Consider the following 72,089-nt stretch of genomic DNA (forward strand, 5'->3'; position numbering starts at 1 on the left):
TCGCTGGACAGAAGGGTCTGTTTTTACAAGGTGTAAACAGTTTACACTTTGTAAAAGCAGCCCTAATTTTGCAAACTAAAACTTACGGAGAAAAAACGAAGCTGAAAAGCTTCGTGGATCGCCGTAAGTCCTAATTTGCATACCCGAGGCGGCATTTCGACACGAAATGCCCCCAGCGGCGGATGCGGTACTGCATCCTAAGATCCGGCAGTGTAATTCAATTACACATGTCGGATCTTCTCCCTAACTATGGAAAACTGATTCTGTGGATCAGTTCCATAGATAGGACCAGGGATACGACGGAGTAACAGCAGTTACTCCGTCGTATCTCTTTTGAGGATTTGGCCCATAATTTCTCAGTCATCCTATGCCCCTAGTGGACACAGGATGATTTTAGACATAAGAGGGTACAGTGATGTCCCTGGTGAGTCTGTTACATTGGTCTGTTGTCAGATTTTCGTATCGTCTGTACACAAGTCCGTCACACAAAAATCCAAAGTACAAACGCACATGCTCGGAATCAATGCTCACCAAACATGACATTAGCAGAAGGCGCCCAAAGAGTGGTGCTGAAGAGCTGAAATTCCACGTAGTACGTCACTATGTTCGTGTTTGTTGGTCGACAATTGTGTGCCGTTAGTATGCAAGACAAGACCCTGGGACATGCCCTTTTGACAAAAGTCTGACGCTCTGTTGGCCAAAAAACTGATCATGTGTACCAGGCTTAAGACTGGGATGGCATTAAAGTTCATGTGCGTGTAAAGGCAGGCGCCCCAATTCTTTTGACTATATATATATATACCGTATTTATCGGCGTATATCGCGCACTTTTTTGCCCTGAAAATCAGGGCAAAATCGTGGGTGCGCGATATACGCCGATACCCGCTTTCCCGCGCCGAGTTTTGAATACTGCGCCGACATATACCGAGCGCAGTACACTCGGGTATAGTCGGCCAGTCTCGGCTTCTTCCGCGGTCACGTCCTGGACGTACAGGACGTGAGCGCGACAGTTGCCCAGCCTGCCCGAGTGTACTGCGCTCGGTATATGCTGGCGCAGTATTCAAAACTCGGCGCGGGAAACGAGCGGGGAGGACGCGAGGACGCCGCAGAAGGACGCCGGACCCGCCGAAGAGGACACCGGACCCGCCGCCGAAGGACACCCGAAGCCGCAGAAGGACACCCGAAGCCGCAGAAGGACGCCGGACCCGCCGAAGAGGACACCCGAAGCCGCAGAAGGACGCCGGACCCGACGAGGCCGCCGATGGACGCCGCGCAAAACACCAAAACTGTAAGTACAAAAATAACTTTTTTTCCACAGGATTGGGGGTCACTTTAGGGGTGCGCGGTATACGCGGGAGCGCGTTATACCGCGATAAATACGGTATATACACACATACGTACTTTGGCCACTCGGAATAATGAATTATTGTCAGCCCTCTCTCTTATAAATGCCAAATGTCGAAACCAGCAGGATTTCACTACATACGCCAAATCTAAAAATATTTTTGGGGCGGTGAGCCAAAACCACAAGCATGCCACGTGAAGTCATACACTGCCAATTGTTAAATAAAAATAATAATAAGATTAATAATAAAATTACCAACAAACTTGCCTGGTAACACCATCAACTTTATTCAATAGGACGATGAGCAATGTCAAAGGTCACCTATTTGGCTTAATTAGAATGAAATCTAGTTGTCTGGCTCATATATACATACAGTATATATTATATTATATAATGGTATATTATATATTTATATTTATTTATATATATATAGGGCTCTTATATTCTATTTGAGTTTTTCATAACAGCTTTAAAACCAACAACAAGCGGAGCAATGACTGAGAAATGATTTACACATCGGAGGTCAACCAAGCATGGCAGACAAATAGGCTGACGTAAGGAAGATTTACTCAAGGTTGCTATTGCAATTGACAGGTAGTTATGTCATTAAATTTGCCACAAGGGTTTGTTATACTTCAAATAAATCCAGACATCATACATGGTGATGCCTTAATGTTAAAAATAAATGAAAAATGTATATAATAGTATAGCCAAGCCTAACATGGTAAAATGAACAACAGTCTATATAATAGCTATAAAATAGAAAAGAGAACCAGTAACACCTGAGCTCAGGGAACAACTTCAATGTTGTGTTTTAACCACTTGCTTACTGGGCACATATACCCCCCTCCTGCCCAGGTGAAATTTCAGCTGCGTCGCTTTAACTGACAATTGCGCAGTCGTGAAATGTGGCTCCCAAACAAAATTGGCGTCCTTTTTTTCCCCACAAGTAGAGCTTTATTTTGGTGGTATTTTATCACCTCTGCGGTTTTTATTTTTTGCGCTATAAACAAAAAAAAACGTATATTTTGAAAAAAAATTACATATTTTTTACTTGTTGCTATAATAAATATCCCAATTTAAAAAAAAATTACATATTTTTGGTAAAAAAAAAAAAATCGCAATAAGCGAATGGTTTGCGCCTACAAAATAGGGGACAGAATTATTATTTTTTATTATTTTATTTTTTTACTAGTAATGGCGGCGATCTGCGATTTTTATCGGCACTGCGACATTATGGCGGACACATCGGACACTTTTGACACATTTTTGGGACCATTGTCATTTATACTGCGGTCAGTGCTATAAATATGCATTAATTACTGTATAAATGTGACTGGCATTGAAGGGGTTAACACTAGGGGGTGAGGAAGGGGTAAAATGTGTGCCCTGCATAGTGTTTCTAACTGTGGGGGAAGGGGGGTGACTGGGGGAGGTGACCGATCTATGTCCCTATGTACAAGAGACACAGATCGGTCTCCTCTCTCCCTGACAGGACGTGGATCTGTGTGTTTACACCCACAGATCCACGTCCTTGTCTCTGTAACCGCCGATCGCGGGTGCCTGGCGGACATCGCGGCTGCCAGGCACGCGCATCGGCATCTCAATGATGAGGCGGGCACAGGCGAGCCGCTGTCGGCGGTGCTCGCGCGCCCCCCAGTGGCTGGAGGCCGTATATAGACGGCCTCTCGGAAATTTAGATCCACCCTGCGGCCGTATAAAGTCGTACGGCCGTCAGGAAGTGGTTAAAGAGTTATGTCGCGTACACACGGCCGTTTTTCATGACGAGAAAAATTCAATGTTTTAATTGGTCGTGAAAAACGATCGTGTGTAGGCTCCAGAGCATTTTTCTCGACGAGTAAAAAATGGGCTTAAAATTTTTAGAACATGCTCTATTTTTTCTCGTCGTTTTTCACGTCGTTCTTTTTCACACTGTGAAAAACGGTCATGTGTACGCTTTAACGAGGGGGGAAAAACATGCATGCTCAGAAGCAAGTTATAAGACGGGGAAATTATCAAAAGCAGCCCAAAGGGTGGCGCCATTCGAATGGAACTTCCCCTTTTATAGTGCCGTTGTATGTGTTGTCGTACGTGTTGTCGTACGTGTTCTACGTCACCGCCCTTTGCTCAAGCATTTTTTTTCGCGATCGTGTGTATGCAAGGCAGGCTTGAGAGGAATCACGACAAATCACGTCGAGAAAAACGTTTTTTTTTTTCCATGACATGAATAACGGTCGTGTGTACGCGGCATTATATGTATTCTGGCATGAGAATGAAAAACGTATATTTGACACTTATGGTTAAAGTGCACCTAAACCAAAAAAGAAAATGAATATGTATCCCCGCTTAGCAGTTCTTAGATGTGGCAGCTCCATTCGTTTTCTTTTTTCAGGCTTTATTCTTTTATTTTCAGCTGGAAATCCTCTCATTAACCACTTCAGCACCAGGCCTATTCTGGCACTTCTCTTCTTCATGTAAAAATCATATTTTTTTGCTAGAAAATTAGTCAGAACCCCCAAACATTGTGTATATATATATATATATATATATATATATATATATATATATATGTATATATTTTAGCAGACACCCTAGGGAATGAAAAGGCGGTCCTTGCAACTTTTTATTTTGTACGGTATTTGCGCAATAATTTTTCAAACGCCTTTTTTTGGGAAAAAAATGGTTTTATGAATTAAAAAAGAACACAACAGTAAAGTTAGTCCAATTTTTTTGTGTAATGTGAAAGATGATATTACGCCCAGTAAATAGATACCTAACATGTCACGCTTTAAAATTGCACAGGCTACTATTTTCGAGTTACAGAGGAGGTTTAGTGCTATAATTGTTGCACATGCTCAAACGCACGTGGCGATTCCTCACATGTGTGGTTTGAATGGCGTTTACATATGTGAACGGGACTTATATGCGTGTTCGCTTCTGAGCGCGAGCTACCGGGGACAGGGGCGTTTTAAATTTTATTTTTTTATTTTACTTAATTTTTTGTATTTTTACACTTTTTTTACATTTTTATTTTTTTGATCACTTTTATTCCTATTACAAGGAATGTAAACATCCCTTGTAATAGGAATATATTGTGACAGGTCCTCTTTATGGAGAGAGGCTGGGTCAATAAGACTTCACATCTCTCCTCTAGGCTGGAAAGCATGAGATTGGGAAAAAAAAACACTGATCACATGCTTTCAGCCGCGATTGCGGCTTTGTTTACTTCCAGGTACCCGGGCGTGACGTCACAACGTCGCGCTCCGGCCTCCGACGGTCATAAAGATGTCCGGAAATCTCTATCGTCGTGAGCCGGCGCCGGCCGATTCGTTCTCCAGGCCGCCGATGGCACGGGAGAGCCCGGAGAAGCACCGGATGGCCTATAAGAACGATCAAGCGGCCTAACTGCCGCTATGATCATTCTTATCGTGCACAGAATCGCCGGCAGAGAACAGTGATATCTGAATGATGCCTGTAGCTGCACCCATCAATCAGATATCACCGCACAAAATCGAGGACGTCCATTGGAGGAGAGCAGGCTGAGTTCCCAGCACAGCCGAAACCCTGACCACGCTGTGCTCTCATGCCTAGTGTGGTCAGTTTTGAATAGGAAAGAGGGACTGTCAGGATCACCAGGGGTTTCACAAAAAAAGGAAGCAATTTAAAGAGAACCGGATAGTTTCTCATACAAGGTACAGCAGACACATATCAGGAATATGAAATGGGGTTTATATTCTTTAACCACTTCAGCCCCAGAAAAATTTACCCCCTTCCTGACCAGAGCACTTTTTGCGATACGGCACTGCGTCACTTTAACTGACAATTGCGCGGTCGTACGATGTGGCACCCAAACAAAATTGAAATCCTTTTTTTCCCACAAATAGTGCATTTTCTTTGGTGGTATTTGATCACCTCTGCGGTTTTTATTATTTGCGCTATAAACAAAAAAAGAGCGACAATTAAAAAATAAAAAAAAGCAATTTGTTTACTTTTTGCTATAATAAATATCCTCAAAAAATATATAAAAAAACGAATTTCTTTCTCTTTCCGATATGTATTTTTCTACATATTTTTGGTAAAAAAAATCACAATAATCGTATATTGATTGGTTTGCACAAAAGTTAAAGCGGCTACAAAAAAGGGGATAGAATTGTGGCATTTTTTTATACATTTTTTATTTATTAGTAATGGCGGTGATCATTGATTTTTATCTTGAGTGCAACATTATGGCGGACATATCAGACACTTTTGACACTAATTTGGGACCATTGTCATTTATACAGCGATCAGTGCTATAAAAATGCACTGACTACTGTGTAAATGGCAATGGCAGGGAAGGGGTTAAACACTAGGGGGCGATCAAGGGGTTAAGTGTGTCCTAGGGAGTGATTCTAACTGTGGGGAAGGGGGTGGTCTCACTACAACATGACACTGATCACTTTTCCACACCTGGCTCATTCTTGACTTCAATAGTTGGATTATCCCTTGAACTTTACTTATCTTGTTGCCGACCCCGCCTGGCTCGTTCTTGACTCCAATACTTGTATTATCCCTTGGATTTTGCTTATCTTGTTGCCGACCCCACCTGGCTCGTTCTTGACTTCGGTACTTGGATTATCCCTTGGACTTTGCTTATCTTGTTGCCGACCACGCCTGGCTTGTTCTTGACTTTGATACTTGGATTATCCCTTGGACTTTGCTTATCTTGTTGCCGACCACGCCTGGCTTGTTCTTGACTTCGGTACTTGGATTATCCCTTGGACTTTGCTTATCTTGTTGCCGACCACGCCTGGCTTGTTCTTGACTTTGATACTTGGATTATCCCTTGGACTTTGCTTATCTTGTTGCCGACCACGCCTGGCTTGTTCTTGACTTTGATACTTGGATTATCCCTTGAATTTTGCTTATCTTGTTGCCGACCCCGCCTGTCTCGTTTTTGACTTCGATACTTGGATTATCCCTTGGATTTTGTTTATCTTGTTGCCGGCCCCGCCTGGCTCGTACTTGACTTTGTTACTTCGATACTTGGATTATCCCTTAAACTTTGCTTATTTTGTTGCCGACCCCTACTGGCTCGTTCTTGACTTCGATACTTGTATTATCCCTTGGACTTTGCTTATCTTGTTGCCGACCCCGCCTGGCTCGTTCTTGACTTCGATACTTGGATTATACCTTGGACTTTGCTTATCTTGTTGCCGAGCACGCCTGGCTTGTTCTTGACTTCGATACTTGGATTACACCTTGAACTTTGCTTATCTTGTTGCCAACCCCGCCTGGCTCATTCTTGACTTTGGTACTTGAATTATCCCTTGGACTTTGCTTTTCTTGTTGCCGACCACGACTGGCTCGTTCTTGACTTTGATACTTGGATTATCCCTTGGACTTTGCTTATCTTGTTGCCGACCCTGCCTGTCTCGTTCTTGACTTCGATACTTGGATTGTCCTTCTCCTCCTGAGTTCCCATCTTCAGCCTCTACTAACTGTGAGTTGTTGCTGGGGGTTTTGGTTAGGCTGTCTGCACCATCCATTTTCTGCCTGCAGGATCTCAACTGTCCCTCCACCTGATACCAGGATAACAAGACTACTGGTCAGGAAAGCAGAGGGACGGTTGTAATCTCCTGGCATACCTGACAACCGCTGCTGTAGCCTCTTGGGGAGTGTGGTGTGTCCCAAGAGTCTGGGGTAGAGAGGGGACGGGATGAAGTGACAACATCCTTGCCTAGGTGAGGGTTAAGAAAACGGGAGCAGGTATTGACAAAAAAAAAAAGTTTATGGCTCCTCCACTTCCATTCCAAAAAATGCAAATCAGTTGCAGGCTGAGGAGGAAGAGAATGAGCGGTACTTTACTTTTTGAGTGAAGTTCCGCTTTAAGTACAGAAAGTAAAAAGCAGCAAATCACAATGTATCATCTACACTAAAAGTACAGACAAGGTAGCTATCAATGCAAAACCATTTTCATAGATAATAAAACTATTTTTGCCTTCAAAAACAGTTCTCCGGCTTTTCAGTCCTTGTTCTTGTTACATTTCTGTCTTTTCACATGTCTGAAATATTAAAGTTGAGCAAGGTAATGAGTCACTTTGTATCTCTCGCAGGGAAAGAATAGCAAATCACATTCTGAATATGCTTCTCCTAAAAGTACTGTATGTATAATACCCTAATAAAAGCAACAAGCTGGGTTCTGACCAGGAACTGAGCTGCGGAGAAGAAAGCTCAATGGGAGAGGTTGTCAAGGGACAAGGAAAAATAGACCATCAATTAAGTGTGTGATAGTTAATCTCTCAGAATAATGAGGAAATAAAAAATATGCGACAAGGTGGAAAGCTGGAAAGTTAGGTGATCTCTTCACGCACAAAATCAAACTAGTAATTGTAGCAAGGTCCGTGGATGCAGATTCCAAATTATTTTTATGACTTTCATTGCATTTACTTATTTAAAAAAAATGAAGTTTAATGACCCTTTCTATTGGTTTTATTCAGCGGTCATGTGACCGCATGGCCTCATTCTCTAACTCCTTCCTCTATTTTCACGTGGCAGGCATTGTATTCACCTACGTCAACAGTGACTATGACTGTCAGTCGGCAGGGTGCGGCATCTCCGAGTCACACTGGTCTGAACATGACACACAGAAAACTACTATTTTATATTTGTCATTGCAGCTACCTGCGATTTTCTGTGAGAAAAAATGCAGATGGCTGCACCTTTCATGCGCTTATTGTCAATACCCGTCAATCAGCAGAGAGGAGGGGCAAGGCTGGCATGACCCTGCTGCTGTAATTGTGGCCCTCCAACTCCATCCACAGAGACAATGCTAAGCTAGAGTAGGACATGGTCTCAGAACTGACTACAGGAGATACAAGTGTGGCGCTCACCACCGAAGGAGCCGCTGTTTAGTTTGGGATCGGCCTACTTAAGTTACCTTCTTGACTTGGTCTAGGGGTGATAGCTGTGAGTGTGAATAAAGAGCAAGTGTCCAGACATCAATTGAGTTTTCAATGCTTTATTCCCAAGGCCCAACATGGCCAACATCAACATGACACACAATAGAGAAAAGTTGATGAGCGTAGAGAAACTTTAGTATCAGGCCTTGGATATGAAAGAGAACAAGCCTGCTCTCAGCAATAATGTAACCCAATTTGTCGCCACCACAATCAGGGTGGGTAAAGTGCCCACGGACAGGCGTCTATCACAGGCCTGGCAGCCAGGGCGCCACTTAAGGATCACTGGGAGGAACAGGCCTCTGCCACAGGCTTGACAATTTTGAGATTTGTGAAATTAGCTTGAGCAAATCCTCCCAGTCAGTTCAGATAGTGTCACCCACTGACAGCTTGAGCATACCTGTCATGCAGTGTGGTGACCGGATCCCCGGTGGTTTGTCTAGGCCTCCTGGACAACCTCTGATTCTAGGTTCTCCCAAGCCAATCCTCCATCGCACAGCTCCCGGCCTAGGATCCTCTCAGCAGAAGGTTGGGACCCAGCCAGTCGCTGGGGCCCCTCTCTAGGTTGGGATGAGGCTCCGCATGGTGCATGACCTCAGTAAAGCATGCCACGATGGCGGGTCCCATGGATGCGCGCACCCTGAAGGTGGATACTCGGGCCAGAACAGAACGGCCCAAAGGCGGTTGCCCAGATATATACCCCTCCCAGCATGCCCAACGAGGGAACAACTCCTCTGATTGGCTGCTGGGAGAGGGTGGGTCTGTCAGAACCCCTCTAGCGCCACCTGCCGCCCGGGGCTGATAACGCACCCCCGGAATGCAGACTGACCCACAGGACAAATTCTGAAATTGGCAACAGCCTAAATTTCCATAAACTGTGAATGGGAGTAAACTAATCCTCCCATTCCCACTAACTTTAGCGTAGCGCCCGCACAGAAAAGTAAGGGGGCGCTACACAAGAACGCCATGCATGCACACAGCATGCTGTAACACATACAAGTGAACCTAAAGACACAAACTGGCCATGCCAGTATGTATTTGCTTCCATGTTTGGTGAAACAGGAGCCAAAGGGAACTGGCATGATCACTGTGACAGTGTGAGGAAAGGAATGCCGATAACCTGCAAGCTTCAACTGTGATTGGACATAGCTGATCATGTGGTAAAGAGCTGCAGTGATTGGCTCTTTACCCCCATCTGTGATGAGCTGTGTCTGAAGGACACATCGATCACAGAGCACGCTGGGTGAGTGCCACAGTGGGCAGGGTTTCGGGAGGACATCAATAGACGCCCCACAGAACAGGACGACCGTTCTGTAGCCATCATTTGGCTTTAGCGTGGTTGGGAAGTGGTTAAAAAAATGGTTTCTCAAGTTCTAACCTAATACAAAATCAACAAGAATCTTATTAGAATATTCACGCTACGCTCACTAGAATAAAAAAAAATGGATCCAAATCAATTCAAATGATTTGTTATGTCGCTACATTGTTTTGGATGCTTTAAACATTAACAAAAGGCATCATGTCATCCGAATGAAACAAATGAAAGTTATTGTTTTCGTGATAATTTTTTTGGATTCTTTGAAATTTGTTACTATTATATCTCCGAATCACGCAAATTGTATCCAAATTTTTATTCGTAACAGAACCAATCACATTCGTCTAATATTTACACCTAGACATGTGCAGAACGAAAAAAAAAAAATGTTTTGTTTCGATTCATTATTTACATAAATTAGTTTAGTTAAATTTGTTAAATTTGTTTTCGTAATTTGTTTAGTTCGTTTTTGAATAGATTTGAATGGTTAAACATTCCCACAGACACACTCCTAAACCTTGTGGACAGCCTTCCCAGAAGAGTTGAAGCTGTTATAGCTGCAAAGGATGGGCCAACACAATATTGAACCCTATAAGCAAAGGGGGAAATGAGATAAAGCTAGCCAGTGGTTATGCAATTCCAGTGCACCTAATCGCATCCCAATTACCGTATTTATCGGCGTATACCGCACACTATTTTGCCCTGAAAATCATCGTGGGTGGGTGCGCGGTATACGCCGATACCCGCGCTGAATTTGAATACTGCGCCGGCATATACCGAGCGCAGTACACTCATGTATCTTCGGGCAGTTTCGGCGCCTCTCGCGCTGACGTCCTGGACGTACAGGACGTCAGCGCGAGAGTAGCCGAGCCTGCCCGACGATACACGAGTGTACTGCGCTCAGTATATGTCGGCGCAGTATTCAAACTCGGCGCGGGAAACGAGCGGGGAGGACGCGAGGACGCCGCAGAAGGACGCCGGACCCGACGAAGAGGACACCCGAAGCCGCAGACAGACGCCGGACCCGACGAGGCCGCCGATGGACGCCGCGGAAGACACCAAAACTGTAAGTACAAAAAATGTTTCACAGGAATTCGGGGCAAGTTTAGGGGTGCGCGCTATACGCGGGAGCGCGCTATACCCCGATAAATACGGTAAATCTGGAAATTTGGAAAAGGGACATTCTTTTTCAAATTTCCAATATTGAACCCTACCGACTTAGACTGGGATGCCATTAAAGTTCATGTGCATGTACAAGCAGGTGTCCCAATACTTTTGACAATATATAGGTAGATTCAGGTAGAGTTAGGCTGACTTATCAGTAGATAAGTCGACCTAGCTCAGAATCTACGCCGACTTATGTTTAAGCGTATGCTCAAACAGGAATACGCTTAAACATATCTAAGATACGACGGCTTGCGCCATCCTATCTTAGATTGCAATATTTTGGATGGCCGCTAGGTGGCGCTTCCATTGCGGTCGGCGTAGAATATGTAAATGAGGAGATACGCCGATTCACGAACGTACGCCCGGCCGACGCAGTACTTTTACGCCGTTTGCGTAAGAGATAGGCCGCGTAAAGTTAGAGCTAGGCCCTAGTGGAATAGTAATGTTAAGTATGGCCGCCGTTCCCGCCGCGAAATTCGAAATTTTTACGTCGTTTGCGTAAGTCGTCCGCGAATCGGGATTTACGTCCACGTCAAAATCAATAGGCCCGTGCGGCGTACTTAGCCGCAATGCACACTGGGAAATGTAGGCGCATGCGCAGTTTAAAAAAAACATAAAAAACTTGAGGTCAAGCCTCATTAACATTAAACCCCCCCCCCCCCCCCCCCCCTAACACATTTGAATTAGGCGCCCTTACGCCCGCCGACTTAGGCTACGCCGTCGTAACTTAGCAGGCAAGTACATTGAGAATCATGTACTTGCCTAGCTTACTTACAGCGGCGTAGCCTAAACACGCTAAGCTACGCCGCCGTAACTATAGGCTCTGCTACCTGAATCTACCTACTTGTATATTTGCCTATTATATGACAATGGAGTGGCATACAACCGAATAATTCATTATGATTTGGTGCCATGTGATCTATTTATATTAAATTAAACCCTGTGACCCATTTAAATTGGGTCACAGTGGAGCACAGAGAGTTTGGGTGGTTCCCACACGTCATTGTCATTCTGAAACCTACTGCTATGCCGACTTTGTGGCTTAATTGGTTTGAGCCACTGACCCAAGACAAGCGTTAAATAAGGACTTCAGATTTTCCTCTGTGTTTCCTGGTCAGTGACTCGGAAGATTTAGAGGCCAGGGTGTCAGCATAGCATCCAGATAAATCATATTTTCAGAAAGAGGTCAGCAGTGGCAAACCCCATAGTTTTGTTTTTAATGGTTTCCTTGAATGCACAACATAGTTCTAAAGGGGAGCGTGGCCTTTTTTGGCAAATGTGGTAATTCGTCTGTTTTAATAAAGCAACAGCCTTAAAATATATGCAGAACCTAACGATGATCTTCTCCTATTTGCTGTCTTTTGGTCTGTTAAATATACCATTAAAAGTATTTTGTTATCTATTTGATAGCTGCAAAAAATAATAATAATCTGTTTACCCTGCTAGAAATTTGGAGCTGTTATCTCAAAGAGAATCCCTATTCACGGACGACTTACGCAAACAACGTAAAATTTTCAAATTTCGACGCGGGAACGGCAGCCATACTTAACGTTACTATTCCAGCTATTTGATGGAATAACTTTAGGCCTGATAATGCGTTACGTAAACGGCGTTTCTGTACTGCGTTGGCCGGGCGTACGTTCGTGAATAGGCGTATCTAGTGATTTACATATTCTACGCCGACCGCAACGGAAGCGCCACCTAGCGGTCAGCCTAAAAATTACACTTTAGGATACGACGGTGTAAGACACTTATGCCGCTCGTATCTGAGCCTAATTTAAAGGGGTTTTCCACCCATTTTTTAAGTTTATTAAAAGTCAGCAGCTACAAAAAGTGTAGCTGCTGGCTTTTAATAAACTGACACTTACCTGCTCCAGCGTTCCAGCGACGCGCCGGCCGGGGCTCCGCTCCTCTCCCCCCGGCCGGCGTCTTCACTGTCACTGTGGGCACCCGGCCGTGACAGCTTTCGGCTTCACGGCCGGGCACCCACTGCGCATGCGCGAGCGGCACTGCGAATGCGCGCGCGGCCCGGCGCTGCGCTGTTTGATTGGACAGGCGATCGCCTAGGACCTGTCACGTGTCCTAGGCGATCGCCTACAGGGAGGGGCTGCCAAAAGGCGATATGGCGTATCGCCTTAGCAGCCCCTCGGCGGAAGGAGGAAGTGGGACAGGAAGTCCCCTTCTCCTGAAGCCCCCACCCCCCCCCCAAAAAAAAAATGACATGCCAAATGTGGCATGTAAGGGGGCGAAGAGTGGGTTAAGAGGAAGTTCAATTTTTAGGTGGAACTCCTCTTTAAGCGTATCTGGTTACCAGAATACGCTTAAATTAGCGTTGGCGCAGATTCAGACTTAGGCTGGCGTATCTACTGATACGCCAGCCTAAGTCTTTCTGAATCTAGCTATATGTATATAAAAAAAAATGCAAATATAAACAAACACTTTTCCTACATTAACATACACATCCCCACTTTTTAATTGATGCTGTTTTGCTATATATAATATCTAAAAATATATACATTGTCAAAACACAAATTCAAATGAAGTACATTTAAGACTAATTATTTTCTGTATTTGTCTGTAATTGAAACGTTAACAATATACAGGATTCTGGCGATGATTCTTTGTTGCTATAATTTCGCTTTTAAACCTTTAGTGCTCTTCAAACATGTTTATAGTTTGTAGAACAATATTATTTAAAAAAAAAACAGATGCGAGTGACATTGAACATGAGCGCTGTCTTATACAGGAATGCTTTTCTGAATTGGAGTCATTTTATTTATTTTTTTCATACAGTTTGTTGTGTGTATTTTTATATGAACTGGGAAAATACAGAGGAGCAATTGCTTCAAAAGGATTGTATCTGCCCATTTATTGTGTCCTGTGAAGACCACTCAATTCCATGACCTTAGTGTAAAAAGATTAACATTTTCTAAATGTGATAAAATATTGATTTTTTTATCTCTTCTGTTATTTACATAGGGAAGAAAGTGACAGTTAAATGATAAGTGTGTTTTCATGTCATCTTGACAGCCTGAGGACCATCCCTTGCTCCCATGCCTATATCTAGGTCTTCTGATGTTTCCCCATAGTCGTGTTGCCCCAGGCCAAAGGCTAGGTCTTTCTACACAGCAATGCATTCCTAATATCTCGTTGGCCCAGAACTAATGCCGCGTACACACGGTCGTTTTTTGTCTTGTAAAAAAACATCTCTCCACTTTAACCACTTGCCGCCCGCCAATGACAGATTGACGGCGGCAAAGTGGTTGTAGAATCCTGACCGGACGTCATATGACATCCTCAGGATTCTGAGCCACTGCGCGCCCCCGGGGGCGCGCATCGCGGCGATCGTTGTTGCGGGGTGTCAGTCTGACACCCCGCAACACCGATCTCGGTAAAGAGTCTCTCACGGAGACTCTTTACCACGTGATCAGCCGTGTCCAATCACGGCTGATCACGATGAAAACAGGAAGAGCCGTTGACGGCTCTTCCTCACTCGCGTCTGACAGACGCGAGTAGAGGATAGCCGATCGGCGGCTCTCCTGACAGGGGGGGTTCGCGCTGATTGTTTATCAGCGCAGCCCCCCCTCAGATCGCCACATGGACCACCAGGGAAGCCCACCCTGGACCACCAGGGAAGGGCAACAAAAAAAAAAGGCTAAAAAAAAAAAAAAGGCTGAAAAAAAAAAAAAAAAAAAAGCATTAAAAAAAAAAGATGCCAATCAGTGCCCACAAATGGGCACTGACTGGCAACATAGGTTAATCAGTGCCGCCCCAGTGTCCATCAGTGCCACCCCACATTGTCCATCAGTGCCACCCTACAGTGTCCATCAGTGCCACCCCACAGTGCCCATCCATGCCCAGTGCCCACCTATCAGTGCCCATCTGTGCCACCCATAAGTAGCCACCAGTGCCACCCATAAGTGCCGCCCATGAGTGCCCATCTGTGCCGCCTATGCGTGCCCAGTGCCGCCTATGTGTGCCCATCAGTGCCGCCTATGTGTGCCCATCAGTGCCGCCTATGTGTGCCCATCAGTGCCGCCTATGTGTGCCCATCAGTGCCGCCTATGTGTGCCCATCAGTGCCGCATACAAGCGCCGCCAATCAGTGCCACCTCATCTGTGCCCGTCAGTACTTCCTCATCGATGTCCATCAGTGCCATCTCATCGGTGCCCATCAGTGCCGCCATATCAGTGCCCGTAATTGAAAGAGAAAACTTACTTATTTACAAAAAAATTAACAGAAAAAAATAAAAACGTATTTTTTTTCAAAATTTTCAGTCTTTTTTTAGTTGTTGCACAAAAAAAAAAATCGCAGAGGTGATCAAATACCACCAAAAGAAAGCTCTATTTGTGGGAAAAAAAGGACGCCAATTTTGTTTGGGTACAGTGTAGCATGACCGCGCAATTGCCATTCAAAGTGCGACAGTGCTGAAAGCTGAAAATTGGCTTGGGCGGGAAGGTGTATACGTGCCCTGTATGGAAGTGGTTAAAAAACATTGTTGCCTACACACCATTGTTTTTTCAAAATGCTCTAGCAAAACGCGGTTACGTACAACACGTACGACGGCACTCTGTTCCATTAAAGCACGCGTCATAACTTGCACCTTAGCATGCGCGGGTTTAAAAACGTTGTTTTAAATGTCGTTTTAGCCCCCACACGATCATTTTTTATTACACAAAAAACGACATTTTGAAAAACGACATAAAAAATTGAAGCATGTTCGAATTTTTTTGGGTCGTCTTTTAGAAGACAAAAAACGACATAAAGCCCACACACGATCATTTTAAATGACGTTTTTTAAAACATCGTTTTATTTTATCACAAAAAACGACCGTGTGTACGCGGCATAAGACTAGGTCCTGCCACACATTAAGGCCTTTGAACACATTAAGACCTGGTGATGCCTCCCTATAATGTATTGTTTTAGGCCTAAGCCTAGTCCCTTCTACATATTTTTTCCTGCTGATGCTCCCCTAAAATCTTATTGCCCCAGGTTTGCTGATACTACACTATAATTTAGTTTCCTCAGGTCTAAGACTAAGGCCCCTTTCACACTGGGGCTGGAGGCGTGGTGGCGGTATAGCGCCGCTTAAAATAGCGACGCTATATCGTCGGAATTGCAGCGGGATTCGGCCACTAGCAGTGCGGTATTAACCCCCGCTAGCGGCCGATAAAGGGTTAATGCCGCCTGCAATGCGCCTCTGCAGTGGCGCATTGCGGGCGGTATTACCGCGGTTTCCCATTGTTTTAAATGGGAAGGAGCGGTGAAGGAGCGGTATGCAGGAGATTTTTTTCTCTCCTTCCAGCGCATCGCCTCAGTGTGAAAGCCCTCGGGATTTCACATTGAGGTTGCTGGGCAGGAGTTTTTCAGGCGGTATAGCAGCGCTATTTTTAGTGTGAAAGGGGCCTTAACCACGGTCGAATTTCGAACAAATTTTCTTTTCAAAATCAGAAAGATCGTTTTTTTTGTGATCCGTTGATGCCACCATTGATTTTCGAAATTCGGCTGACCAAATTTTAATGTTGCCGGGAATATTCATTTCTCTCCGGGAATATTCTTTTCTCTCCGGAAATATTCGGCGCTGTCGCACTTTGAATGACAACTGCGCGGTCACGCTACCCTGTACCCAAACCGATTTTTTTTTATTTGGTTCCCACAAATAGAGCTTTCATTTGGTGGTATTTGATCACCACTGGGGTTTTAATTTTTTGTTAAACAAATAAAAAAAGACTGAAAATTTTGAAAAAAAAATCTATATGTTTTTCTTTTGTTTATGTTATAACATTTTGTAAATAAGTAATGAGGTGGCACTGACGGGCACCGGGGATGGGCACTGATATGAGGCACTGATATGCAGCACTGATGGGCATTGATAGGCAGCACTGATGGGCACTCATGGGTGGCACTGCTGGGCACTGATACGTGGCACTGATAGATGGCACTGATAGGCATCCCTGGTGGCACTGGCACTGGCAGGCATTGTGGATGGGCACTGATTGGCAGCTGCCTGGACATTGATTGGCAGCTGCCTGGGCACTGATTGGCACATACCTGGTGGTCTAGGGTGGCATACCTGTGGGCCCAGTGTGGGTGACCATCCCTGGTGGTCCTGGGCGGGCAACCAAGGGTGGGCTGCACTGATAAACAATCAGCACATACCCCTTGTCAGACGCGAGTGAGGAAAAGCTGGTCAACGAATCTTCCTGTTTACATCACAATCAGCCATGATTGGACACAGCTGATCATGTGGTAAAGAGCCTCTGTCAGAGACTCTTTACCGAGATTGGTGGAGCGGTGTGTCAGACTGAAACACTTCTCCACCGATCGCCGCAATGTCCCCGGATTTAATTAAAAAAATCTGGTCACCTAGCCCAAGATAGCTAAAATTACTGATTGGAGGGAAGGCACACACCCCCTCTCATCATAGGCAGAGACTCTCAGAGCTGTTTTGTAACAGGGCCAGCTCCCTGCTAATCAATTTTAGCAACCTCCCCTGACAGAAATTTCAGGCTGCTTTTATCTGATGTGTCCAAGAATTTGTCAGGAGTTATCAGGCTGATAACAGAGGAACGGTTCAGGAGAGAGCTTCGGCACTTAGCTCTTTGAAGAGAGATCACAAAACACTACAGATAGATGTCCCCAGCTCAAATTTCATGAATCGGGTTAACATCCACTTTAAAGCGGGGGTTCACCCTAAAAAACATTTTTTTTTCTAGCATGTCATCAAGCATACTAGCGCGATCTACAGTACGCCTTTATTTTATTTTTTGGCGCCGTACTCACTGTTTACTGCCGTAATGAAGTTTCAGACTCCCCGCGGGGAATGGGCGTTCCTATGCACAGGGAAGATGATTGACGGCCAGCTATGGCGCGTAATGCTTCCCGAAGATAGCCCGAAATAGGACTATCTTCGGGAAGCATGACGCGCCATAGCCGGCCGTCAATCATCTGTCCTGTGCATAGGAACGCCCATTCCCCGCGGGGAGTCTGAAACTTCATTACGGCAGTAAACTGTGAGTACGGCGCAAAAAAAAAAAGAAAGAAAGGCATACTGTAGCTCGCGCTAGTATGCTTGATGTTATCATAGAAACTTGTTTTTTAGGGTGAAACACCGCTTTAACATTTGTTGCCCCAGGACTTTCCACATATCAAGGTCAGCTAATGCCATGAACCAAATTTTGCTGTATTAGGCCTAAAATGAAGCCTTTCTAGATTTATTTTCCATATCTGAAGTTGCTAACTTGACCTTCCCCATTGAGTAATTACATATCCTCGGAATGTACTGTTAATTACTAACTGGGAGGCATGCTCAGGGGTGTATTTAGGTTTTGTGCCGCCCTAGGCCTGGTGAAACTCGCGCACCACCTACTTTATATATGACGCACCCCTTCCTTTTTAAGACCCGCCCTGTCATTTTCATGGGATGAGGACAGGGTGGGATGAGGACATGGGGACAGGGTGGGATGAGGACAGGGGGGCAGGGTGGGATGAGGACAGGGGGGCAGGGTGGGATGGGATTTTGCCTCCCCCCGCAAAGTGCCGCCCTAGGCCTGGGCCTTGTCGGCCTAGGCCATAATACATCACTGGGCATGCTGGGGCATGTGGTTTCTCAAGAGCTTGAGCGCCTCACCTCTCTCCCATGCCCACATGGAAATATCTTTTCTGCATTGAAACCCCCGACAGGGCTTGAGGTAAAATGAGCGTTATGCTGTTCATTCTTACTTTTTGGCATCCGGGTGGATGTAACACTTCTCATGCATTATTGATAGGCCCAAAAGCCTGCCAAGCCAGGGTGCTTTTTGTGACAGACAAAGGAGGGTACAAGGATGGCATTTCTGACTGCTTGGGGCCTTGCTTTCATTAGGAACATTTTCCGCCTGTTCTCCAAGGGCACCCTCTGTCAGAGGCTGCCACACGGCCTTTTTGAAACCCACTGAATAGAAACAAAATGAATCGGCGTTCAGGTGTTTTCGTGGAACCTAATTACAAAGGCCCAATTCAGCGGTGTCCTTCACACACTTTCACTTGTCCCCGCACAATCGCGACACATCTTTTCGTCTCTACCCCTGCCTTTTCCTCTCTTCCCCGTTCCTTTATTTCCTAATGCTTGCAGGTCCTCCAGGAAGACACAAGCACTTACAGTTGTTGAGTGATTAAATATTTATAATCGGAGGAATGAGTGAGGTTCTGAATAATAAATGCTAAGGTTGAGGCAGCTTTAGATAATTTCTACACATTTTTTTTTTTTTCATCCAAAACCTCTTTGATTTTTTTTTTTTTAAGCAAAATCCTTTTAATTAACCAAAAAAAGTTTTTTTTTTTTTTTTCTCCCCTCGCATCAGTGACAGTTGATGATCCTTTATCAATGTTTTTCCGCCAAACCCTCACCTTGCTCCTGCTCCAAATCCTGTCATTAAAACCTTTAAAGATTGCACAGGGGCCGTTTTGGCAAGTGGCTTGTTTGAGTCTCTTATTGAGCAAGGCTCAGCAATCTCTGTGTTTCACTAATAGCGGAAGAAGCATTGAGAAAACTGCCTTTGTTTTCCATTGTTTAATGTTATAAAAATGATGTGCCATTGCGTCTGCTTTTGTTTTGAGCTCTCTGTTTTGACTAAATGGTTTAAATAAAGCTTGGACCGATAAACGTAAAAGTCTACATTTCGTAAGATCTCCCAAATGGATTCGATTTAACCTTTTGTCAACCGCGTGTAGCACTACCCCCATAGGGGTTGCTAAAGTCAGGGGGCCGGATTCAAAGAGATTTGCGCATTTATTACGGAGGCGCAGGGCAACGATTTTGCCCTGCGCCCCCGCAATTTTTTTGCCCTGCCTTTGATTCACGGAGCAGAAGCTCCGTAAATTGCGCGGGCGCGCCGGCAAAATGCCCAGCACAAGAGCGCACAATTTAAATGATCCCGTAGGGGGCGGGAATCATTTAAATTAGGCGCGTTCCCGCACTGATCGTAGAGCGCATGCACCGTCGGGAAACTTTACCGACGTGCATTGCGGCAAATGACGTCGCAAGGACGTCATTTGCTTCAAAGTGAACGTGAATGGCGTCCAGCGCCATTCACGATTCACTTACGCAAACTACGTAAAATTCAAATTTTGCGACGCGGGAACGACGGGTATACGTAACATGGGCTGCCCCTGCTAATAGCAGGGGCAGCCTTGCGCAAAAACCGCCGTACGTAAACGACGTAAATTGCGTACGCAGGGCTCGCGCAACGTTGTGAATCGGTGTTAGTATGCAATTTGCATACTATACGCTGAGCACAACGGGAACGCCATCTAGCGGCCATCGCAAGAATGCAGCCTAAGATATGCGGGCATAAGAGCCTTATGCCGCGCAGATCTTAGGCTGCAGTCGGCGTAACGAGGTTCCTGAATCAGGAACACTCGTTACGCCGGGGCAAGTAAGCAATTGCGCTGTGTAACCTATAGTTACACAGGCGCAATTGCTTCTTGAATCCACCCCAGGGTTCCCCACTGCTGCACAGCCAGTCACATTAGCATACCTCCCAACACGCACGGATTCTGCGTGATTTTCCCGCACTGACTGCATATTCCCGCAGTCCCGTAAAAGGGTTAAATTTCCCGCACTGAGAGGATCCAAGCTCCCCCGCTCAGTACTGCTGGAGAAGGCGGGTGGAGCTGAATGGCAGCCTATAGGAGGAGACGGGCGGAGCTGAATGGCAGCCGTACTATAGGAGGAGGCGGGCGGAGCTGAACGGCAGCCGTACTATTGGAGGAGGCGGGCGGAGCTGAATGGGCAGTACTGCTGGAGGAGGCGGGTGGAGCTGAATGGCAGCCTATAGGAGGAGGCGGGCGGAGCTGAACGGCAGCCGTACTATTGGAGGAGGCGGGCGGAGCTAAATGGGCAGTACTGCTGGAGGCGGCGGGTGGAGCTGAATGGCAGCCTATAGGAGAAGGCGGGCGGAGCTGAACGGCCGTACTATTGGAGGAGGCGGGCGTAGCTGAATGGGCAGTACTGCTGGAGGAGGAACCGTAGCGGCGCGTCGATGACTGCTGAGGGAGGAGACATTCTGTGCAAAGGTGAGAGGCATCTACTTCGTTCCCCCCCTGCTCAACAACCTTGACCCCGCCCCGCTCAACAACTTCGAACCCCCCCCGCTCAACAACTTCGATTCCCCCCCCCACTCAACAACTTCTATCCCCCCCCCCCTCGCTCAACAACTGTCCCGCAGTGGACTTTTTAAATGTTGGGAGGTATGCATTAGCACTTCCTTCTTGCACCCGGACACAGAAATCAGTCTTAGATAGAGGTGAGGCGCTCAAGCTCTTGAGAAACCACATGCCCCAGCATGACTCCCAGTTAGTAATTAACAGTACATTCCGAGGATATGTACTTACTCAATGGGGAAGGTCAAGTTAGAAACCTCAGATATGGAAAATAAATCTAGAAAGGCTTCATTTTAGGCCTAATACAGCAAAATTTTGTTCATGGCATTAGCTGGCCTTGATATGTGGAAAGTCCTCGGGCAACAAATGTTAAAGTGGATGTAAACCCGATTCATGAAATTTGGCTTGTTTTTGTAGTTTTATTATGGGATGATCATTTGGATAGGATAAGGAGTTATGGCAACTTAAAGTGGATATCCACCCAAAAAACACTATAATGCAAAAAAAAAAAAAAACAATTTCTTACCAGAAATTCCGGTTGCTATGCGGATATTCCTAATTTGCTTCTTCCTTGTCCTCCTCGCGTTGACTTCTGGTCTTTTCTTATGCCTTCTTTTGATGTCACATTATGACTTCTGGTCAATGGGGCCCGCTGCCTTCTGGGAACTGTGTGTAACCAAGAGAGCAGCCACCCATTCACAAAGCTCCTCGAGACTCACATATGCGCAGTAGGAAATGGGCATTGAAGCCGCAAGGCTCCACTGCCTGTTTCCCTTAGTGAGGATGGCGGTGCCTGGACCTGCTGCAATCGAGGGATCGGCCTCGGGGGACGGAATTCGTGGGCACCTAGGACAGGCAAGTGTCCTTATTAAAAGTCAGCAGCTACAGTGGCCCAGATTCAGGTACGATTTGCCCCTTTTTTACGGAGGCACAGGGCAGCGTTTTTGTACTGCGCCCCCGCAAATTATCTGCGCTACGTGCGATTCACGGAGCAGTAGCTCCGTAAATTGCGTGTGCGCTCTTTAAAATTGCCCTGCGTAAGGGCGCCTAATGTAAATGATCCCGTAGGGGGTGGAAATCATTTAAATTAGGCGCGCTCCCGCGCCGAGCGTAGAGCGCATGCTCCGTCCGGAAACTTTCCCGACGTGCATTGTGGCAAATGACGTCGCAAGGACGTCATTTGCTTCCAAGTGAACGTGAATGGCGTCCAGCGCCATTCACGAATCACTTACGCAAACGACGTGAAATTCAAATTTCACGACGCGGGAACGGCGTGTATACTTTAGCATTGGCTGCCCCTACTTTTAGAAGGGGCAGCCTTACGCTAAAGACGCCGTACGGAAACTCCGTAACTTGCGTACGCAGGGCCCGCGCAACATTGTGAATCGGTGTTAGTATGCAATTTGCATACTATACACTGAGCACAATGGGAGCGCCCCCTAGCGGTCATCGCAAGAATGCAGCCTAAAATCTGCGTGGCATAAGAGCCTTATGCCACGCAGATTTTAGGCTGCAGTCGGCGTTACGATGTTCCTGAATCAGGAGCATTCGTAACACCGGAGCAAGTAAGCAGTTGCGCTGTGTAACCTATGGTTACGCTGGCGCAATTGCTTCTTGAATCTGGGCCAGTGTTTGTAGCTGCTGACTTAAAAAAAAAAAATCGCGGGTGGAACCCCGCTTTAACAATGACAATTCAGGGACACTTCCTCCTTATTTACAGACTCCTCTTCTTCCTTCCACCTGCACAAACTTAGTTCCTCTTTGTACAGCTTTTGAGGGAACTTATGCCCGGTACACAAAATCTGATTTTCCATCAGAATAAACTCTGACGGGTTTTTCCAACGGAATTCCGCTCAAGCTGTCTTGCATACACACCAAATTCCGACCGTCGAAATTGCGGTGACGTACAACACTATGACGAGCCTAGAATAATGAAGTTCAATGCTTCCGAGCATGCGTTGAGTTGTTTCCGAGCATGCATGTTTTTTTCTCTGTCGGAATTCCATATAGACCGACGGAATTTCCGATAGACATTTTTTCCGTCTGAAAAAAAGGGAACATGTTCTCTTTCTAAGTCCGTCGGAATTTCCAACGGAAAAAGTCAGATGGGGCATACACACGCGGGGACGCGCCTGATTTAAATACTACACTCCCCCTAGCCGCGGAATTTGAATTCCGCCGGGGGATTTACGATCCGCCGGCGCAAGTTTCGAGGTAAGTGCTTTCTGAATACTGCACTAGCCTCTCAAATTTGCTCCGGCGGATCGTAAATCAGATAGATTACGCGGATCTAAAGATCCGCTATCTATCTGAATCTAGCCCACTGTCACTCCCCCCCCCCCCCCCGAAAAAAAGAAAGCCTTGTAAAAAATAAAGAAAAAAATTGTAAACAAATAATAAAAAATAGTAAAAAATAAAATTGTAAAAAAAAACTACTGACACATTTCACTAGTGCCACTGTCACATGACATTGACCGCTTGCCGAGCGGCACACAACGGTATACTTCGTCAGAATGGCACAGCTGCACAAAGGGACGATGTCCATGGGCATCAATGTCTAACAAGTGCCCGCGATTGTGACACGGAGTGGCACAACGGGGAGATGACTATGTAAACAGGGCATTTCCCTGTTCTGCCTAGCAACATGACAGAGATCTACTGCTCCCTGTCATAGGGAGCAGTGATTTCTGTCATGTTCTAGTGAAACCACCCCCCCCCCCACAGTTAGAATCACTCCCTAGGACACACTTAACCCCCTTGATTGCCCCCCAGTGTTTAACCCCTTCCCTGCCGGTGTCATTTACACACTAATCAGTGCATTTGTATAGCACTGATCGCTGTATAAATGACAATGGTCCCAAAATAGTGTCGCAGTCATGATAAAAATCTCAGATCGCCCCGCCATTACTAATAAAAAAAAATCATAATAGAAATGCCATAAAACTATCCCCTATTTTGTAGACGCTTTGGGCCAGATTCACAGAAGAAGTACGCCGGAGTATCTGCTGATACTCCGGCGTACTTTCAAATTTGCAGAGTCGTATCTTTATTTGTAATTCACAAACAAGATACGACGGCATTTGGCTAAGATCCGACAGGCGTACGCCTTCGGATCTTAGGATGCAATACTTCGGCCGCCGCTGGGTGGAGTTTGCGTTGTTTTCCAGCATCGGGTATGCAAATTAGCTTTTACGGCGATCCACGAAGGTACGCACGTTCGTTACGTCGTCTCTAGTCGGTTTTTCCCGTCCCAAAGTTACGGCTGCTATTGAGGTGGTGTAACAATAGTCAGCCCATATTAAAGTATGGCCGTCGTTCCCGCGTCGAATTTCAATTATTTTTTTTTTTTTGCGTAAGACGTCCGGGAATACGAAACGACGTAACGCACGTCGCCGTTCAAAACATTACGTCGGGGCGACGTCATTTCGCGCAAAGCACGGCGGGAAATTTTGGCACGGAGCATGCGCAGAACGTTTGGCGCGGGAGCGCGCCTAATTGAAATGGTACACGCCCCATTTGAATTAGGCGGGCTTGCGCCGGACGGCTTTACGTTACACCGCCGTAAGTTTACACGCAAGTACTTGGTGAATCAAGCACCTGCGCTGAAAACTTTCAGCGGTGTAACGTATACGAGATACGTTACGCCGCAGCGCAGGTACCTGAATCTGGCCCTATAACTTTTGTGCAAACCAATCAATAAACGCGTATTGCGATTTTTTTTTACAAAAATTAAGTAGAAGAATACATATCGGCCTAAACTGAGGAAAAAAATGTTTTTTAGATATTTTTGGGGGGATATTTATTATAGCAAAAAGTAAAAAAAAAATTTGCACTTTTTTTTTGTTTATGGCGCAAAAAATAAAAACAATTGTCAGCTAAAGCGATGCAGTGCCGAATGGCAAAAAGTGCTCTGGTCAGGAGGGGGGGGGGGGGGGGGTAAATTCTTCCGGGGCTGAAGTGGTTAAAAAAAGTATCGGTAATCGGTATTGGCGAGTACTTGAAAAAAAAGTATCGGTACTTGGTCTTAACCACTTCCGGACCACCTGCCTAGACGTGGGTCGGGGGTCCGATCGGGACCCCCCCCCCGGTACATGCGGCGGTTCCCGTGGCTTCAGGAGCGATCCGGGACGAGGGCGCGGCTATTCGTTTCTAGCCGCCCCCTAGCGATCGCTCCCCGGAGCTGAAGAACGGGGAGAGCCGTATGTAAACACGGCTTCCCCGTGCTTCACTGTGGCGGCGTATCGATCGAGTGATCCCTTTTATAGGGAGACTCGATCGATGACGTCAGACCTACAGCCACACCCCCCTATGGTTGTAAACACACACTGGGTGAACCCTAACTCCTACAGCGCCCCCTGTGTTTAACTCCCAAACTGCAACTGTCATTTTCACAGTAAACAATGCAATTTAAATGCATTTTTTGCTGTGAAAATGACAATGGTCCCAAAAATGTGTGAAAATTGTCCGAAGTGTCCGCCATAATGTCGCAGTCACGAAAAAAATCGCTGATCGCCGCCAATTAGTAGTAAAAAAATTAAATAAATAAAACTATCCCCTATTTTGTAAACGCTATAAATTTTGCACAAACCAATCTATAAACGCTTATTGCGATTTTTTTTACCAAAAATAGGTAGAAGAATACGTATCGGCCTAAACTGAGGAAAAAAAAAATTATATATGTTTTTGGGGGATATTTATTATAGCAAAAAGTAAAAAATATTGAATTTTTTTCAAAATTGTCGCTCTATTTGTGGGGAAAAAAGGACGCCAATTTTGTTTGGGACCCACGTCGCACGACCGCGCAATTGTCTGTTAAAGTGACGCAGTGCCGAATTGTAAAAACCCCTTGGGTCATTTAGCAGCATATTGGTCCGGTCCTTAAGTGGTTAAACCAGTAGTATTGGGACAACCCTAATTGTTACGTTCTACACCCCCTTTAATTATGACTGTTCTGTTTTTCACCATTGAATGTTGCATGCCACACTCACTCAAAGAAGACAGCTATGCTTTTTAAAAATGTTTTATATTTATAAGAAGAAAACAATGTTATGGCGTGTCCTAGAAAGAGCCGGCAATCGGCTCTAACCACCTGAGAGGTGAAATCTCACTCCGGCAGTATTTTGTCAGGGATTGTCATGCTCCGCTGCTCAGAACAAGCACTTATACCGAGCTACAACGGCAACATGGAGCACAGCTCAGTGAGAACGGCGACTTCCAAAATCCCTCACCGGTTTCCCCTCTGCCTACCAAAGGGGTAATTGCAAAAACACCGACAGCAAAATACATTCATCAGTAAGGAGCCAAGTCTGTTGCCGCTGAGTTGCAGCCAAGCCGGTCCCAGTAGGGGCCACTCTGCTGTGTTAAATAGTTGGGTTGAGAAGGTAACATTTATCACAGTGCAATGGGGAGGGATGCGGAGAGTGAGAGCCGTTCTGGGGGAGCGTGGGTAGAACGCCAGCTGCCGCAGTGTTTGTAGGTACAGAGCCGTACGAGGCAACCTGTGGCTCCCCAGCTGTTGCGGATCTGTGATCCAGCTCTATCCGGACACACCCAGAGTGCTGAGACTTGTTGTTCTACAACAGAATGCGTTATTTTCTACTTGTGGCTTTAGAATGTTTACAAAGCAGCTCGGTAACTGTTATTATAAAAGTCATTCGGAAAGAAGTGTTAAACCCTCAGCATTTCTTACACACGATCATTTTTCGGCATGAAAAAAACATCGTTTTTAAAAAATGTCATTTAAAATGATAGTGGGCCATATTCTGAGTAAAGTTACGATGGAGTATCTCAGGATACTCCATCGTATCTCTCTTTTTTGGCCAGTGTATCTATGCGAGTCATTCTTAGAATAATTTTCGCATAGATACACTGAAGATCCGACATGTGTAAGTCACTTACACTGTCGGATCTTAAATGTAATTACTCCGCCGGCCGCTACATTCAGGTCTCATTTGTTTATGCAAATGAGCCTGATACGCCGATTCCCGAATGAATTTGCGTCGCGTAACCGTCGCTTACGTCGTTTGCGTAAGCGTAAACTTACCCCTGCTATATGAGGGGTACGTTTACGCAAGTCCCACGTAGGCCATGTTAAGTATGGCGTCGGGTCCACGTCGTGTTTCCACGTCGTGTTTTCCCGTCGGGTACGTCGTTTTACTAAGTCGTTCTTGAATACGACTTTACGTCAATGATGCACACGTCGGCGTCATTGACGTTTTACGCCGAGAACTGGAGCATGCGCACTGGGCTATTTTAAGCCCGGCGCATGCGCAGTTCGTTATAATCGGGGGCGTGCTTAATTTAAATACAAGCCGCCCCCTTGGATATACGCGTGGATACGCCGGGCCATTTACACTCCGCCGCCCCAAACTACGGAGCAAGTGTTTGGGGAATACAGCACTTGCTCCTGTAGGTTGGGGCGGCGGAGTGTAAATGGCTTACGCGCCGCCCGCCTAGAATCTTAGAGAATATGGCCCAGTGTGTGGGGTTCACATCATTTTTCAGGTTCTGAAAAACGACAAAAAAAAAATTCAAACATGCTGCATTTTTAAACGACGTTTTAAACTATGTTGTTTTTCGGGTTGTAAAAAATAATCGTGTGTGGGCTAAAAACCCGCGCATGCTCAGAAGCAAGTTATGAGACGGGAGCGCACGTTTTGGTAAAACTACCATTCGTAATGGAGTAAGCACATTCATCACGCTGTAACAGACAGAAAAGCGCGAATCGTCTTTTACTAACACGGAATCAGCTAAAGCAGGCCAAAGGCGAATAGAACTTCCCCTTTAGAGTGCCGTCGTACGTGTTGTACGTCACCGCGCTTTGTTCATCATTTTTTAAAAAACTATGGTGTGTGGGCAACGTCGTTTTTAATGATGAAGTTGGAAAAACGTATGTTAGGCTTATGCCGCGTACACACGATCATTTTTCGGCATGAAAAAAAACGTCGTTTTTCAGCATGTCCAAAAAACAACGTTTTTTTTCATGCCGAAAAATGATCGTGTGTACGCGGCATAAGCCTAACACATTAACCCAGCAAGCAATTGTGCTGCAAGTTTGAAAGTGACTTGCTAAGCTATGGCTAGACTTGCCAGGCTTCACAATTGCAGAAAGTCCGCATTGCGTCGCTTCAGATCAACTATCTTTGCAAACATTCTGCAAGTCTGCTGCAAGTTCTGGTTCAGTTATGTTGTGTAATATATATTTATATATTAAGGGTTCCACGCTTAGGTATTAGACATGTGCAGACTGGAATATTTTGTTTCGTTTTTTTCGTTTTCGTTTGGAAAATAAATTTATTTAGTTACTCCCGAAAATCTTTTTGATTTATTTCGTTTTTCGTTGGGGAATAGCTTTCGTCCGAAAATCCAATAATACTTGGTTTCTGCCGAATGGTCAAAAGAATATTCGCCCGAACGTCAAATCTTTTTGGTTTCTGTCAAAAGAATATTCGACGGAACGTCGAATCTTTACGTCGAATCGTACATTTCCATTAGAATATTCCGCCTACAAGAATTCTAATGTTGTATGAATAGTAATAATGTCGAATCTATTCTCTATAATGTCGAATCTATTTTCTCATAAATCGAAGTCTATTCTCTGTAATGTCGAATCTATTATTTCTATAGTGTCGAAACTTTTCTCTATAATGTCGAATCTTTTCTCTATGATGTTGAATCTTTTCCCTATAATGTCGAATCTCTCTATATCTAATTTTTAACGCAACGAAAACGAAAATAACGCATTTTTTATGTCGGATCTTTCGGTTTTCGTTTCTTGCACTTTCGTTATCGTTTGTTAAAACGATAACGAAAAAAACTGATTTTCGGACGAAAATGCATTCAAACGAAAACGAATACACATGTCTATTAGGTATAGGCTAGGCTGCAGCCTCCCCTAAGGCGCTCCAGAAGAGGGGCTCCGCTAAGTGAAAATTTGTGTAAGTGAGTTGGGGAAAGTGGCGCTGCCTATGAACTAAAAAGTATGGCCGCTCTCCATAAAAGATGTAAGGTGTAGAAAGATGGCCCCGCCTCAGAAGATGTCAATGACAAAACGTATAAGGCGGAGCTACGCACACACGTCACTTCCGGGTTGACGAGATTGAGGCTCTTGGAATGTTGGTGGAGCGCACGCCGACCATGCTGACCCAAAATACTCGTTCAACTATAATAATAGCGTTTTTGGGTTGGTGTATACCACCCTTTTATTGTGAGACTGCTTTTAAAGGATTTATAAAAGTGTTATCCAGATTCACGCTATGGGAGCCCATTTCTTTTCCACATGATGATCCACCATTGGGACTACAGAGGAGGAAACCATTGATTGGGTATGAACCAGCGACACCAGGAAAGTAAAGAAGTTTAATCAATCTGTTTTACTGTTTTACTATAAAAACTATTTACTTATTAATTTATTATTTCTTTATTCGGGAGGAGAAGCTCCCTTGGATTTTTTAACGGTGAACATGGTTGACCTTAGAGAATAATATAGGTGTTTTTGGGGGTTTTGGTAATAGGTTGTAATTGTGTGTTGGGAATGGGTAGTCCTCACTTCCTTTTTATTTTATTTTTTTTGCACTAAGGAGGGAACATAACCCCACATTGTATGTAATGCACCACTTGATTGGTAAGTGGAAGCATCATATACTCTTATAGGTAGATTCAGGTAGAGTGGTGTATACTTGCGGCGGCGTAGCTTAGCGTGTTTAGGCTACGCCGCTGTAAGTTAGCTAGGCAAGTACTTGATTCTCAAAGTACTTGCCTGCTAAGTTACGGCGGTGTAGCCTAAAGCGGGCGGGCGTAAGGGCGCCTAATTCAAATGTGTCTAAGGGGGCGTGTTTTATGTTAATGGTGCTTGACCTTACGTTTTTGCGGGCGCCTACATTTCCCAGTGTGCATTGCGGCTAAGTACGCTGCACGAGCCTATTGATTTTGACGTGGACGTAAACGTCGTAAATCCCTATTCACGGACGTCTTACGCAAACAAAGTAAAAATTTCGAATTTCGGCGCGGGGAACCGTGGCCATACTTAACATTGGCTAGGCCAACTAGGGCCTAGCCCTAACTTTACGCGGCCTATCTCTTACATAAACGGCGTAAATGTACTGCGTCGGCCGGGCGTACGTTCGTGAATCGGCGTATCTACTAATTTACATATTCTACACGGACCGCAATGGAAGCGCCACCTAGCGGCCAGCCTCAAAATTGCAACCTAAGATAGGACGTCGCAAGCCGTCGTATCTTAGATATGTTTGAGCATATCTCTGTTTGAGCATACGCTAAAACATAAGTCAGCGTAGATTCTGAGTTAGGTCGGCTTATCTACTGATAAGCCGGCCTAACTCTTTCTGAATCTACCTATTAATTCTTACTTTTTTTCAAATTTTTGTTTTATTTATCTTCTATTCAGGGGCATTAAGTACCCTTGATCTTCTTTATGGTGAAACTGGTGTTTCTTGGGGGTTAAATGATTGGTTGTAACTGTGTGTTGGGGTGGGTAGTTCCCCTCTTCCCCTATTTTTTTTGTGTTGCCTATTGGTATAGAGTGGGTTGATGGATGGCAGATAGTAGCATGTGGAAATAGGAAGGAGAGATTCACAAGAAACATTTAATTTTTTTGATTTTGTGATGTCCTTTTTGTCTATCTCTTTTTCTTTTTTGTCTAGGTAATATATATTTGATAAAATATTTGAGATGATTATATATACTTGATTATTGTAGGTATGTCCATGGGCGTCCGCTGAAATTTTTTCAGAGGGGGGCGCTTCGGCAGCGGCGATACACAGTCGCATTTTACCCTTTCTTCGACTGCTAGCGGGGGTTAAAAGAGCAACCCCACATTAAAATGTAAAAACACCCCACTGTGCCCCCTGCATCTTTCAATATCTCTTTGTCACTACTGTGTACCCCCACTCCACAACTGTACCTCTGGACCCCTTTACATTACACGGCACCTCACAGCTCTGGACCCCTTTACATTACGCAGCACCCTGCATCACTGGACCCCTTTACATTACACAGCACCCTGCATCACTGGACCCCTTTACATTACACAGCACCCTGCATCTCTGGCCCCCTTTACATTACACAGCACCCTGCATTACTGGCCCCCTTTACATTACACAGCACCCTGCATCACTGGCCCCCTTTACATTACACAGCACCCTGCATCACTGGCCCCCTTTACATTACATAGCACCCTGCACCACTGGACCCCTTTACATTACACAGCACCCTGCACCACTGGACCCCTTTACATTACACAGCACCCTGCACCACTGGACCCCTTTACATTACACAGCACCCTGCACCACTGGACCCCTTTACATTACACAGCACCCTGCACCACTGGACCCCTTTACATTACACATTACACAGCACCCCTTTCCCTTGACTGAAACACTACACTATATTGACAGTATATTTATTGCAGGTCTAAAAGAGGAACCTTTTGGAATGAGGGACAAATGGATTTGATTCCAGAAGAGGGACAGGCACTCTTAATAAGGCACAACTAGAGGGGAGGGGAGCGCTGCAGTCACCGCTTAAATTGGCCTCAGGGCCAGTTCGGCCCTGCTCCTGGCTCTCCCTGGTGATTCCAGGGGGGGCAAACAACCCCCTTGCCCTATGGAGCGGACGCCCATGGGTATGTCATTAATGGGTAATTTTGTTATTGTGAGAAGGAAGAAAGGGGGACTTTTGCGGTGCTCTACATATAATAATGAGAAATGGATACAGAAAAATAGTAAAATTTAGACAAATTGAATTTTTAATTTGTCTAAATTTTACTATATTTCTGTATCCGTTTCTCATTACTATATGTAGAGCACCGCAAAAGTCCCCCCTCCTCCCTTCTCACTTTGTATACTTTATCTATGGGATGAGGTGCTAATCACTATGGGTGTTTCTGCCATTAGTTCTACCCAACTCTTCTTGGTCTACAATTGTGTTATTTAATTGCTGTTGACGTCTTTGTATTATATTGAATCTCAATAAAGAATTATAAAAAAAAGGAAAAAAAATAAAAAATAAACATGGCCCCAAACTTTTACAACTCCATATCCTTTTAATAATTTACACATACAAATACACATAAACAAAAATAATACTATCAAGAAATATTGATGCAATAATAAAACATAGTCATGAGAACTGAACAGCAACACTATCGCATTGCACAGATCCTTCGCACAGCAGGTATGATGACTGGCGCAGCCTTTGGCAGGAGATTCACTTTCACACACAGATAAAGTATACAACATTTTCCCATCTTTGATAGTAAGAAAGAACCTGTAGGTGTGCTAACAAAAAACTACAATAAAGACTTGTTCTTTCTTCCAGTAACAAGTGACTAGTTTGAGGTTGACAGTGCAGCTCAGGTTAATAACATGAAGCATTGTAACCTGAAATCTTAAGGTTTACCTGCACTTCTGGAGATAACAATGTTGCCAAGCTGGACTGCAGAATAAGTAGCTTCCCTGTCTTACAGTATTTTTAAGGAAAACTTGTCGAGATAAAAATATAAAAGCTAATTTTTATTTTATAGAGATCTTTTGGCTTGCCAGTGCAGGAAAATAGTAACAGGTTAGCTTTATTACATGCTTATAATATATAGCCAAACGGTTGTGGTAGGGTTGCCACCTCATCCCTTTGAACAAAACACATATTAATTACACAGGTTCTGTGGCCGATCAAGGTGGTAATTAAACTCACTTGGTGCCTTATCTGCATTAAATTAGTCTCAGAACCTGTGTAATTATTATGTGTTCAGTTTTAAAGGGATGAGGCGGAAACCATAGGTTGTGGACACCTGACCAATCATCACACCTATATGGGCTTGATGGACATCTAGTTCCAAAGTTGTAGGCATTAGACATGTGTATTTGTTTTCGTCCGAATGCATTTTCGTCGGAATTTCTGGTATTTTCGTTATCGTTTTAACAAACGAACACGCAGAATCCAAAATCCGAAAGATCCAATTTCGTTTTCATTGCTACAACAGTTCGATATAGATAGGAGATTTGACATTACGCTGACAATGGCAATCTGTGTCTACCGAACCTGCGGTCGAATGTGCCTAACCTTAACTCTATCAGTCCAAGATTATTCTACATAGAGAGGAAAGATTCGCCATAGAGTGAAAAGATTCAACATTATAGAGACAGTGTTGGGGTAGACCATTTGAGATGAACGACGAAGATTTGACAAAGCAGCGAATAACATACAAACGTTGAATCTGTCATTGAAGGCTTATGGTGTCTGTCGAAAGTTCTAAGAAGATTCGACAAGCAGCTAAACTGTACGACGCCGCAATCGTACATTTCCGGTCAAATGCTCGGCCCATAGGCTATAGAAAAATTTGAATGTTTGTTGAGCAGTAATAATAATTTATAAAAATAATTATCACTAGTGTCATACAACATCAGAATTCTTCTATAGCTTGTAGGCGGAACATTCGACCGGAAATGTACAATTGCGGTGTTGTACAGTTTAGCTGCTCCGTCAAATCTTCTTAGAACTTTCGACAGACACCATAAGCCTTCAATGACAGATTCGACCTTAATCAATTTGGATTTTTGGACGAATGCATTTTTTAACTAAACTAAATAAATAAAAAATAATTTCGGGAGTAACTACAGTATTTATCGGTGTATAACACGCACAGGCGTATAACACGCAATGTATTATTTCGGACTAAAACGAAATTCCGAAACAAATTGTGTCGATATGAGAGCCGTCTTAACTGGTCCGACACAAGTCAGTCTGACTTTAGAAATGCTCCCTGTACTACTTTGGTCCGACTTTGATCCTACTTCAGACTGAAAAGCGCAAATCGTCTCTCACCAAACTTTTACTAACACGCGGTAATACGAAATCAGCAAAAGCAGCCCAAAGGGTGGCGCCATTAGAATGGAACTTCCCCTTTATAGTGCCGTCGTACGTGTTGTACGTCACTGTGCTTTGCTCGAGCATTTTTTTTCCACAAACTTGTGTATGCAAGGCAGGCTTGAGAGGAATCACATCGAGAAAAATTTCGTTTTTTTCCATGACATGAATAAGGGTCCTGTGTACGCGGCATTAGTCCTTTCTCTGATTGATGTCTGAATATTTAGGTATCTCCACTCATTGCCCAAAGCCCAACATATTTTATTAGGACTGTCCAAGGGACTGTCCAAATGTCTCCCCCATCCAAAACCCGCAGGTCAGTCCTCCCCTGTACAAGACCTCCAAACTGGTGTACAGTACCAGTATGTGAATACGTTCCCGATTAATGTCACCATGGAGTAAATGCTTGTGTTTTAGGGTTTACTGGAGCTGGATTATTGGGAATAGTTTGATACACCATGTAATTTTTGGATTAAAACATTATAATAAATATTAAAGCAAAAGGATCTTTAGAATTCTATTGGCAGCTATGGAAAACTTTTTTTGAAAACATTAGCTGATTTGAAAACCACCATCACATTTGCCAAAGTAGCTAAATTCTTTAACTCAAGGTTGGCTTTTGTGCTACTTGATCAGCAACTGGCTATGAATAGACTACGGCCTTCCCTTTACATTTTCTATTACAAAAGTAACACATTTGTCAAAAATATTTCAAATTAATTCAGTTCAAAAGGGAAATCCAGGCTAAAAGGAAGACAAATATTATTTTGAAATCAGTAGTTATCAAAATGACTAAATGCAAATGTTTAATACTCAGTACAGAACGACAACAGTGGTGTATGTAATTACTCGTACTATAAGGCCTCGTACACACGATAGGTTAACCAAAGCATTGAAGCATTGAACTTCGTTTTTTTTTAGCACGTCGTTGTGTTTTACGTTCTGACACAATCGTTTTTTTAACTGATGGTGTGTAGGCACGACGGACCATCAGTCAGCATCATAGGTTAACCTAGGACAACGGTCCTTCAGACCGTTGTCCTCTGGTTAACCTATCGTGTGTACGAGTCCCAAGGCTCTCCCTGTTCATCTGTATAGGTTCTACTTGTTCCACTTTGCTGCTTTATAAATTCCTGGGTGGACATTGAGGAAACCAACAAGTTGCAAACCTGATTTTGTTTAAAGCTTCTAAATATAAGCACTGCTGAATCAATTACGATTCCTGTGTCAGGGATCTGAACGTAAAGGAAGCTTGGGCTCTGTATATGTTGGGTAAATGGATGTTGGCATATTGGATTCACCTAAAGAGCAACTTCACCCCCCCATGTTGTTTTTTTTTTTTATGCTTCTCTTATCTTTTTCACTTATCTTTGCGGGCGGTATTAACCCTTTATCGGCCGCTAGCGGGGGTTAATACCGCACCGCTAGCGGCCGACTCCCACGGCAAATCTGGCGGTAAAAATAGCGGCGCTATACCGCCACCGAGACTCCCGCCTCAGTGTTAAAGGGGCCTTACTGTGCATGAAATTAAAAAAAAATGTGGAATTTTTTTTACTCACCTGAATGCCTGTTGCTATGTGGTCCCTTGAAATCTTCCTCCTTTCTCTCCGCGGCTCCTTACGTCACTTCCCTCTGCGCCTCCGCTCGCTACTGCTCCTGGGAGATGTGTGTCATAATTTCCCAGGAGTCAGTGGGCAGCGCCAAGGGCTTCATTGCCATCACAACGGGGCAGGCACTTCCGGCGGTGACGCCCACTTTCGGTGGCTCCATACTACGCAAGCGCTGCGCATGCGCAGTACAGGGCGGGCATTATTCGACAGGGGGCATTTCTCGTCAGAACAACGGCACTGCAGAAATGGCTCAATGCGCATGCACGAGATCAGGGAGAGAACGGGCACCGTATCCCGGGACAGGATGCCTCTGGGCTTCACATGCCCACAAGCAAAATGAAAACGGCCAAGAAAGGATTAACAAACTTTATTTAAGAGATAAATCCGAACATTGGGGGGACACATTTTACAAAAGGTTGGAAAAAATTGATTGTAGTTGGAACACCTATTTAATATGTGTTTGATTTTAAAGGGATGATGTGGCAACCCTAGGCTAGCTAATATCCAAGACCATGTGAAATGGGAGCTTGACTGTTTAGTGCTACCATGCTTTTGAAATAAAGTGAAAGTGCTTAAAGCGGTGTTTCACCCTAAAAACACATTTCTAGCATGCCATCAAGCATACTAGCGCGAGCTACATACTGCCTTTCTTTTATTTTTTGGCGCCGTACTTACGGTTTACTGCCGTAGTGAAGTTTCGGACTCCCCGCGGGGAATGGGCGTTCCTATGCACAGGGAAGATGATTGACGGCCGGCTATGGCGCGTCACGCTGCCCGAAGATAGCCGAAATAGGACTTGCCTCTTCACGGCGCTATACGGCGACTGCGCACAGACATCGGAGCTGACTGCGCAGGCGCCGTGAAGAGGCAAGTCCTATTTCGGCTATCTTCGGGCAGCGTGACGCGCCATAGTCGGCCGTCAATCATCTTCCCTGTGCATAGGAACGCCCATTCCCTGCGGGGGGTCTGAAACTTCACTACGGCAGTAAACCGTAAGTACGGCGCCAAAAAATAAAAGAAAGGTGTACTGTAGATCGCACTAGTATGCTTGATGGCATGCTAGAGAAAAAAAATGTTTTTTTAGAGTGAACCCCCGCTTTAATGGATGATAATCTGTGTGCAGATGTTCTATATATTTGCATGGTCCTTTGGTCTATGGGCTGTCCTCTCATGAGACTGAGTCTGATAAACTGTAAAAATTCAGGTAACAGTGAATTCACACGTTTGATTTTCTTCACAAAAGTACTTTCGGAATAGAAAGTGTGGTCGGTGTCACCATACAAAATAACATACCCAAGCTTCTTTCAATTGTGCATTTTGCTGATCCAGGTGTTAAATATACTGAACACCCAACCACAAAGCTGTGACCCATAAAGGTAAGAATATGAGTTTTGTCATTAGGAGTAAAACTTTAACGTGATTCATTGTGAAACTGGGAGTGAGTCAGACTATCAACGTGTTCATAAAGCTCTCAACAAGTGTGGCCATTGGTGGGCCGATGAGAAAACGAGCCAAGGGTTGTCGAATTGCTCAAAAAAGGGACAGATAGACTGAATTTCGTTATACCTCAAGAGATTTCCTCTGATAGGGCATCTAAGGGGCAAAATTATTGTCAGCAATTGAACAGCACAGTTTTTTTTTCCTCTGAAGAGAATTGATTATTGATGGCTTGAGGGTTTCTAAGGAAATACCCAAGTTATCTAACGTATGAATATCAAGTTACCTGGTATTGCCTTAGAGCCGGTTCACACTGGGGCGACCTGGGATCCGACTTCATGTCGCCCCAAGTTGAGAAAATGAATGGATGTGAATGGAGCCATCTTAAAGAGGAGTTCCACCTAAAAATGGAACTTCCTCTTAACACACTCCTCGCCCCCTTACATGCCACATTTGGGGGGGTGGGGGCTTCAGGAGAAGGGGACTTCCTGTCCCACTTCCTCCTTCCGCCGAGGGGCTGGAAAGGCGATTAGCTTAATCGCCTTTTCACAGCCCCTCCCTGTAGGCGAGCGCCTGTCCAATCGGACGGCGCCGTGCCGCTTGCGCATGCGCACTGCCGCTCGAGCATGCGCAGTGGGTGCCCGGCCGTGAAGCCGAAAGCTGTCATGCCGGGTGCCCACACTTAGACTGAAGACGCCGGCATGGCGAGGGGGGGCAAGGAGCGGAGCCCCGGCCGGCGCGTCGCTGGAGCCGTGGAGCAGGTAAGTGTCAGTTTATTAAAAGCCAGCAGCTACACTTTTTGTAGCTGCTGACTTTTAATAAACTTAAAAAAAAGTGGAAAACCCCTTTAATGTACACTACTGAAGTCGCTCCGACTTCAGAAAAGGTTCCTGTACTACTTCAATCCGACTTCTAGGCAACTTGTAGGCAACTCTTACCCATTGATTTCAATGGAAGTCGCCTCAGAAGTCGGATCACTGTCTTAACTGAAGCAACAATACAGAAAGATAACATACATTTCTCAGGCAAACCCCTCCCTTCCTCCCTCCCTCCCACAGAGCTGATTGTTGTTTGATTGGCCACTGGAAAGCCTCCTGTCCTGGAAGCGACTTGAAGTTGCCTTGTACTGTCCTGGAGGCAACTTGAAGTTGCCTTGTAAGGCCTCGTACACACGACCAAGTTTCTCGGCAAAAAACAGCAAGAAACTTGCTGGGATTTTTTTTTTGCAGAGGAAACCGGTCGTGTGTACATTTTTCGACGAGGAAACTGTCGAGGATCCCGTCGAGCCAAAAAGAGAGCATGTCTTCTTTTTCCTAAACTGGAATGGAGAAACTTGCCTTGTTGAGTTCCTCGACAGCCTAACAAGGAACTCGACGAGGAAAACTATGTGTTTCGCCCGTCGAGTTCCTCGGTCGTGTGTACGAGGCTTAAGTTGCCTGATGATTCATACTCAAGTCTTGTCCAAGTTGCCTCCCAAAATCGTGCCAGAAGTCGTGTTGCCCCTGTGTGAATGGGCTCTAATGATAGTGACTAATTTATCAAAATCGCAGGGATATCTTGAAGACAATTTTTTGTAACTTTATTGTTATTTTTATAGGGGAAATTATTACATCTGTCAAGTTTTTATTATTGTGTTCCTTGGCCTTCATGATGCTGTTTGTTCACTAAGGTTCTCTAACAAACTTCTGAGGGCTTCAGAGAACAGCTGTATTAATACTGAGATTAAATTACACACAGGTGGACTCTATTTACTAATTGGGTGACTTCTAAAAGCAATTGGTTCCTCTAGATTTTAGTTAGGGGTATCAGAGTAAAGGGGGCTGAATACAAATGCACTCCACACTTTTCACACTTTTATTTTCCAAATAATGTGAAAACCATTTATCATTTTCCTTCCACTTCACAATTATGTGCCACTTTGTGTTGGTCTATCACATAAAATCCCAATAAAATACTTTTACGTTTTTTGGTTGTAACATGACAAAATGTAGAAAATATCAACGGGTGTGAATACTGTGGCCTAGATTCAGGTACGGCCGATCTACGTTGCGCGGGAGTAGCGTACCGTATTTACGCTACGCCGCTGCAACTTAGAGAGGCAAGTGCTGTATTCACAAAGCACTTGCCTCCTTAGTTACGGCAGCGTAGCGTAAATGGGCCGGCGTAAGCGTGCGTAATTCAAAGTAGGCTGTAGGGGGCGTGTTGTATTTAAATGAGGCTTGACCCCATGTAGATGCATGGCCTAACGAACGGCACATGCGCGTGCATGCTCAGTATCACGTCGTATTTACGCCCAAAAATACGTTGGCTCAATGCCTGTGACGTGAACGTAATTTACGCACAGCCCTATTCGCGTACAACTTACGTAAACGACGTAAAAAGATACGCTTGTTCCGACGTCTATACTTTGCATGGGATGCGCCACATAGAGACCAGCTTTATCTTTACGCCGGCGTATCTCTAGCGTAAACGGCGTAACTAATTGTGACGGGCGCACGTACTTTCGTGAATCGGCGTATCCAGCTCATTTGCATATTCTACGCCAAACTCAACTGAAGCGCCACCTAGCGGCCAGCGTAAATATGCACCCTAAGATACGACGGCGTAGGAGACTTACGCCGCTCGTATCTTAGCCTAATTTAAGCGTATCTGGTTTCCAGAATACGCTTAAATTTACAACAGCACAGACGATGCTGATACGCCGACGTAAGTCTCTGAGAATCTGGCCCTGTATGTGAACCCAGCCTGAGACACCCCAGCATGTGTGTTGGATGCAAAAAAATCATTGGTGGCCATGGTTTTTCAACAGAGCGAAATAGGGTTCACTGCCCAAAGGAGAGGTAATGGCAAATCATATATCGCAGTCTGTTTTTTGTTTTAGTTTTTTTGAGGGGGCCTGTCATTTTAATTGGTTTTCATGGTTGCAAAAGATTAGGGATGAGCTCCGGGATGTTCGCACAGTCCACGTGCCTAGCCCGCCAGGAAGTCGGCACTGCGCTGCGCTAATCACAGGCAGGGAGACATTGTCCCTATGCAAGGATCCAGAGATCGGGAAATGTCTCCCTGCCTGGCGGGCTAGGCACGTGGACTGTGCGAACATCCCGGAGCTCATCCCTAATCTTTTGCAACCATGAAAACCAATTAAAATGACAGGCCCCCTCAAAAAAACTAAAACAAAAAAGAGACTGCGATATATGATTTGCCATTACCTCTCCTCTGGGCAGTGAACCCAATTTCGCTCTGATGAAAAACCATGGCCACTAATGATTTTTTTGCATCCAACACACGTGCTGGGGTGTCTCAGGCTGGGTTCACATATAGTATTCACACCCGTTGATATTTTCCACATTTTGTCATGTTACAACCAAAAAACGTAAATGTATTTTATTGGGATTTTATGTGATAGACCAACACAAAGTGGCACATAATTGTGAAGAGAAAGGAAAAGTACAAAATGGATTTTAACATTATTTGGAAAATAAAAATGTGAAAAGTGTGGAGTGCATTTGTATTCAGCCCCCTTTACTCTGATACCCCCAACTAAAATCTAGAGGAACCAATTGCTTTTAGAAGTCATCCAATTAGTAAATAGAGTCCACCTGTGTGTAATTTAATCTCAGTATAAATACAGCTGTTCTCTGAAGCCCTCAGAAGTTTGTTAGAGAACCTTAGTGAACAAACAGCATCATGAAGGCCAAGGAACACAGCAGACAGGGATAAAAGTAAAAAGTACAAAAAAGTATGATTACGTTTTCAAGGCACTGTATACAGTATGTGGCTGTGGTTTGGAGTCCGGTGCATTTCTGTCCACCGATTCAGGTGCCAATTTTTGCCTGATTTCACACATGAACCGGACATGTTCACATGTCATGCGAATTGGATGCAGTTAAAACGCACCCATTTTGCATATATGTGAAATGCCGCATACACACGCTCTGAGTTTCCGACAACAATTGAGCTTGTTGTTGGAAATTCCGACCGTGTGTAGGCTCCATCGGCCATTTGCTGTCGGAATTTCCGAGCTGGTTCTCAAATTTTCCGACAACAAAATCCGTTCTCATAAATTCCGATCATGTGTAGACAATTCCGAACGCACAAAATTCCACGCACGCTCTGAATCAAGTACGAGACGGAAGCGCTCCGTCTGGTAAAACTAGCGTTCGTAATGGAGATAGCACATTCTTCACGCTGTAACAGGCTGAAAAGAACGAATCGCCTCTCACCAAACTTCTACTAACACGACTGGTATTGGACTTCCCTTTAATAGTGCTGTCGTATGTGTTGTACGTCACCGCGTTCTTGGCGATCGGAATTTCCAACAACATTGCATGCAAGACAAGTTTGAGCCAACATCCGTCGGAAAAAAATCCACGGTTTTGTTGTCGGAATGTCGCTTTTTTTTTTTCTTTACAACCCCTTTAACCACTTGCTTACTGGGCACATATACCCCCCTCCTGCCCAGGTGAAATTTCAGCTTCCAGCACTGCGTCGCTTTAACTGACAATTGCGCAGTTGTGCGACGTGGCTCCCAAACAAAATTGCCGTCCTTTTTTCCCCACAAGTAGAGCTTTCTTTTGGTGGTATTTGATCACCTCTGCGGTTTTTATTTTTTGCACTATAAACAAAAAATACTTACATTTTGAAAAAAAAAACAATATTTTTTACTTGTTGCTATAATAAATAGCCCAATTTTTTTTTAAAACATTATTTTTTTCTCAGTCTAGGCGATACGTATTCTTCTACATATTTTTGGTAAAAAAATAAAAATAAACGCAATAAGTGACTGGTTTGCGCAAAAGTTATAGCGCCTACAAAATAGGGGACAGAATTATTATTTTTTATTATTATTTTTTTACTAGTAATGGCAGCGATCTGCGATTTTTATTGGGACTGCGACATTATGGCGGACACATCGGACACTTTTGACACATTTTTGGCACCATTCACATTTATACTGCCATCAGTGCTATAAATATGCACTAATTACTGTATAAATGTGACTGGCATTGAAGGGGTTAACACTAGGGGGTGAGGAAGGGGTTAAATGTATTCCCTATATAGTGTTCTAACTGTGGGGGGAGGGGGTGACTGGGGGAGGTGACCGATCTGTGTCCCTATGTACAAGAGACACAGATCGGTCTCCTCTCTCCCTGACAGCACCGCTGTCATTGTGAGAGCCGGCAATGAGAAATGATCTCATATGTTTACATTTGAGATCATCTCTCATTGGCCGCACAGATCGCCTACCAAACGGCCACTCCGATTGGCCGTTCACGGCGATCTGTGATTGGCTGTGTCCAAGGGACACGGCCAGCACAGAAGTTCCCCTCTGCGCGCTCGGGAGCGCGTGCGGGGAACAGTGGCGGCTGGTGCTCAAAATTTTTGGGGGGGCGCAAACGAAGAAGAAAAAAATATATAAGCCTCACTGTGCCCATCAAATGCAGCCACTGTTCCATCAAACGCAGCCACTGTGTCATGCCATCAAACACAGTCACTGTGCCATCAATTGTCACCACTGTACCATGCCATCAATTGTCACCACTGTACCATGCCATCAAACACAGCCACTGTACCATGCCATCAAATGCAGCCACTGTACCATGACATCAAATGCAGCCACTGTACCATGCCATCAAATGCAGCCACTGTACCATGCCATCAAATGCAGCCACTGTACCATGCCATCAATTCTGGTCACTGTGCCATCAATTGTCACCACTGTGCCATGCCATCAAATGCAGCCACTGTGCCATGCCATCAAATGCAGCCACTGTGCCATGCCATCAAATGCAGCCACTGTGCAATGCCATCAAATGCAGCCACTGTACCATGCCATCAAATGCAGCCACTGTGCCATGCCATCAAATGCAGCCACTGTGCCATGCCATCAATTGTGGTCACTGTGCCATCAATTGTCACCACTGTGCCATGCCATCAAATGCAGCCACTGTACCATGCCATCAAATGCAGCCACTGTACCATGCCATCAAATGCAGCCACTGTACCATGCCATCAAATGCAGCCACTGTACCATGCCATCAATTGTGGTCACTGTGCCATCAATTGTCACCACTGTGCCATGCCATCAAATGCAGCCACTGTACCATGCCATCAAATGCAGCCACTGTACCATGCCATCAAATGCAGCCACTGTACCATGCCATCAATTGTGGTCACTGTGCCATCAATTGTCACCACTGTGCCATGCCATCAATTGTGGCCACTGTGCCATCAATTGTCACCACTGTGCCATGCCATCAAATGCAGCCACTGTGCCATGCCATCAAATGCAGCCACTGTGCCATGCCATCAAATGCAGCCACTGTGCCATGCCATCAAATGCAGCCACTGTACCATGCCATCAAATGCAGCCACTGTACCATGCCATCAAATGCAGCCACTGTGCCATGCCATCAATTGTGGTCACTGTGCCATCAATTGTCACCACTGTGCCATGCCATCAAATGCAGCCACTGTACCATGCCATCAAACACAGCCACTGTGCCAATTGTCCCCACTGTGTCACTGTCCAGTCATACATCCACCTCGGAGCTTTATATTATAACCTGCTGGGACTTGTAGTTCTCCATCGTCTCCTGGGGCTCAGGTGCATGCAATCCACCATCTTTGTCCAGTTTTTCTCACTGCTGGGACTTGTAGTCCCATAGATGGTGGATTGCATGCACCTGAGCCCCAGGAGAAGATGGGGAACTACAAGTCCCAGCAGGTTTATAATATAAGACTCCCATCCACCTAGGAGCCTTATATTATAACCTGCTGGGACTTGTAGCTCCCCATCTTCTCCTGGGGCTCAGGCTGCTGACGGCTGGCATTTCACCCAGATTATGCATTGCATTGAACATTAAAAATCATTTATTATGCCCAACTCCATGAAAATGTTAAAAAAAAATCCACCCTTGCAATGAGCCTACATCTGCACTGGGTTAATTGCTCATCATGTCTAGTGAACATTCGGCCGAAATCGCGGCACCCCCATCCCCCCCCCCCCTGAGGGGGGATGGGGGTGCCGCGATTTCGGCCAAATGTGCACTAAAAAAAAAAATTCCAAATGTTCCAAAAAAATTTTTATAGTGAATATTCGGCCGAAATCGCGGCACCCCCATCCCCCCCCCCGGGGGGGGAGGGGGGTGCCGCGATTTCGGCCGAATATTCACTAAAAAAAAATTGGAACACAGGTAATCTTTGCAGAAGGGGGGTGGACAGCTGCAGCTGCTGCCGCCGAACTTTGCAGAGAAAACAGTCCATTACAGAGGGGCAGAGGCAGGCGGCATAGCTCAGCTTACCTGTACTCGCACTGAGCGCCCCGAGTCCCGACGTCACTTCCTGTTCTTCCAGGGACGTCAGGACGGAACGAGCACAAATAGTGGATGCACCCGCCCAGCCATAACAATGCAGTCCATCGCGCCGGAAGCAAGTGGCGCGATGGACCGCGCCACAAAGGCATTTTTGGGCTGCCAATGTAGCGCCACGTCTGCAATCCCGTGATTGCACAGACGTGGCGCTACCCATACCGCGCTTTTCCCGGCGCCCGACGCCCGGACTCAGTGCACATAAGAACCTTTTTTGGAATTTTTTTTCCTTAAAGGGACATGTTTAAATAAAAACATTTTTTTTTTTTTTTTTTTTTAGATTTTTTTTTTTACTGACTGGGGGAGGGGGGGCGGCGCCCGGGCGCCCCCTATGGGCGGGCCGCCACTGGCGGGGAACGAGGAAAGGGGCGGCCGTAGAAAGACGGCGTCCCAGAGAAGTAGAGCCACCCTGCGGCCGTATATAGTCGTACGGCCGTCAGGAAGTGGTTAAGTAATCTAGAGTATAAAACAATATCTTCATTGTACATACCAAGAAGTAGTAAAGAAAGGCCGCGTACCCCTAAGGTCATGTTGGTCCGGTAAGGTTATGTGGATAGGTCATAAAGAATTCAATGAAGGCTAAGCTTCATTTACTCTATAACTTTTTGACATCATCGAGAATTAGCAATGCATTTATTGTCAGGTCCTCAGAGAAAAAGTTTCGAGGTTGCAAGGGTCTCTGCACAATCCCACTTTAATCACACGCTGTCTATGCAAAAATACAAAAAGACAATAAAATCAGCATAGATTCCCCACTGCTGATTCTGGTCATTTACGTAAGCTATTTCTTGATGTCTCTTCAGCTTTTGATTATCAATGACCAAGAGATTGTATTATCTCATCTAAATTCTATTGTGAGCCGTGAATTAGAGCACTTGGTTGATCCCGGTTATTTCTCACTGATTGGCTCTACTTCTTTTGTTCGATGATACTTTACTCATAGCTGCTGTTTTTTTTTTCTTCTTTTAGCCTCCGATTCTGACCCATTGTTATTTGAGATGTACTCCATGCTTATTGTGTCGTTGATACCTCCTCCGATGGCTTGTAGTTACCCCATTACATGCAAATGCTGTCTTTTGCATTTGAGACAATGTCAGCCTTTTTTTTTATTCTAAAGAAAAGGATTTAAGGAAATGTGCTGAGGAAAATATGAAGGCTTGCATTTATGACCTCTTTCTGAGAATGCAAGTTGCCTGGGTGTCATGCTGATTCTAGAATTTAAAGTGGACCTGAATTTTTGCTATGCTATGGGGAACATTTGGAAGTATTCATTTTGCCATCAAACAAATTACTATTTGTCTTAAAGTGGTAGTAAAGTTTTCTGTGTGATTTATACCTACAGGTAAGCCTATTATAAGGCTTACCTGTAAATAAAATGAATATCTCCTAAACCTGCACCGTTTAGGAGATATTCACACTGGATGCGTGAGTGTGATGTTATCGTGGCTCTGGCCACTCATACAGCCAGAGTCTGCGAACCCGAAATGAAGACCAGGGGAAGATGGCATCTGTAACGGAATGGCCTGTGATACCCAGAGACTTTTGAAGGATGTGGGGTACTCCTGTGCCAGCTTCACTAATGACTCTTGGGTCTAGGGTCATCCTATGTCCCTTTTGGGCATAGGATGACTGAGAAATGATAATTCATGTATTGTAGGATATATTGACATATTACAGGTAGTTTATTCTCATTCAATGTGTAACATAGACTGTTGAGATGCTAATTAAGTCCACCTGGCTGTAGTGATGAAAGCTGTGATTGCATTCTATTGTCCATTGTGCTAATTTAGTCTGCTCCTAAGATATTTCATTGTGTATGCTAATGATACTGTTTTGTGTGAAAAGACTATTGATAATAGATGTGGAATGTGACTTGTCAGCTGTAGTAATTAGCTCCTCTAGATGCAGTGCCAGAATGTCTGTCTGGGATGTGGATTGGGGGGGGGACTCGTTAAGCACCCATTGTGTGATGTTTTGGGTGGATAGTTTCATTGTCCCTGTGATTATTGTAGCGTGCTTGTAACTGTATATAAGAAGGCTGAGTTACAATTAAAGGAATTCATTTGTTTGAACCAGAGAAAGAGCTGTGTGTCTCGTCCTTCTGGGGAATGGAATGGATCGTGTCTGATGGATTGTTGGAGTGTCGGATAAGCTGTCTTGGGTTGATGGAATGGAATATCGTGAACAGTGTTAACCCCTGACCGTTACAGCATCATTCTAAAGTAAATATTTCATAATGTGCTAGTATGCAATGCCTTACTTTTTTTTTTTTTTACTGCCGCGGTTTACAACCTATTGAAAAAGAGCAGCGCACTTCCTGTACATAGGCACTTCTGTTCTGTAGCCTCGTAGCCCTACATATGCAGTGTGAGATTACCTAAGGCACTGCTGCCTCCCAATGCTAGTCTCAGGATATTTGGAGTGAGATGCGATGTTGGCACTACTGTGTTGCTCACTGTTCTCCTTGCTGGAGTGGAAGCTGTATCTGGGGACCAGCAGTACAAGGATTTCCCTGCTTCTCTTTTATGCATTCTGTGGATTTACTGTATGCTTTCTCCACTGCTACTTCTTGAATAATCCCGCATTTTCCAAGATCCCCCCCCCTTATTAGGATTAACCATACCAATTCAGTTTTAGGGTCCTTGCACACGGCCACAAAAAACAGTACAGCCTTTTGCATTGTGCATTGTTTTCTATGAGTCAATACATAGGGGTAGATTCACATAGAAGATACGACGGCGTATCTCCAGATACGCCGTCGTATCTCTGAGTGTGCGGGGTCGTATCTATGCGCCTGATTCATAGAATCAGTTACGCATAGATTTCCCTAAGATCCGACCGGCGTAAGTGTCTTACACCGTCGTATCTTAGGCTGCATATTTACGCTGGCCGCTAGGTGGCGCTTCCGTATATTTACGCGAGGAATATGCAAATGAGCTAGATACGCCGATTCAGAAACGTACGTCCGGCCGGCGCATTTTTTTTACGTTGTTTATGTTAGGCTTTTTTCGGCGTATAGTTACCCCTGCTATATGAGGCGTATCCTATGTTAAATATGGCCGTCGTTCCCGCGTCGAGTTTTGAAAATTTTACGTCGTTTGCGTAAGTCGTTCGCGAATAGGGCTGGACGTAATTTACGTTCACGTCGAAAGAGTAAACAGGAGACTCTCCTGTATGTAATCTGACAGGACCCATCCCGCCCCCTCCGAGGGACAATACATACGGTATATATGTTTTGTGGCCCTTCCTCAAGGGTTCATTGGGGGCCAGAAAATATATATATATATATCCAAATTACCAGTGAGACTGAGTGAACCTGGAACGCGGGTCGCAATTGGCCTGCGGGCCGGACTTTGGACACGCCTGCTCTAGATGTATACTGAACAAAGATGGTGCATTGTAAGGGGGAGTACTGTGATCTATGGGAGCGACTACTATTGCCTGGGATTTACACATAACCTAACATGCATCCACTCAGCATGCAAAATCTATCCGATGCTAGGTCCGCTTCAAAGATCCATTGTTCGGATGTATATAGGTTCTCTAAGTAATAATACACTGACTGTCTCATCTTAAATAACTGCTCAGTAATTTGCAGTGCCACTCCAATTGCTACTCTGCTGTCAGCGGATGTATTTTTATTCGTTTCTATATTTCATGTAACGATGTATACAGCTTTATTGTCTTGTTTTAATAATCGCTCTTTGCCGGGTATTAAATGTGTCATATCATGACAATTCATTTTACACACGGCTTAATCTTTGTTTAATAATGCGCTTTTTAATCATGCAAGGGGATGAGGGGAATAAATATTGCATGGGTCAACATTATTGAGACTTAATATGGTGTGCGTCAGTGGCAGAGATGAAAGAATTTAAAGGGTGAGGTTCTGCGGGATAGTAATAGGAATTCAGAGGCCGTTCTGGCCATGAAATCAAAGAGACAATGGAGTCTGGTCCCTGGCGGGGGGAGGGGGGGGACAACAACCCTGCTTTACATCTGAAATTATCCTAAAGAAAAGCTTTAAGGTATTTCAGTGAGTATATTTTGTTAAAAGCTGAAATATAGGCACATATTCCATATACAAATTAATGCTGATCTGCAGTGTCGGGACAAGGCCATCTTGCACGTATGGACATTGATAGGCTGCACAGGTGGGCACTGATGGAAACTGATATGCTGCACTGGTGGGTACTGATGAGGTGGCACTGATGGACACTGACAGGCACTAATAGGCTCCATTGGTGGGCACTGATAGGCTGCACTGGTATGCACTGATGGACACTAAGGCCTCGTACACACGACCGGATCTGTCCGATGAAAACGGTCCGTGGACCATTTTCATCGGACATGTCCGCTGGGATCATTTGGTCTGATGGTTGTACACACCATCAGACCAAATTTCCAACGGACAGGATACACGGTGACGTGGCCGCGACAATGATGTGGCGACGTGCGCGACCCTGGAACGTCAATGCTTCCACGCATGCGTCGAATCACTTCGACGCATGTGAGGGCTTTCGGGCGAGCGGACATGTCCGGTAAGTCGTACAGACGACCGAACATGTCCGACGGACAGGCTTCCAGCGGACATGTTTCTTAGCATGCTAAGAAACATTTGTCCGCTGGAAACCTGTCCTATCCGCCGGAAAATTGTCCGGTCGGCCGTACACACGACCGAACATGTCTGCTGAAACTGGTCCGCCGCACCAGTTTCAGCGGACATGTTCGGTCGTGTGTACGAGGCCTGAGAGGTTGCACTGGTGGGCACAGATGAGCACTGACACTGATGGGCGCTGATGAGGTGACACTGATGGACACTGATAGGCTGCACTGTTGCGCACTGATGGACACTGATGGGCACTGATAGGTTGCACTGGTGGGCACTGATAAGCTACACTGGTGGGCACTGATGAGGTGGCACTGATGGACACTGATGAGGCTGCACTGGTGGGCACTGATGAGTATATAATTATCATGATATAAAATAATGGATGTGGTGGGCCTTTTGGTGGGTGTGATTTTTTTTTTGGGGGGGGGGGGGTGACAGCCTTTTTAATTCCTAAACACAGGCAGCACAATGTCTTGTGCCAGTCCTAATATATATATTTTTTTTTTATTTGCAGTTACCTTTTCATTCAAATATTTTATTTTTAGTAAAGCCCTAGGGGGAGTTTTTTCGACCCCTGAAATGTGTTGGCTGTTGTTGTTTTTTTTTATTTATTTTATTGAGTATTATCCATTTTGACAAAACAGTAAAAAAGTGGCGCCAATACAATAACGGTCATAATAAGTTAGGGCCACGCAGGGTCTTACAACAAAACAACAAGTGGTAGGTGTACTAAAAAATAGAGACCTACTACCTACAAAACAGTCCATCCTATAATTTGCAAGGCTTCACTTTGCAAAGAATATCCAATCATATGCAAGGAAAATAATAAAAAATAAATAAAAAAAAAACATAGGCCCAGATTCAGGTAGGGAGCGCGTATTTGTGAGCGGGCGTAACGTATCCTATTTACGCTACGCCTCCGCAACTTTTACAGGCAAGTGCAGTATTCACAAAGCAAAGTTGCGGCGGCGTAGCGTAAATAGGCCGGCGTAAGCCCGCCTAATTCAAATATGGAAGATGTGGGCGTGTTTTATGTGAATGTATTGTGACCCCACGTAAATCACGATTTTTACGAAAGGGCGCATGCGCTGTCCGTGAAAGTATCCCAGTGCGCATTCTCCAAATTAACCCACAAAAAGCCAATGCTTTCGACGTGAACGTAAATGACACACAGCCCTATTCGCGAACGACTTACGCAAACAACGTAATCGACAGAAAATTTGACGCTGGCCCGACGTCCATACTTAACATTGGCTGCGCCTTATATAGCAGGGGTAACATTACGCCGGAAAAAGCCTAACGTAAACGGCGTATCTGTACTGCGACGGCCTGGCGTACGTTCGTGAATAGGCGTATCTAGCTGATTTACATATTTCTAGGCGTAAATCAGCGTACACGCCCCTAGCGGCCATTGTAAATATGCAGTTAATATACGACGGCGTAGGAAACTTACGCTGGTCGTATCTTAGTCAAATTCTGGCGTATCTGATTCTTTGAATCAGGCGCCAAGATACGACGCCTCACATTCAGAGATACGAGCATGTCCAAAAAACGAAGTTTTTCCAATTTCATCATTAAAACAACGTCGCCTACACACCATAGTTTTTAAAAAATGATCTAGCAAAGCGCGGTGACGTACGACGGCACTATAAAGGGGAAGTTCTATTCGCCTTTGGGCTGCTTTAGCTGATTCCGTGTTAGTAAAAGACGATTCGCGCTTTTCTATCTGTTACAGCATGATGAATGTGCTTACTCCATTATGAACGGTAGTTTTACCAGAACGAGCGCTCCCGTCTCATAACTTGCTTCTGAGCATGCGCAGGTTTTTTACGTCGTTTTAGCCCACACACGATCATTTTTTACAACCCGAAAAATTACGTTTAACCACTTGACACCCGCACGCCGTCATATGACGTCCAAAACAGGGACCTGTTATCCTGGGTGGACGTCATATGACGTGATGGGCTTTGCGGGGGGATATCTCAATGATGCCTGCACCCGGAGGTATCATTGAGATATCATTTTTTAGCGGCGGCGATCCTGCGCAGCGTAAGAACGATCATAGCGGCTAGATCGTTCTTACAGGCGGCGGGAGGGGACATCCCCCCCCTCCCGCCGCCATCCGGTGCTTCTCCGGGCTCTCCCGTCCCACCGGGGGCTCGGAGAGATGATCGCCGTCCGCCGGATGTTTGCCATAGAGAAGACTGGTGACCATCTGGTCACCAGTCATCTCTATGACCGTCGGAGGCCCGGGCGTGATGTGATGACGTCACGCCCGGGTCCCCGTAAGTAAACAAACCGCAATTGCGGCTAGTTTGAATGAGATCTGTGAATTTTTTTTTCACAATCTCATTCTTTCCAGCCTGCAGGAGAGATGTGGGGTCTTATTGACCCGCATCTCTCCTTAAAGAGGACCTGTCACACACATTCCTATTACAAGGGATGTTTACATTCCTTGTAATAGGAATAAAAGCGATTGAAAAAAAAAGTGTAAAAAAAAGTGTAAAAAATTAAGAAATAAGTAAAATAAAAAAGAAAAAATAATAATAAAAAAATTAAAATGCCCCTGTCCCCGGTAGCTCGCGCTCAGAAGCGTACGCACACGTAAGTCCCGCCCTTGTATGTAAACGTCGTTCAAACCACACATGTGAGGTGTCGACATGTGCGTTAGAGCGTGTGCAACAATTCTAGCACTAGACCTCCTCTGTAACTCTAAACTGGCAACCTGTAAAAAAATTTAAGTGTCGCCTATGGAGATTTTTAAGTAACAAAGTTTGGCGCCATTCCATGAGTGTACGCAATTTTAAAGCGTGACATGTTAGGTATCTAGTTACTCGGCGTAACATCATCTTTCATATTTTACCAAAAAATTGGGCTAACGTTACTGTTTTGTTATTTTTTAATTTATGAAACCATTTTTTTTACAAAAAAAAGCCGTTTGAGAAATTATTGCGCAAATACGGTGCAAGATAAAAAGTTGCAATGACCGCCATTTTATTCCCTAGGGTGTCTGCTAAAAAAACATATATAATGTTTGGGGGTTCTGAGTAATTTTCTAGCAAAAGAATGAGGATTTGTACATGTAGGAAAGAAGTACCAGAATAGGCCCGGTATGGAGGTGGGTTTTAAAGCCCGGTATTGAAGTGGTTAAAAATGCAGCATGTTCGAAAAAAAAAAAAAAATTGTCATTTTTCAGAAGCTGAAAAATGATGTGTAGCCCACACACGATCATTTTAAATGACGTTTTTGAAAAACAACGTTTTTTTCATGCCGAAAAAGGATCGCGTGTACGCGGCATCACTGCCTGAAAACCCCGCTGCACACAAAGCAAAAAGGAATGACTAAAACTCCAACAGGACACACAGACACACACAAAATTGGTTTAATTAACATTCAGATGCGCTAGGAACCATTCCCCAGGTATCTACTCCTACGAAAAGACTGCTAGACTTGTTTACAAATGCGTTTCCGCATGAGTGATCTGTGTTATTCATTTTCATCTTATAGAACATAATCCAAAGGAGAAGAAGTCAATCAATTCCAGGCTGGGGCCCATACAACCGCCTAGTCTCCCCGTTCACACACATGATAGATGTGATCTGACTGCCAGTTCTATTAAAGTACACAGTGGCCAACCAATATGGCATGAGCGGCTTTTATAGGCAGGGACAGGAAGAAAAATAAAAAAGCGGATCTTGTCAGCAGACGGTTTTGCTAAAGCCATTGCTTGTAATAGTATTCCGTTTTTGACATTGTAGAGTGACGGGAGATGGTGTATTGACTTTATTGATATGAACTGGTATAGACTAACCAGGAAAAAATGAAATATAATTTTTATAAGAAACTATCATTTTTCTTTTTATTGATATAGGTGTGTATATATATATATCAGTAAAACCTTGGTTTGAGAGTAACTTGGTTTGAGAGCGTTTTGCAAGACAAGCAAAATGTTTTAATAAATTTTGCCTTGATATACAAGCGATGTCTTGATATAAGAGTAGCGCCATGTCACAACTGAGTATAAAAAAGAAGAGAGGACCTTCTAAGTGTAGCAATATGGTTACATTTAATGAAGGTACAACATTTAGCAACTTATTGCTACACTTAGAGGAGCCTCTCTTCTCTTTTATACCCAATAAAAAAAAATGCTTTGATATACAAGTGCTTTGGATTACAAGCATGTTTCTGGAACGAATTATGCTCACAATCCAATCCAATTTCCATAATCCACAATTATGGAAAAATATACAGTAGTTCTTTATTACGTTGTAGATAAATCAAGTCAATAAGTGTTAAAGAAAAAGCACCCTACCCACACCTTCCAATACTACAGTGATTAACAGCATCCCCAGCAGCCCACTGGATATCAGATATGCATTGTGTCCAAGATTTCTTATGCCACGTGCACACGACCGTTTTTCATGACGAGAAAAATGCAATTTTTTTAAATTGGTCGTGAAAAACGATCGTGCGTAGGCTCCAGAGCATTTTTCTTGACGAGAAAAATGGGCGGTAAAAATGTAAAACCTGCTCTATTTTTTCTCGACGTTTTTTACGTCGTCGTTTTTCACGTCGTCGTTTTTCACGTCGTCGTTTTTCACGCCGTGAAAAACATTCGTGTGTACGCTTTAACGAGGGGGAAAAAACGTGCATGCTCAGAAGCAAGTTCTGAGATGGGGAAATTAGCATAATTAGCCCAAAGGGTGGCGCCATTCGAATGGAACTTCCCCTTTATAGTGCTGTTGTACGTGTTGTACGTCACCGCGCTTTGCTTGAGCATTTTTTTCACACGATCGTGTGTATGCAAGGCAGGCTTGAGAGGAATCACGTCAAGAAAAACGTTGTTTTTTTAGATGACATGAATAACGGTCGTGTGTATGCGGGCATAAGAGTTTAGCTTTGAAATAAATAAGTAAAGTGTTCCAACGTATGTAGGTGTATTCTCCTTTAAGATATGTACAGTAAGCGTAAAAAAGAAAAAAAACCTCAACTACAACAAAAACATCCTCAGCCATTCAAGTCATTCTTTCTAGTAGAACGCAGCTCCACAAATCTCCACTCATCCAATTCACCTCTAATTGCTCGGCTAGATTGAGCTTTTATTCCGAATGAGACACCATTAAACGCTTCTGATGGTATAGCGTTACAGTCATCCCTTCCCAGGGAGGCCAGGAGGAGACTTCACAAGCGCAATTCTGGCAAGCTCACCTGCATGAATCGACCTTTTTCTTTTTCCGAGCATCTTGAGTACATCATCCCCATTCCCCGGAGATCGACTCAACATGCTTTGGCAAATGTAGAAAAACAAACACCAAATTGTCACTTCTTGTTGAAACGCAGCAGCAATTAATCATCCGTTTCCACGAGAGGCAGAAAAATGGCTGTGTCTTCCTAGCTGGCCTCTTTATTTCTTCATGGGCTCTCACCTCTTATGTAAACTGTAAATTAGGAGCTTGTTGCTGGAATAGGCAGGTGAATCGGCCAATTGCAAGTTTTAATTTATTTTTTTAACTTTTCTAAACACATATTTCGATTTGTTGAATTTGCAGAGGATCAAAGAGCCAGCGCAGCGCCATGTACGCCGTCGTAAGTCCTAATCTGACCCGGTGTATCTATGTGACTGTTTGTTAGAATCAGTTACGCATAGATATCCATTAGATCCGACAGGCGTAAGTCTCTTAGGCCGTCGGATCTAAACTGCAATTTTTTTTGTTGCCCGCTAGGTGGCGCTTCCGTCGAATTCCGCGTTGAGTATGCAAATTAGCTAGATACGCGAATTCCCGAACGTACGCGCGGCCGACGCAGTAGAGTAACGATGTTACGTTAGGCTTTTCCCGGCGTAATGTTTCCCCTGCTATATGGTGGCATACGTGCTGCGCAACAATGTTAAGTATGGCCGTCGTTCCCGCGTCAAAATTTTTAAAAGTTACGTCGTTTGCGTAAGTCGTCCGTGAATGGGGCTGGACGTCATTTACGTTCACGTCGAAACCAATGACGTCCTTGCGACATCATTTGGAGCAATGCACACTGGAATATTTTACGGATGGCGCATGCACCGTTCGTTCAGCGCGGGGATGCGCTTGATTTAAATGATGCACGCCCCCTACCCGCCGAATTCCGCTGGGTGATTTACGCTACGCTGCCGCAACTTTTGGAGCAAGTGCTTTGAGAATACACCACTTGCCCGTGTAAGTTGTGGCAGCGTAACGTAAATCGGATACGTTACGCCCCCGCATAGTTACGCCGATATACAAGAATCTGGGCCACACAGTTTACGGTGACCTGGATTACAGAATTGGGTGACTTTCAACAGAACCGCATGGAAACATTTATTGGATGTTCTGATTCTTTTGGCGCCATTGTGATAATAATTAGAAAATATAAGGCCGCGTACACATGGTCGATCCATCCGATGAGAATGGTCCGACGGACCGTTTTCCTCGGTTCACCGCTGAAGCAGACCGATGGTCTGATGTGCGTACACACCATCAGTTCAAAAACCGATCGGGTCAGAATGTGGTGATGTAAAACACACGACGTGCTGGCCTAATGCCGCGTACACACCATCACTTTATGTGATGGAAAAAAACGACATTTTCTGTGAAGTAAAAAACGACATTTTTGAAACTTACATTTTCAAAAACGAAGTTTTTTCACAATGCTCCAGCAAAGCGAGGTTACGTTCACCACTTTTTTCCATTGAAGCTCGCCTTATAACTAGCTTCTGGGTATGCGTGGGTTTAAAAACGTTGTTTTAAACGTCGTTTTTTGCTACACATGGTCAATTTTTGTGAAACAAAAAACGACGTTTTGAAAAACGACACAAAAAATTGAAGCATGCTTCAATTTTTTTTGTTGTTTTTCACAAGACATAAAACAACGTTTTCCCCCACACACGGTCATTTAAATTGACGTTTTTAAAAATGTTGTTTTTTTTCATCACATAAAGTGATGGTGTGTACGCGGCCTTACTGTTACTGTTAATATATTTATAAATTAAAATCATTTTCATTATACATTTCGAGAAAATTTTAAAGTTGAATTCCAGGTATGGATATTTTCTATATACGGTGCCTTGTAAAAGTATTCATACCCCTTGAAATTTTCCATATTTTGTCATGTTACAACCAAAAAAATTTTTTATTGGGATTTTATTTGATAGACCTACACAAAGTGGCACATAATTGTGAGGTGGAAGAAAAATGATAAATGATTTTCAATTTTTTTTTACAAATAAATATGTGAAAAATGAGGCGTGCGTTTGTATTCAGCCCCCCTGAGTCAATACTTTGTAGAACCTCCTTTCACTGCAATTACAGCTGCAAGTCTTTTTGGGCATGCGCCGTCCGTGGGGGTATCCCAGTACGCATGCTCGAAATCACGTCGCAAATAGTCAATGCTTTCGACGTGAACGTAATTTACGCAAAGCCCTATTCGTGAACATTTTACGTAAACGACGTAAACAACGGAAAATTCAACGCTGGCCCGACGTCCATACTTAACATTGCGTACGCCTCATAGAGCGGGGGGGAAACTATACGCCGGAAAAAGCCTTATGCAAACGACGTAAAAAAATGCGCCGGGCGGACGTACGTTCTGAGAATCGGTGTATCTAGCTAATTTGCATACTCTACGCGGAAATCAACGGAAGCGCCACCTAGCGGCCAGCGTAAATATGCACCTAAGATCCGACGGCGTACTAAGACGTACGTCAGTCGGATCTAGCCCACATTCAGGCGTATCTTGTGAATACAAAACAAAGATACGCCGGCGCATCGTAGAACTTACGCGGCGTATCAATAGATACGCCAACGTAAGTTCTTCGTGGATCTGGGCCAAGATATATATCTATATATATATATATATAGATATATATATATCCTTCTTTTAACATTCATACAGTTTATTAGTATTTTCTGTATATTTTGCAGGACTCGTGTTCTGTCACATTTCTTTAATCAGCAGAAGATTAGGTCCCATTTCAGTCACGTGCACCTCATTATGCCCGTTGCTCTGCGACCATTTTTATTAATCATGTACGATATCAGCACAAAATACATTATCCGTCAGGGAAATGAGAACTCCCTCACAATTGGCTCAGAAATCAAAAGGGTATATTAAAGAGTTAGCTAGTCATTAGCATCATAGTCTCAAGATGTTGTACAGTGTATAATCACGGCAATAATTGATTTTAGCGATGATAGTCACTTGTAGCCCACACAATACTCGGCAGTGAACTTTGCACCCCGCTAGTTTATTATGCATAGAGAAATCTTGCAGAGTGTCATCCATCTTTCCACCAAACTTGCCGCGCTCCACAATTTTTATCCATCGCTACAAAAAAAAAATGCTCTGATTACAGAAAGAGAGCCTGCAATGTCTGTACACAGAGAATTTCTTTCTCTGTCAATATTTTTTTCCTTTTTTTTTTATGGAACAGTGTCAACGAGCAGCAAAATATTCAACAAGAAGGATGATTTGATAGAAACATATATTTTATGAATAATAAGACGTGAAGGTTATCTGTCACAGATTTTCATCTGCTGAAACGGCACAGAAACCTGCCAACCAATGTATAAAAAAATAGTACAAAAAATCAATATATAGACAACTCGAGGGTATGTTTTTATTTTTTATTGTTGACATGTATTTGGGAGAATGACATCATCACCGAAATGCTGAAAATTATTTAAAACCTGCCCCTTAACGTTTTTGGTCAGTTTAAGGTACACAAGAACTTTAAAAGGTGCCTGGTTGTAAGATCTGTGGGCCAGATTCACAGTGCAAGTACGCCGGCGTATCTACTGATACGCCGGCGTACTTTCAAATTTCCCGCGTCGTATCTTTAGTTTGAATCCTCAAACCAAGGTACGACGGCATCTGGGTTCGATCCGGCTTCGTACGCCTTCGGACCGTAGGTGCAATACTTCGGCGCCCGCTGGGTGGAGTTTGCGTCGTTTTCCGCGTCGGGTATGCAAATTAGTTTTTTCTGGCGATCCACGAAGGTACGCGCGGCCGTCGCATTCTCTTACGTCGTCGCTAGTTGGCTTTTCCCGGGGTATAATTAAAGCTGCTATTATGTGGCGTATAGATAGACTTGCCATGTTAAAGTATGGCCGTCGTTCCCGCGTCGAATTTTAATTATTTTTTTGCGTAAGTCGTCCGTGAATAGGAAAGGACGTAACTCACGTCGAAGTTCAAAACATGACGTCGGTGCGACGTCATTTCGCGCAAAGCTCGGCGGGAAATTTCAAAACGGAGCATGCGCAGTTCAATCGGCGCGGGGACGCGCTTCATTTAAATGAATCACGCCCCCTACCCGCCCAATTTGAAATACGCGCCGAGAAATACACTACGCCGCCGTAACTTACGGAGCGAAAACTTTGAGGATTTCAAAATATGCCAGGTAAGGTACGGCGGCGTAGCGTATCACTGATACGCTGCGCCTGGGCAATTCTATGTGAATCTGGCCCTTTGTGTCTTCACCCAATTGTGGGTGAAGGATTGTGTATATGGGATTGTATTATTATTTTTTTTGTTGAACTAGATGGACTAATTTTATTTAAGGGACACTAAAGGTTCCCGTTTAAAAAAAAAATAACACACATGTTATACTTACCTCCACTGTGCAGCTCGTTTTGCACAGAGTGGCCCCGATCCTGGTTTTCTGGGGTCCCTCGTTGGCTTTCTCTGCTCCTCCCCGCATCTGCTAACCCCCTTCATGGGAAGCGCTCTCCCAAGGGGGTTAGCTTGCAGGCGCGCTCCCGTGATACAGCCCCCGACTGTATCACACGGCCCTGCCCCCCCCCGACGCGCCGCATCATTGCATGTGATTGACAGCAGCACGAGCCAATGGCTGCGCTGCTATCAATCTAGCAAATTTAGCCAATCGACGGCCAGACTCCGAAGAGAAGAGGACGCAGGGGACGTGCACAGCAGATTCGGGCTCAGGTAAGTAAAACGGGGGGGGGGGGCTGGGGGGGCTGCCATTGCCAGCATAGGATGCATTAAGGTGAAAAAAAATTAACCTTTACAACCCCTTTAAGTTAACTTACTTAAAGGGGTTGTAAAGGTAAAAAAAAAATAATCCCTAAATGGCTTCCTTTACCTTAGTGCAGTCCTCCTTCACTTACCTAATGCTTCCATTTTGCTTTTAAATGTCCTTATTTCTTCTGAGAAATCCTCACTTCCTGTTCTTCTGTCTGTAACTCCACTCAGTAATGCAAGGCTTTCTCCCTGGTGTGGAGTGCCGTGCTCGCCCCCTCCCTTGGACTACAGGAAAGTACGTTGCAAATAGAGAAAGGAGCTGTGTGTTAGTGAGCGTCCCGACTCTCCGGTAGTACAGTAGTAGAAAAATATATATTTTTTTAATATATTTTTATTTTATTTTTTATTAAAGGCTGACAACCCCCCCCCCCCTTTTTTTTAATATATTTTTTTTAAATATTATATATATATATATATATATATATATATATATATATATATATATATATATATATATTATTAAAGGGCTCAGAGGTCCCCAGGGCCCCATTATTTTTTTATTTTTGTTTATATATATATTTTTTTTTTATTAAACAAAAATAAAAAAATAAACATTTATAAAAAAATAAAAAAGGGTGTTTGCCACATGGGGCCCTGGTGACCTCTGAGCCCTTTAATAATAAAAAATATATAAAAAAATATATATAAAGGGCCCTGGATGGCAACCCCCCCCTTTTTTTTTTATTAATAAATGTTTATTTTTTTATATATTTTTTTTATTTTATTTTTTATTAAAGGGCCCAGAGGTTTCTTTTTTTTATTATTATTAAAGGGCCCAGAGGTCCTGGATGGCAACCCCCCTTTTTTTGTAATTTCTTTTTATAAAAAAAAAATTATTAAAGGGCCCAGAGGTCCCCAGGGCCCCAGATGGCAACCCCCCTTTTTAAAAATAAATAAATATATATTTTTTATTTCTTTTTATTAAAGGGCCCAGAGCCCCGGATGGCTACACCCCTTTTTTTATATATATTTTATACAGCAGCAGAAGACCACACCGGGCGCCACTCCTGTCAGCTTAGAACAGGAAACTGAGGCTACAATTTGCACAGGATCACCAAAATTGGACAATAGAAGATTGCAAAAAACGTTGCCTTGTCTGATGAGTCTTGATTTCAGCTGCAACATTCAGATTGTAGGGTCAGAATTTGGCGTAAACAACATGAAAGCATGGATCCATCCTGCCTTGTATAAACGGGTCAGACTGGTGGTGGTGTAATGGTGTGGGGGATATTTTCTTGGCACACTTTGGGCCTCTTAGTACCAATTGGGCATCGTTTTGACGGCATGACCTACCTGAGTATTGTTGCTGACCGTGTCCATCCCTTTATGACTAGTGTTGAGCAGAATATGCCATATTCGATTTCGCGATATATCTCGAATATATATTCGAATATTCGAGATATATTCGCTAAATTCGAATATTCGTGATATTTTATCGAAATTAATTGAATGCGATTTTTCGCTATTGCGAATGCGAAAATAATTGCGATTTTTTAATAACTGCGGTAGGAGCGCTCTGATTGGCTTAGAATATTCGTGATATTTTATCGAAATATCGCAACATGCGAATGCGATATTTATTGCGCAATTTCGAGATATGCTGGAGGAGCGCTCTGATTGGCTCAGAATATTCGTGATATTTTATCGAAATATCGCAACATGCGAATGCGATATTTATTGCGCAATTTCGAGATATGCTGGAGGAGCGCTCTGATTGGCTCAGAATATTCGTGATATTTTATCGAAATATCGCAACATGCGATTGCGATATTTATTGCGCAATTTCGAGATATGCTGGAGGAGCGCTCTGATTGGCTCAGAATATTCCTGATATTTTATCGAAATATCGCAACATGCGAATGCGATATTTATTGCGCAATTTCGAGATATGCTGGAGGAGCGCTCTGATTGGCTCAGAATATTCCTGATATTTTATCGAAATATCGCAACATGCGAATGCGAAATTTATTGCAGATATTTCGAAAACTGCTGTAGCAGCACTCTGAAATCGAATATGTATGATATTTTAACCAAAATACATATTGCGATTGCGATTTTTCGATCGCGCATGCGCAATTGCGCGAACAACACGCGACCATTTCCTGGAGCCTTGCCAGTTTCCCAATATTACAGCAACATGGTGGGAAGCAATTTCTCAAAGTCTGAGGAAAAGTTGCTGATTTGTGTAAGTATTTTGACCACTGTTATTTCATCATCTTCAACTGCATTTAAGTCTAGTTTAAAAGTTAGTATATATGATCAGATATTAGTATTTAACCAAAAATGTGTCTCCTGCTTTTACAAAACTACAAGTCCCAGCATGCCTGGACAGCTGCAGACACCCTGGTTGGCAAATGTGTATTTAGGCACTTTTCCTTGTTATTTAGCATAATGAATTTAAAATTTTTTTGGACATAGGACGTATGCGAACGTCCTGACTTCAGTGTCCTCAAGGCCCAAGGACGTTCGAATACATATTGCCCTTTAGATGTTGCAGAACTACAACTTCCAGCATGCCTGGGAATGCTGGCACTTCTAGTATTGTAAGTTCTGCAGGCCCACATTTTTCAGGCCTTTATGCACGGGTCTCTAAACTGTGGCACCCTAGATGCAGCAAAAGTAAAATTCTTAGCATGCACTGACAGACCGTGGCTGATGGGAGTAGTAGTTTTGCAACAGCTGGAGGTGGACTGGTCTTGAAACCCAGAGTTAGGTAACAAACCCGTAGTGTTTTGCAACCATTCTGCCTCCAGCTGGTTATTTTCTGTTGAAAAGCCTGTGGCGTGCAAAACACAACCCAAAAACTCCACCCGGTGCAAGGAAAAATTTGCACACACCTAAAGAGTGACATCACAAAAAACTGCGACGGTTGCATACGTCAGTGGTCCTCCGAAAAGGTCCCGTCTCTGACCCCCCGGGGCGTTAGGCTCCTGACAGGGAAAAGAGTTACTGTGGTCCATACAGCCGAAGCCATATGGACCCATCTCGGTCCAAGCAGCGCAATCAACACGCGAACAACACGCGACCATTTCCTGGACCCTTGCCAGTTTCCAACTTTATGATCGCAACGCAATCGCAGAGCAAGATGGTTGGAAGTAATTTCACTGTATCTGAGGAAAAGTTGCTGATTTGTGTAAGTATTTTGACCACTGTTATTTCATTATCTTCAACTGCATTTTAGTCTAGTTTAAAAGTTAGTATATATTCATAATTATGCAAATGATAATGGCTGCTATATTTATGTAAAAAAGGTGGCGACGGAAATGGCAGTATATAAAATCTGTCATGTTACCCCTGTCATTGATTAATAAGGCGAGAATGCTTCCAATTGTTGAATAGCATACATTTATGTCATATATCCATAAGGCTGTCAACAAAAGTATTACAATATACTTTGTTCTTCATCTTGCAGAAGTTCCTGGAAACAGGATACGATGAGCTGCGGAGGCAGCAAGAAAAACAGGGAGTTATAAGCTCCCTGATTGAGGAACTAGGCGAAGAACACACTCGCATGGCGATCCTCAAAAAGTGGTCCGACCTGAAGAGGCGCCAGATGAACCGGGTCAGGCGTATCCGGAATAAATATCATCCTGGTAAGTTATTGGTCACAGTTATGTTTTTTTTTCCCTAAAGTGTATTTTGTGCGTGTACTCGAGAGAGGAGCCGGACTGCAGGAGTTGGGAGTAGGCAGGCCTCCCCCAGAGGTAATCTGCCACCTTTCTCCATGCCCCGGGTGGCAATGGCGGGTGTGAGGGGGTCCTCCCACACAGACCGTCCTACCTGCTCCGCTTCGAAGCCCCACGGGGCAGAGGGACTCCCTATAAGGGAGTGAGAGGATTTGCCCGCTCAACCAGCCCCGTTAGTCCTTCGCCTCTCTTTTTAGAGACCGCATGGTCAGAGTGCGTGCATGTTAACCCAATTGCGAGTGCGTGTGTAAGTGTGGTGGTTTTTGTGGGAGGGAGGTGGGCATACTAAGCGCAGGCTTACCTCGCATAGCACACCCACCGGGGGCCGAGCTGAGACCACCAAACTCAATTCACATGTAGCCGAGAGCGGGATCCGAACCCCTAGCTGCAGAGGTGAATGGCTTGTCAGCGCAGTGGCAATCGCGTTGAGCCAGCCCGGGTCCCTTGGGGACAGTTATGGAAGGTCATATGTAATTAATGTAAGGTCAGATGTTGTTAACCAAGACGCCATGTTGTTGTAACATATATCACCACCAGCCAAGGTATTCATAGTACTGTTGGAAAAAAACATGGGACAGCAGACAGGAACACAGAAGTTATGTGGGAACATACTTTTCCCATTGCTTTGCATGGGACTTTAAACAAAAAGCCCGACCCTCACCAATGGGGTTAGTTAAGGGATAAATTAACGATCCTATACTTTAAGTGGACGTATAGATAACATGTGACCAAGTGTTATCGAAATATCTACAGCTGTTATGAAATAACATGTATTTCCCATAGAGTTGAATGGGACTTTAAAGAAAAACCCTGACCAAGGCAAATGGGGGTGGGTATGGGTTAAACCACCAATCCTATATTTGTGGCTGACATATAAGTAACCTGTGTGCCAAGTTTCATGTAAATATCTTTAGCCGTTTGGACGTGATGGTGGAACATACATACATACATGCACACACACGTTGAGTTTTATATATATAGATTCCCACTAAATTCCTGTGTTAGGCGTGGGGTTGTTATAGTAATCCTGTGTACTCCATCAAGTACTTTTTTTTAACATGAGATCGTCTGAACAAAACAAAGGAGACAAAAACAGCTCATTTTACCATGGTGGCAGCCCAGCTCACGCTCAGTCCCCTGTAGTGCCCACAAGACCCTTTAATATAACATTGTCCCATTGGTTAACTGTCTATATAAATTAATTTGTATTCATATACAATACAGTAGAGTACACAGAATTTGCATACGTCATTAGAAAACATTTTTATAATATATGAACATTGTGTTATTATAGGAGCTCCGCTACCAACTGTGCGCCCCAAGCGCACAAGGCGACAGGCCGCAGAGGAGGAGCAGGAGGAGGATGTGGAAGAGGAGGAGAGGGATGAGGAGGAGCAGCCAGGGCCATCCACATCACCACCCCCAGTTCCTGTGGAGGAGCAAGAGGAGGAGCTGCACCCCCCCCCCGAAACTTCTGGTGGAGTAGTGGGTGACGAGGAAGAGGAGCAGGATGAGACGGTTAATTATACCGTCAATCAGGAGGGTAAATATGTGCACATATATTAATAAAATTTCAACAATAAAATGTAGCTCTAAAAATGGACAGCATTTAAAGCAGGGCTGTGGAGTCGGTAGATAAATTTTTCGACTCCGACTCCTCAGTTTTATGTACTTCAGACTCCGACTCCCCGACTCCCCGACTCCGACTCCTCTGTATTAATATGCGAATGTATTTTATAGATTCCTTGAGGGAAAGAAACGCAAACTACCACAGGACTACTGGCTGGGAAGCCAACAGTCTACTGTATTGCACAGTTTAAGCAAAAGACAAACACAATGAAAACAATCAAGTGACTGGATAGTAGCAGCAGGCTTAAACATCAGGAACATGATCTTTAACAGTTCAAAAATACAGACCACATTATTTGGCTGTTTTAGAACCAAAACAAAGCTTATCTATAATGAACCCAAAAAAAAAAATATGAAAAACCTAGAAATGGTTTATATTAATCTTGAAATGTAGTTCTAGGCTTAGCAAATGCAAATAAATGCAATGTAGAGTTCTAAGGAAGAGAATTGCCTCTGCCAGATCCTCTTTCATAGAGTCTCTTAAGTCAGACTTTATTATTTTTATGGCTGAAAATAATCTTTCGTAACGGTCTTTGAAATCCAAATGTTTTTTTCTTATATCCTAACAGTTCTAAAAAAGCTAGAGGTGAAGCAAGCTGCCATGAAAAACCTCACGAAGAGAGTAATGGCAAATGAGCAGCAGATACTGTTTTTGATGCGCCAAAATCAACAACTGGTGCAACAACTGGCGAAAAACATGGATGAGGTGACAGAGCTTCAGAAGTTAATGTCCTAATTTTTTTTTTTTTTTTTAATAAAAAATGTTATATTTTGCAAAGGTTTCATTTCTTATTGAAATTGTTAGTTTTTTAAACACATCTAACTTCACATCTAACTTCACATCTAACACATCAACATCAACATCAACACATCTAGCTTAATAATAACCGAAAACATTTTATACTATTACTAGCTGAATACCCGGCGTTGCCCGGTCTTCCTATCTTAACCTTTTGGGGAGGAAAATCATAGTAATATAAATATACCCATCTTTTATATAAGGGTGTTGGTAAGGGTTAATTTAACTGTTATATATTTTTATTTGGCATATAAGTAATATGTATAGCGGGTATTATTGAAATATCTCCAGGCGTACAGAAGTTATGTGGGAACATACATTTTCCATTGATTTGCATGGGACTTTAAAGGAAAACCCCGACCCTCACAAATGGGGGTAGTTAAGGGATAAATTAACTATCAGTGGTATCAGTGAACAGCAGTGGTAATAGGAGTATATATAGAGTGGGAATTAACTTTTTACATAGGTGTCTTGACAGAGCAGCAGCAGCAGCAGTAGTAGTAGTAGTAGTAGATACAGAGTCATATCACTTGGGCAGGAGGTGCCATGATGAACAGCAGTGGTAATAGGAGTATATAGAGTGGGAAATTACTTTTGACATAGTTGTCTTGACTGAGCAGCAGCAGCAGCAGCAGCAGCAGTAGTAGTATTAGCAGTAGTAGTTGATACAGAGTCATATCACTTGGGCAGGAGTTGCCATGATGAACAGCAGTAGGAATAAGAGTATATAGAGTGTGAAACAACTGCTGACATAGGTGTATTGACTGGGCGGCAGCAGCAACAGCAGAAGCAGCAGTAGTAGTATTAACAGTAGTAGTTGATACAGAGTCATATCACATGGGCAGGAGTTGCCATGATGTACAGCAGTCTTAATAAGAGTATATAGAGTGTGAAATAACTGCTGACATAGGTGTATTGACTGGGCGGCAGCAGCAGCAGAAGCAGCAGTAGTAGTATTAACAGTAGTAGTTGATACAGAGTCATATCACATGGGCAGGAGTTGCCATGATGTACAGCAGTCTTAATAAGAGTATATAGAGTGTGAAATAACTGCTGACATAGGTGTATTGACTGGGCGGCAGCAGCAGCAGCAGAAGCAGCAGTAGTAGTATTAACAGTAGTAGTTGATACAGAGTCATATCACATGGGCAGGAGTTGCCATGATGTACAGCAGTCTTAATAAGAGTATATAGAGTGTGAAATAACTGCTGACATAGGTGTATTGACTGGGCGGCAGCAGCAGCAGAAGCAGCAGTAGTAGTATTAACAGTAGTAGTTGATACAGAGTCATATCACATGGGCAGGAGGTGCCATCATGAACAGCAGTAGGAATAGGAGTATATAGAGTGTCAAATAACTGCTGACATAGGTGTCTTGACTGGGCAGCAGCAGCAGCAGAAGCAGCAGCAGTAGTATTAACAGTAGTAGTTGATACAGAGTCATATCACATGGGCAGGAGGTGCCATCATGAACAGCAGTAGGAATAGGAGTATATAGAGTGTCAAATAACTGCTGACATAGGTGTCTTGACTGGGCAGCAGCAGCAGAAGCAGCAGTAGTATTAACAGTAGTAGTTGATACAGAGTCATATCACATGGGCAGGAGGTGCCATCATGAACAGCAGTAGGAATAGGAGTATATAGAGTGTCAAATAACTGCTGACATAGGTGTCTTGACTGGGCAGCAGCAGCAGCAGAAGCAGCAGCAGTAGTATTAACAGTAGTAGTTGATACAGAGTCATATCACATGGGCAGGAGGTGCCATCATGAACAGCAGTAGGAATAGGAGTATATAGAGTGTCAAATAACTGCTGACATAGGTGTCTTGACTGGGCAGCAGCAGCAGAAGCAGCAGTAGTATTAACAGTAGTAGTTGATACAGAGTCATATCACATGGGCAGGAGGTGCCATGATGAACAGCAGTAGGAATAGGAGTATATAGAGTGTCAAATAACTGCTGACATAGGTGTATTGACTGGGCAGCAGCAGCAGAAGCAGCAGTAGTATTAACAGTAGTAGTTGATACAGAGTCATATCACATGGGCAGGAGGTGCCATCATGAACAGCAGTAGGAATAGGAGTATATAGAGTGTCAAATAACTGCTGACATAGGTGTCTTGACTGGGCAGCAGCAGCAGCAGAAGCAGCAGCAGTAGTATTAACAGTAGTAGTTGATACAGAGTCATATCACATGGGCAGGAGGTGCCATCATGAACAGCAGTAGGAATAGGAGTATATAGAGTGTCAAATAACTGCTGACATAGGTGTCTTGACTGGGCAGCAGCAGCAGAAGCAGCAGTAGTATTAACAGTAGTAGTTGATACAGAGTCATATCACATGGGCAGGAGGTGCCATCATGAACAGCAGTAGGAATAGGAGTATATAGAGTGTCAAATAACTGCTGACATAGGTGTATTGACTGGGCAGCAGCAGCAGCAGAAGCAGCAGCAGTAGTATTAACAGTAGTAGTTGATACAGAGTCATATCACATGGGCAGGAGGTGCCATGATGAACAGCAGTAGGAATAGGAGTATATAGAGTGTCAAATAACTGCTGACATAGGTGTATTGACTGGGCAGCAGCAGCAGAAGCAGCAGTAGTATTAACAGTAGTAGTTGATACAGAGTCATATCACATGGGCAGGAGGTGCCATCATGAACAGCAGTAGGAATAGGAGTATATAGAGTGTCAAATAACTGCTGACATAGGTGTCTTGACTGGGCAGCAGCAGCAGCAGAAGCAGCAGCAGTAGTATTAACAGTAGTAGTTGATACAGAGTCATATCACATGGGCAGGAGGTGCCATCATGAACAGCAGTAGGAATAGGAGTATATAGAGTGTCAAATAACTGCTGACATAGGTGTCTTGACTGGGCAGCAGCAGCAGAAGCAGCAGTAGTATTAACAGTAGTAGTTGATACAGAGTCATATCACATGGGCAGGAGGTGCCATCATGAACAGCAGTAGGAATAGGAGTATATAGAGTGTCAAATAACTGCTGACATAGGTGTCTTGACTGGGCAGCAGCAGCAGCAGAAGCAGCAGCAGTAGTATTAACAGTAGTAGTTGATACAGAGTCATATCACATGGGCAGGAGGTGCCATCATGAACAGCAGTAGGAATAGGAGTATATAGAGTGTCAAATAACTGCTGACATAGGTGTCTTGACTGGGCAGCAGCAGCAGAAGCAGCAGTAGTATTAACAGTAGTAGTTGATACAGAGTCATATCACATGGGCAGGAGGTGCCATGATGAACAGCAGTAGGAATAGGAGTATATAGAGTGTCAAATAACTGCTGACATAGGTGTATTGACTGGGCAGCAGCAGCAGAAGCAGCAGTAGTATTAACAGTAGTAGTTGATACAGAGTCATATCACATGGGCAGGAGGTGCCATCATGAACAGCAGTAGGAATAGGAGTATATAGAGTGTCAAATAACTGCTGACATAGGTGTCTTGACTGGGCAGCAGCAGCAGCAGAAGCAGCAGCAGTAGTATTAACAGTAGTAGTTGATACAGAGTCATATCACATGGGCAGGAGGTGCCATCATGAACAGCAGTAGGAATAGGAGTATATAGAGTGTCAAATAACTGCTGACATAGGTGTCTTGACTGGGCAGCAGCAGCAGAAGCAGCAGTAGTATTAACAGTAGTAGTTGATACAGAGTCATATCACATGGGCAGGAGGTGCCATCATGAACAGCAGTAGGAATAGGAGTATATAGAGTGTCAAATAACTGCTGACATAGGTGTCTTGACTGGGCAGCAGCAGCAGCAGAAGCAGCAGCAGTAGTATTAACAGTAGTAGTTGATACAGAGTCATATCACATGGGCAGGAGGTGCCATGATGAACAGCAGTAGGAATAGGAGTATATAGAGTGTCAAATAACTGCTGACATAGGTGTCTTGACTGGGCAGCAGCAGCAGAAGCAGCAGTAGTATTAACAGTAGTAGTTGATACAGAGTCATATCACATGGGCAGGAGGTGCCATCATGAACAGCAGTAGGAATAGGAGTATATAGAGTGTCAAATAACTGCTGACATAGGTGTCTTGACTGGGCAGCAGCAGCAGCAGAAGCAGCAGTAGTAGTATTAACAGTAGTAGTTGATACAGAGTCATATCACATGGGCAGGAGTTGCCATGATGTACAGCAGTCTTAATAAGAGTATATAGGGTGTGAAATAACTGCTGACATAATTGTCTTGACTGATCCAAAGGAGTCATGGGAGAAAATCATGTGGTCAGATGAGACTATAATATAATTTTTTGATCATAATTTCACTAACCGTGTTCGGAGGAAGAATAATGATGAGTACCATGCCAAGAACGCCATCCCTAATGTGAAGCATGGGGGTGGTAGCATCATGCTTTGGTGGTGTTTTTCTGCACATGGGACAGGGTGACTGCACTGTATTAAGGAGAGGATGACCGGGGCCATGTATTGCAAGATTTTGGGCAACAACCTCCTTCCCTGAGTTAGAGCTTTGAAGATGGGTCGAGGCTGGGTCTTCCAACATGAGAATGACCCAAAGCACACAGCCAGGATAACCAAGGATTGGCTCTGTAAGGAGCATATCAAGGTTCTGGCGTGGCCTAGCCAGTCTCCAGACCTAAACCCAATAGAGAATCTTTGGAGGGAGCTCAAACTCCGTGTTTCTCAGCGATAGCCCAGAAACATGACTGATGTAGAGAAGATCTGTGTGGAGGAGTGGGCCAAAATCCCTCCTCCAGTGTGTGCAAAGCTGGTGTAAAAATAAAAGAAATTTTTGACCGCTGTAATTGCAAAGAAAGCCTACTGTACCAAATATTAACATTGATTTTCTCTGATGTTGAAATAGTTATATTCAGCACTGTAAATACATCAGGTCCGGGGCTTCATCAGGGAATGCATGGCAAGGGACCCTTCAGCGCCCTGAACCGACGACGGGTGCCAGAAAGTCACCGCCGATCCAGGACTCATTCATCTTTATGAATGTGAGTCTGTCCACGGACTCTGTGGACAGACGGGTCCTCTTGTCCGTGACCACCCCACCTGCCGCGCTGAATGTCCGCTCAGATAGTACGCTGGAGGGGGGGCAAGACAATAACTCCAGCGCATACTGAGCGAGCTCGCGGCAGGTGTCCAATCTGGCAACCCAGTACTCCATGGGGTCGTCGGTGCTCATACTGTCAGAAGCACCGACGGACGCCATGTAGTCTGCCACCATGTGGGCCAGCCGCTGGTGGTGACTGCTGCTGCTGCTGCTGGTGGTGGTACTGGGTCGCTCGGTTTGGAAGAACATCCTCATCTCTTCCATTAGGTCCCCTGCTCGGCTGCAGCTGGGTGCAGCCACCTGCTGGGTGAGATGAGGGGGGACAACTGGAGGCCGGGGAGTTGCCTGCTCCAACCGTCTGACAATGGCTGCCTGCAGTTCCTCCATCCGGTGCTGCCTCCGGCTGGCTGGGATGAACTGCTCCAGTTTCCCCTTGCACCTGGGATCCAAAAGGGTGGCCATCCAGAAATCATCCCTCGTCTTGATGGTCTTAACCCGGGGGTCCCTCCTGAGGCATCTGAGCATGTGGGCAGCCATGGGGAAGAGCACAGCCCGCTGTGACTCCTCAATGCTGGCCAGGTGAATGAGGTGCGACTCTTCTTCCCTGAGGCGCTGCTGGTCAAACTCAGACATGCCCAACCCCCGGACTATCGGTGCCCCCAACACCGGCTCTCCCTCCTGACCAGGCCCTGACTCCGGGACGACACCAGCAACCACCTCCTCCTCCTCTTCATCATCATCCTCCTCCTCCTCCTCCTGGTCCTGGCCCTGGTCTCGGTGGAGCATTGCTGACTCCTCCTGCTCCACCAAGGCACTCTCCCCAGCCTCGAGCAGGCGATCTAGTGTCCTCTCCAGCATGAACAGTATTGGCAGCACGCTATTGAGGCCAATTTGCTCACTGCTGACCATCTTGGTCGCCTGCTCGAAGGAGGACAACACTTGGCAGACCTGGTTTATCTGCCCCCACTCCGCACAGGCGATGAAAGGGAGTTGTGGTGAAGCCCTCTGAGTGCCTAGTTCCATCAGGTACTCCCTCACCGCCCTTTGCTGCTCCCACAACCTCTTCAGCATGTGGAGGGTGGAGTTCCACCGCGTCACACTGTCCACAATCAGCCTGTGAAGGGGCAGATTGTACTTCCGCTGCAATTTGGACAGGGACGCGGTAGCGGTTGGGGAGCGCCTGAAGTGGCTGGCAATCCTACGCGCCTTTGCCACAATGTCACTCAACCCTGGATAAGTGCGCAGGAACTTCTGCACCACCAGGTTGAGGACATGTGCCAGACAGGGCACGTGCGTCAGACTGCCAGCATGGAGGGCGGCGAGTAGGTTGCTGCCGTTATCGCAGACAACCATACCTGGCTGGAGCCTTCGGGGTGTCAGCCACTTCTGGACCTGAGCTTGAAGTGCTTTCAGCACTTCTTCTGCAGTGTGTCTCCGGTCCCCTAAACTAACAAGCTGGAGCACGGCCTGACAGCGCACGTGCCCCACACTTGAGTAGCTACGGGGGCGCTTGCTGGGAGGCTCAGCAGCTGCGGAGACAGTGGCTTGAGGGAGACCAGCAGTTCTCCCCTGGACACCCCGGGGCGGCACCACAAGATCGGTTGCCGACGATCCCTCACCGACGCCTCGGAGGGAAACCCAATGGGCCGTGAAGCTGATGTAGCGTCCCTGCCCATGCCTGCTGGTCCAGCCATCCATTGTCAGATGAACCCTGTCGCTGACAGCGTGATCCAGCGACAGGGTTACATTCTGAACAATGTGCTGGTGTAGGGCAGGGACACCAGTCCTGGCAAAGAAATGGCGGCTGGGGACACGCCATTGGGGTTGGGCCTGCTCCAACATCTGCCTGAAGGGGTTGCTGTCAACTATGTTGAAGGGCAGCAGATGTTGGGCAATAACCCTTGCCAGGAGCCCATTGAGGGAACGCACACGTCGGTCTCCAGGGGGGAAGGGAGTGGTGCGGTCAAAGGCGTCTGAAATCGACGCCTGGCGCCGGACGGCAGTGCGGGACACAGACGTGGAGGGTGCTGTGGAAGTAGAGGTCTGGCTGCCGGTACCAGTACCTCTACTAGAGG

Source organism: Rana temporaria, chromosome 13, assembly GCF_905171775.1.
Source record: "Rana temporaria chromosome 13, aRanTem1.1, whole genome shotgun sequence".
Classification (NCBI taxonomy): Eukaryota; Metazoa; Chordata; class Amphibia; order Anura; family Ranidae; genus Rana; species Rana temporaria.